Below are 72089 nucleotides of genomic sequence, written 5' to 3'. Positions count from 1 at the left end.
TGTTTACTTTTCACAGAAAGTTGAAATGGGGATGACAGAACCCCCAACACCCCCCCCCCCCCGAAAACAACTAGGGTTTACTAAAATATTTTTCAATGAACCTGAAATGCCCTTCTAAAATGTTCATCATTTTTGTCCTGGGTTAGAACCTATGACAAAATTGGTTCACAATTTTCTAGGTCATCTTAAGGTCACTGGATTAAATCATATGCTATTTGAATTTGGGCATTTAAATGCTACTAATTATTTTAAATGTCCAAATAATCCTAAACTGAAATGTTCCATGTTGTTTATATCCTAAACAGTGGGCATGAGCACTTTGGTGATTTTCGAAAGTGCCTAGGTATTTTTAGAAATGCCACAAACTTGCAGAAATAAAACAAAACCGAAATAAAAGGGAAAGGACTTACCTGGCCGCAACCCACCACCCAGCCCACCTGGCGGCCCAGCACTATGCTGGCCCGTGCCAGCCAGCTGCTTCGTCCCCGCCAGGCAGGCAGAGAGGTGACGCCGGCGTGCGCGAGCTCGCCACGGCGCCAGCTGCTTGCCGCTTCGCCCCTAGACGCGCTGGACGACCTCCACGTCGTCGCCCCGACCGCCTGGACACGTCCATTCTTCCCCAACGCCTCTCCCTCGCCCTCTCCCACCATGGCCAACGCCGCCACAGCCGCACCGCCGACGTAGACGCGCCCATCGTCGCCTCCTCGTCGCCCCACCGTGTCCAGCAGCTCCGCCGCCCTCCTCTCCGTCGAGCAGGCCAAGCCCCGAGCGCTCACTTGCCCCGAAGCCACCGCATCAACCTCGCTCGACTCCGCCACCGCCGGAGATCCCCTTCGCTGTCACCACTGCTACAGCTCGTCCCCGACCTCGCCGTCTGCTTATGCATAGGGGTTGGCACACGTTTTCGTATTGACTCTCCGATAGAAACTTTGGGGCACTCTTTGAAGTTCTTTGTGTTGGTTTGAATAGATGAATCTGAGATTGTGTGATGCATATCGTATAATCATGCCCGCGGATACTTGAGGTGACATTGGAGTATCTAGGTGACATTAGGGTTTTGGTTGATTTGTATCTTAAGGTGTTATTCTAGTATGAACTCTATGATAGATCGAACGGAAAGAATAGCTTCGTGTTATTTTACTACGGACTCTTGAATAGATCGATTAGAAAGGATAACTTTGAGGTGGTTTCGTACCCTACAATAATCTCTTCATTTGTTCTCCGCTATTAGTGACTTTGGAGTGACTCTTTGTTGCATGTTGACGGATAGTTATATGATCCAGTTATGTTATTATTGTTGAGAGAACTTGCACTAGTGAAAGTATGAACCCTAGGCCTTGTTTCCTAGCATTAAAATACCGTTTGTGCTCACTTTTATCATTAGTTACCTTGCTGTTTTTATATTTTCAGATTACAAATACCTATATCTACCATCCATATTGCACTTGTATCACCATCTCTTCGCCGAACTAGTGCACCTATACAATTTACCATTGTATTGGGTGTGTTGTGGACACAAGAGACTCTTTGTTATTTGGTTGCAGGGTTGCTTGAGAGAGACCATCTTCATCCTACACCTCCCACGGATTGATAAACCTTAGGTCATCCACTTGAGGGAAATTTGCTAATGTCCTACAAACCTCTGCACTTGGAGGCCCAACAACGTCTACAAGAAGAAGGTTGTGTAGTAGACATCACTTTCCAAGTTCAAACCTTCACTGTTGCTTACTGGCAGCTCAGCCTCCTCGCCGGCGACCCTTCTTGCAACGCCGCCTCCTCGCCAGCGACCCTTCTTCTTGCAGCGCCCCCTCCTCACTAGCGACCCTTCTTCTTGCAACGCCGCCTCCTCGCCAGCGACCCTTCTTCTTGCAGCGCCCCCTCCTCACTAGCGACCCTTCTTCTTGCAGCGCCGCCTCCTCGCCGCCGGCCCTTCTTCTTGCTACGCGGCCTCCTCGCCGCCGACCCTTCTTCTTGCTGCACGGCCTCGTCGATATGGTCAGGTAATCCACACCCCACCCACACCATCCTCCTCCTTCCCCGTCCCACATGCCCCGACCGACGGCGCGACACCTTCCGCCGAAATCACTGGCCCCGTCCTCCAATTAAGCGCCGCCCACAGCCATTTTGCACGCAGTATAACGTGGAGCTCAGTAGCATCTGGCAGCGGAGAAGCAAATCGCGGCCGCACGCGCGCACGAGGTCGCTATGGCTGCCATGCGTGCTGACCGCCAGATCTTGGAGGAGCACCTCATCTTCGAGGCCACCGTCGACACCGCCACGTGGTTGTCTACTTTAAAATACAGTTCGTGATGTTTTCTTGAGGCCACCGCCAGTGCCTTCTAATGATTTGTCCTCTATAATGTTGATATGCAATCTGATGTTCAGTTAATAGTTTGGTCCTCTGAAATGATGTGTTCAGTTAACAGTTTGGTCCAACAATTGCTACATTTCATAGTACTGTTCTCAAGCATTCTTTGTTTTTTTAACTGTCTTATCTTCTACAATGTAGTGCTCAGTTAACTATTTTGGTTCATTTGGTCTGCTATCCATTTAACTGTTTGGTTCAATTCTGCAATTTGATTTTCATTTGTTGTGGGTACAGTTTTGTATTGTTATGCATGTGAGAAATAAATCGAATTTGGTTGTACTCAATACATATTCTACTGATAGTATGGCAACTCTTAGTTAACCCGATCAAGATCTTCCTTATATGTGTTGCAGTGAAACAATGGGAGACACTGCGGTTTACCATCCAGGTTTGCTCATGCATGGTCCTTTCGCTAATAGCACATTATTGTGCAGTTGTAGGAATTATTCTAATATTTAGGTTTCTTACAATTTGGTCTTGCACATGTAGGTCCTGTTGTCAGAGGCTTAGACCCACTGTTCGACCCATTTTGCATATGGGGAAATGAGATGTCCATGAATATCAGTCAAGTCAAGAAACTCAGAAAGATTGTTAGGATGAAGAAACTTGCGACGAATAACAGCAAGATCTTTGTTTGCACAATGAAGAAGACATCAGTCAACTATAGGATGGTACTAACTCTTTTACCTTGTTTTACCCCTTGCGCCATTTCCAAATTTATAACAGCGATTTATGCATATCTTTGTTTCCAGTACTTTTCAAAGCAGTTCGCCGATGATTACCTCTCAAACCATCTGCATGGTCAAGAGGCGAGGAAGGTATTCATTCAACACCCACGGTACAATATTGAAGTCTTCCTGAAGAGGATGAAGGTTGGGCGGGCAATTATCCATAGCCACTGGCCTAAAGTTGCAAGGACATTCAACATCATTGAAGGCTCAATATTTGCCTTCCGCTTCTGCAGTTTCCCACATGAGATTCATCTATCTATTTACCGTGTATGATGCTACTTTCCAAAGGTTTTAAATGTTGCATGTGAAACTTGGTGCTGTTGTGTAATGGCGTAACTGAGTGCTGAAGCTATCTGATGTAATTTGATTATGAAATCCTGGTTGCCGTTATACGGATATGAAATATCTGGTGTGTTTTATAAGAAATGTTAATTTGATTACTACATGGATTATCAATAATAGGCTAACTACCCTACTTATTGGGGTTTTCTATTACAGACGGTTACTCGGACAACACCGTGGGAGATGAACTCAAACAACCCACACAGTTTCTAGAAAGTAGGCGTGTTGGATCAACTAACAATCACACACAGCTTCCGGCAGAGAACTGTTTGTGTTAGGCCACCTTGCACAAACGTTTCCACACAAAAAATTGTTTGTGATATACATAAGAACGGAAATGTTTTTCTGGGATTCACCGTGTGGGATGTACATACGAACGGAAACGATTGGGTTTCGATGCCTCGCTCGATCGCACACGAGCTCATTTTTCCCCCGCCTGTTTGGCCGGAGGGCCTATCCCTGATGGTTAAGATCCTCTCTATCCTTACAAGCAAGAAAGTCCCTAGCTACCTCTCCATCCATAACATATCCCTCGGGTATCTTAGGCAATTCATATCTAGGAGTGCTAGTTCTAATAGGTGTTTCAAGGTGTTCAGTTAAAATAATTTCATCAGTTTCAGCATTCTCAATATCTTTAGCTCTAGCAATTTGTTCATCAAGAAATTCACCCGGTGGCATAGTCTTATCAAGCAAAGTACTAGCACCATCATAAGCATTATTCATAGCAGAAGTAGCATCATCAATTACTTGCGACATATCAGGATTAATAGCAAGTGTAGGTATTGCAAGCTTACTCAAAACAGAAGGTGAATCAAGTGCAGAGCTAGCTGGTAGTTCCTTACCTCCCCTCGTAGTAGAGGGAAAAATCTTGGTTCTAGTATCTTTCAGATTCTTCATAGTGATCAACAGATATAAATTCCAAGTGACTCAGCAAATAGAGCTACGCTCCCCTGCAACGGCGCTAGAAAAAGGTCTTTATAACCCACAAGTATAGGGGACCGCAACAGTTTTCGAGGGTAGAGTATTCAACCCAAATTTATGGATTCGACACAAGGGGAGCCAAAGAATATTCTCGAGTATTGGCAGTTGAGTTGTCAATTCAACCACACCTGAAAGACTTAATATATAGCAAAGTAGTATGGAAATAATGGTAACAGTGGCAATAGTGACAGTAGTAGTGATTGTAATAGCAATAGCTAATATGTGAAAAGCTGGTAGGCATTGTAGCGGCAATGATAATTGTGTTGGATGATATTCATCATATAGCAGTCATAAACTAGGGTGACACAGAACTAGCTCCAATTCATCAATATAATGTAGGCATGTATTCCGTATATAGTCATATGTGCTTATGGAAAAGAACTTGCATGACATCTTTTATCCTACCCTCCCGTGGCAGCGGGGTCCTAATGGAAACTAAGGGATATTAAGGCCTCCTTTTAATAGAGAATCGGATCAAAGCATTAGCACTTAGTATGAACTCCTCAAACTACGGTAATCACCGGAAAGAATCCCAGTAATTTTCACCTTGGGGTATGCGGATCATAACTCGTAATAGGTGTCTACAACTTGCAAGATAGGATCAAGAGCACACATATATTCATGAAAGCATAATAGATTCAGATCTGAAATAATGGCATTCGGGCCCTAGTGACAAGCATTAAGCATAGTAAAGTCATAGCAACATCAATCTCAGAACATAGTGGATACTAGGGATCAAACCCTAACAAAACTAACTCGATTACATGATAAATCTCATCCAACCCATCACCGTCCAGCAAGCCTATGATCGAATTACTCACTCCAGCGGTGAGCATCATGAAATTGGTGATGGAGGAAGGTTGATGATGATGATGGCGACAGATTCCACCCTCCGGAGCCCCGAACGGACTCCAGATCACCCCACCCGATGAAGAACAGGAGGTGGCGGCGGCTCCGTATCGTAAACGCGATGAATCTTTCTCTTTGATTTTTTTCTCTGCGGATAGGTATATATGGAGTTGGAGTTAGGGTTGTAGTCAATCCAGGGTGCCCACAAGCCAGGGGGCGTACCCCTGGGCTTGTGGCCCCTGGGTGGCCCCCCTCTGGTATCTTTTTCCGCCAGTATTTTTTTATATATTCCAGAAATATTCTCCGTAAATTTTCAGGTCAATCCGAGAACTTTTATTTCTGCACAAAAATAACACCATGGAAATTCTGCTGAAAACAACGTCAGTCCGGGTTAGTTCCATTTAAATCATGCAAATTAGAGTCCAAAACAAGGGCAAAAGAGTTTGGAAAAGTAGATACGATGGAGACGTATCAATGAGCAGGACTAGGAGCAGCACTGGCCCACCCTCATTAGGACAGCACAAGCGTGGGTGCAAAAGCCAGGTGCACATGTGCCGGCTAACCCTTCCGCGACTCCCCTGCGATGCACGACACGGGAAAAACGGCCACCCAGCCTATCAGATCCCGTCCAAGCCCATAGGTCATTGGCCACTCCAAAACGACCGCCAGGTGAAAATGGCAGACGTTGAATCACATCGGTGATCCAACGACAAGCAACAAAAACAGACCATGTTGACTAGGATCCAACGGCAAGCAACGAAAAAAAGACCAAGTTGACCAGGATCCAACAAACACGAACACAGGAGATCAAGGGAGCATCCTGGAGACGAGTTGGGCAGCCTCCTTATTGGTTTAAATTATAAGGCCATGTTTGGATTATCGTATTTATTTCGAATACACTTGTAAAAGCTACACGCCTCTGCGCGTCTGTATAATTTCCTGCCGGAAATCACTCTAGTCCGGTAAGATACACTTGTAAAATCAATACGACCGTGTTGAATTACACTCGATCCAAGCACGGCCTAAGTCCCCGGTTGGATCGTTATTTTTGAGCCAATTACATCCGTAAAATCCACCCCCGTATAAACAAACCGAGTGGGTTCCGGTTAAGGATTGGTTGGTCATTTTGGTCCGTAAATTTTGCACCTGTATTGAAGATTACACACGGCTTTGGCCGGTATTGGATAAACTTCTCATCACATCTGTTTTCCCCGTTTTCTGACTCTTTCTCTCACCTAGCCATGGACGAGCCACTCATGTCAGGGACCATAGGCCTGGCGAGTTCCTGGCGCCAACGTCACGTGCCTTGCCATGCTCGGCTGGAGTTCCCGCCGACCAGCGGGTTGAGGCAGCAACAAACTGGCAGGCTGCCGTCCTGACCAGGCTGGCAAAGAGCATGGGCTCCGAGGGCGCATGCCTCCGGACAGGGCCAAATTTCGTGTTTTGACCCTTTTCACGTAGTTTAGCAGGATTTGACCCTGGTCTGGAATTTTTTTGAGATTTGACCCTTTTGCTACCGCCATGGACCATGGCGGTAGGCTTATACAGGCTACCGCCACAGGGAGTGGCGGTAGGTTAACGGCGGCCGCCGTCAGCCAGCCGTTGGGAGGCCACGTGGCGTAACGGTCATGCCGCCACAGGACGGGGTAGTAGGCTAGCTAAGGCTACCGCCACATGGCTCGGCGGTAGGGTCGTAGGCTGTGCCTCGACGGCCTTTGGTACTATGACGAAGAAGGCGTGTCCCCTGGCGGTAGGGTACCACAACCTACCGCCGTAGGCCTTAGCGGTAGGGTCGCGCACACATGCCTTTGGTATTGTGATGAAGAAGGCGTGACCCTTTGGCGGTAGGGTACCACAACCTACCGCTGATGGTCCAGGCGGTAGGTTGCATGCACCTACCGACATGCAGTCCGGCGGTAGGGTATGTGCCACTTAATCTCTAAACAGGTTCTTGGTCTTATCAATCAGAAAAAAATAAACATCACAACAAATATTGTTTGTAATTCAAAATAGGATGATCGCACACATTGTAGATAGCAAATTAACATTTCAAATAGTTTGAACATAGTTTGAAAGTAGCAATTCGACATCACCAACAAAGCATGAAAGTACCAAATAGACATCACTAGCATAGCATACAAGTTCTTGCTCACAACTAGTTGCACTAAACGACATCACCAACACGAGTGGTCACTTGCTCCTGCTCCTCTTAGCGGTACGATCCTCGTTTCTCTTCAAGCGGATTTTGTCCGGCTTCTTCGTGCGATGACGAGGAACCGGTTTTTGAAACAGGGATGGGCTCAAAACATCTTGGTGTGGATGAGATACCCTCTTCCCCTGGCTTGGTTGCGTCGGTGGAGGCCTGTCATCGTCGTCGTACTCCTCCTCTGTGTCCTCCTCCTCTTCGTCCTCTGTTTCTTCTTCCTCTTGCTGCTCAACAACGTGGGATGACGAGGCGACATGGGTAGAGGAAGCTCCGCCAGCGTGGCTCGATGAAGCAATGGCACACATGGAGCCTCCATGAGCAGGATCATGGACGTTGGCCGTGCGAGCGCACCCAAGCATACCCACTATCTTACGACAACGGGTGATGAACTTCTGCAATAGTAAACAACCAAAAACATAATAAGGATCAACTCAAGCTGCTGCAATAGTATAACATGGCTAAGGAGCTCGATGTTACCTTAATTTTATCCCTCATCTTGGTGTTGGATTCCACGGTTCCGGCTTCATACGAAAGCGCGTTCGAGCCATCAATAATGCTTCTGTTGAGCTCTGAAGCCTGCACATGTAACCAATATGTTAAAGGCTCAATCATGGCTCAAAACAAATGAGAACACTACTTACGACTCTGTTCATCAGGGGTGCATACTCCCTAAAATGCACCTTCAAGATCTCTGAGCCGACCACGGTAAGCTTCGTCCTCGCTGTCATCCTCCTCCAATTCGGCGATATCGTCTTCCATCCACTGCGGCCTCAGGCGTACACAGTACTTGACACCATCGTCATACCACTTCAGGTGGCGTTCACGGTAGGTGTCCCAGTTAACCACTCTCCTCTCACCGTCTTTGCGATACCTCCTCTCGTCCCACGCTTTCACGTACTCCTGGTGCTCATGCCCCCAGTCTGTGATGGACTGGCAATTCTTTCTACTCTTCCTACAAGGCATAGGAAGCAGCGGACGTCATGAAAATGTCAAAGACAAACGAAAACACAGCAAGTAGAGAACAATGTCCTCACCAGTGAAGGTCGGAGCCGCCGGTGTCGGTGGGTTTACCCGGTGGGGTATGTTGCAAGATCCCAAATTGTGTCGCCACACGCTGTGGTAAGTGCCATTCGACGGCATACACACATATCAAGGGCACAATGCATCGCCAGGCAAGCCGATCCTCCTCGCACATCGAGTTGAGCTTGAACCCCCATTCTCGGTCGTGGTATGGAAACCAGTTCACCTACAGAAGGATTGTTAAGAAGAGTAAAAGTTGCTACGAAACGATTGATAATATACTTGGTATACCTGGAAATCTGATAGGTTGTCTAGCTCGTTGGTGAAGAGCTTATACAGCGTAGTGGCCTTGCCCGTGTAGACCTTCACCTTGTCCCAGGCGTACGCGAAGGTCGGGTACCGAGCACTGTCTCCTTCTTCGCCATAATCCGTCCATGCACGCGAGCGAACTCTCTCTGGACGGCCGACCGGCAACCGCTCCCACATCCAAATTGAAAGGGCCCAAACAAATCCACACACGCTGGAGGTCTCTTCGGACTCTGCGTCGCGTCATCCAGCTGCAAACATGAAGTGATGATGATCATATAGCACAACCTCAAACAGCATACATAGGTCGAAAAACGAGTATTGAGATATTTATCTTACCGAGCGGTATAGTAAGCTAGGCCGGCGGACCCCCAGCTATACCCCGCATCCCAGTCCTCCAGGAAGCCGAGATACATCCATAGGGTGCAATCCCCCGAGCAGTTTGGAAAGACGACCTCTGTCAGAAGGTACCACAAATAGGCCCTCGCATACTGCTCCACGGTCCGCTCATCGGCATCTTGCGGGCATACGGACCGGTTCTCCAGGAGCCACTTGAGCCACACACCGGATGTTTTGTTCCCCTTCATGGGAGGGCGGTCGTCGATCAGGGCGATCACCCTCTGCTGCCAGTTGGCCCTCTCCACTCGCCCAGTCAGAGCATGGCCCTCGATGGGCATGGCCGTGATCAAGCCGAAGTCCTCGAGAGTCACTGTCATCTCACCACAGGTGAGATGGAAACTGTGCGTCTCGGGGCGCCACCGGTCGATCAATGATGTAAGAGCCGAGTGGACGAGCGTCGGTGGCTGTCTTTTGAACTGAAGAACAAAACCCAACATACGTGCTCTCCTGAAGTACGGAGTGTAGCGCTCGTCGTACTGCATCTGCACGGCCTTCGTGTGGCCCCTCATCCGCAATGGGGGGAGCATCTGTAAAAATGTAAACGGAATTGTTAGTAACTAGTTTTGTCATAAAAATAATACATCAAATTGACGATAGACATTACCACTCTGTTCTCCATAAAACGGGCGTGGTGACCGTTGTCGAAAGCATGATCAAGCATGGAGTACTTCACGCCGATTTCTGGTGCAAGGGGGGCCGCCTATAACAATTAAACAATTAGAAATGATGTCATTTTCAACCAACTTGTATCATTTTGAACAAACATGAACATATCAAGTCCAAATATAAATGAATCATATTCAACAAACATTCATAATTTATCATATATTCAACCAATATAAATGATTAATGTAAATACATTATTCACCAACATTCATCATTTATCATATATTCAAACAATTAGAAAATTGCATATACATTATTCACCAAAATCCATCATATGACCATTTGTTCAAAAAAATGCATATACATAATTCAATCACATGTAAGCAACTGCTTACAATCCCTCCAACATCAATCACATCACCACTTGTTCAAAAATAATGTTAATCTCCAACTACCTTTCGTGATGAACTCGGGTTTATATCAAAACTACACATAATCTCCACAACTAGTTATTAGAGTTCATATTCAACCATATACATAGTATAGAATCAACCTAAGCAATCCTAGGATAAAAACAAAGTAAGAAAATAGGTTTATTTCCACCAAATAATGCATCGAATCGAAAGTGTTTCGAGTAGAACTAATTGGAGGGATTGAGAGAGCTTACTTTTCCCGTTTTGGAGCCATCTCGATCCGCAAAAATGGTGGCCAAACGAAGAAGATCGAAGGGGGAGTGGAGGGGATGAGAGAGAGCTTGTGCTCTCTATTCTTGCGGCGCCACGCGGTTGGGGAGAAGAAGATGGGGGCTGGTTGGTGGGTGGGCCCCACGAGCCGGCCCCGCGGGCTTATAAGGTTTCAACTCCTACCGCCAGAGTCTACAGCGGTAGGATTACATAGCCTACCGTCGTGAGCTCTGGCGGTAGGGTCGACGGTCTACTTGGGGCTGACGTGGATGAGTGGGCTACCGCCGCTCCCTGTGGCGGTATCCTATACAAGCCTACCGCCATGGTCCCTGGCGGTAGGTAAAAGGGTCAGATCCCGAAAACGTTTCAAACAGGGGTCAGTTCTCGCTTATTCTTGCCAAAAGGGTCAAAACACGATATTTTGCCTCTGGATTAACGGCTCTAGGCACAGGAAATGGACGAGCCACCGGTGTCGGGGACCATAGGCCTGGCGAGTTCCTAGCGCCGACATCACATACCTTGCCATGCTCGGCTGGAGTTCCCGCTGACCAGCGGGTTGAGGCGGCAACGAACTGGTCGGCTGCGGTCGTGACCAGGCCGGCAAAGAGCGTGGGCTCCGAGGCAACGTCGGTGGTGGTTGTGAGCGGGTTCCGTGGCTGCGGCGGCTACCTTGGCAAGGTCTGTGGAAATGTATGCGCTAACTGCCGGAGCTAACGACGGCGGTGGTGACTGCCGGCTGCCGACAGAGACTGGAGCAGCACGCCATGACCGGCGGTACAAGAGGAGTTGAAGTCGTCGTGCACCACCTGGCAAACTGACCAATTCATCTTCGTCATTGTCCGCATCGTTGTGACATCTGGCGCTATCCCTGCTGAAGTTTCTGAATCTCATAATGACTTGTTGTTGAAATATGGGGTGGGCTCTAGGCCCATCCAACAATTTCAGAAAAATCTCCAAGGGCCCATGTGGGTTATATGGCACTAGGTGTAGTGGGAAGTTTAGTCCCACCCCGCTAGTGGAGAAGGAGTTGGACCTCTTTATAAGGGGTTCTCTTCTGCATGTTATTGGAGCTTGAGAAGAGAAGAGGCCCTCGCGCACTCCTCCTCCGCCGCCCGCCTCGCCACGCAAAGCCACGTCACGACGCGCCGCGCCGCGCCGCACCGCACCGCACCGCGGGTTGCGGGATTGAGCCGAGCCGAGCTCACACCTACGCGCTTATTTTTGCCAGTCACTAACGAAGAGTTTCTGACAGCTGGGCCATGATCTGAGACATCGGATCGTGGGTTGTCACGGACGTGGGTCGAGCCCACGTCTCTCCACGTGGATGCGCCTATATAAGTGTGCGGTGTCTCCTAACCCTAGCCGCCACGAACAGATCACATCTGCTCACGTGCACTGCCCACCGTCGTTCCTTTGCTGCTGCTGCCGCTGGTGACTCCATCTCGTCCGCCGCGTACACGGTCGACGGGAGAGCAAGTCTCCGAAACCCCGTCCCTCCTGTTCCTGTACAGGAGAGGGGCGAACAGGTTTTTGGGAAGCGACTACGCGACTGCTCGCTGTCCATCTACTTCCTCTATGTCCGCGTCGCCCTCATCATCACCATGTCCACCGCCGCCGAGAAGCTCGACGCCGACAAGAAGGCCGCCGAGGACGCCGCTGCTGCCGCCACCGCCGCGGCGGCTTGTACATGGCCTACTGGAGGGTATAACGCATATATCCCTCTCATGATTATTTCCGTATTAGCAGTACTAGCATTATGTGTAGATCTGTCTACTGTTTACGTAGTACGTGCTAGTTTAGATCAGTATCAGTAGGTTGCTAATTCTGTCAATGCCATGCTAGTCATCTATTCATGGATTAAATTAGTCGAAAAATTGCCTGTTTACTCAACAATCCAAAAGCCTATTATGTGCACTGAAACCGGATAAGTTTACCGGTACGTACTTTAAGCGTTGGCAGACTAAGACCACTTTATGGCTTACGGCTATGAACGTGTTCTGGGTCACCGGTGTCTCCACGGGAACGATTGGTCCTGAACAGGAGAAGGCGTTCAAGGATGTAACACCCCGGATGTAACTTGCCATATTTGTAACTCCGACTCTTGCCATTTTCGGCTATGTGTTACGATATTCCCTCCGTGGCCGGGTTTTGTCTTTCGTTTTGCATTTTGTCATGTCATGCATTTCATATCATGTCATCATGTGCATTGCATTCGCATACGTGTTCGTCTCATGCATCCGAGCATTTTCCCCGTTGTCCGTTTTGCAATCCGGCGCTCCTATCTCCTCCGGCGCATCCCTCTTGTTTTCTTTCGTGTGTGTGTCAAACTTTCTCGAAATGGACCGAGGCTTGTCAAGTGGCCTTATTATACCACCCGGAGACCACCAGTCAAGTTTCGCTCTATTTGGAGGTCGTTTGGTACTCCAACGGTTAACCGGGCATCCGCAAAGTCCATTTGAGTGTCCAGCAAAAACCCCCTCCAAAACCAGCCCAAAACCCACCAAACTCTCTTCTATGCTCTAGGTCGTTCGATCACGATTGTGTGGGCGAAAACCGCACCTCATTTGGAGCCTCCTAGCCCCCTCTACCTATAAATATGTGAGCATCCCGAAAACGAAATCGCAGTCCAACCCTAGATTTTTCCCTCTGCGCCGCCGGACGCGTCCGCCGTCGGCCGGACACGTCCGCCGCCGCGCCCCGGCGAATCCGAAGCCGCCATGTGGCGCGCCTCCACCGCGCCGCCGCCGAGGCCCGCCGGCCCGCGCCGTCGCCTCCCGGCCTCCTCCGCGCCCGCGCCTGCCTCGCCGAGCTCCGGCCGCGTTCGCCGCCGCCGGCCGCCGCCACCGCCCGCCGCCGGTCCTCCCGCATCGCCGCCGCCGCCGGCCATCGCCATCGCCGTCGCCGGCCCGAGGCCGCCGCCTCCTTCCTCCTCTTCCCCGAGCCCCGGCGTCCTTCTCCTCTTCCACGGCGAGCTCGGGCTCCTCCACCGGCCGGACTCCTCCTCGATCGGATCTCAGATCCGCCAGAGTACGAGCGTTGACTTTCTCGCGACCCCAAATATTTCCCAAGTCCCTGATATTCTACAGCATATGCACTTGTTCGTGATGCCATAACTCCTTGCATGTAGCTTCGATTCGCGCGTGTAATATGTCAAATTGTTCGCCTCGTGATGCTCTTCATTTTGTTCAATTGCACCATGTTCATTAGAGGTCATCTTGATGCCCAAATCTCTGTTGGAAGAGGGCTAGTTGCTGTTATTCTCTGGTTCTTATCAGAACTTGGAGATTTGTCATTTTTGTATCATTTAATCTGTGCATCTTATGAGCATGAGCTCTACATGTGTTTTGAAGTATGCCATGCCATCTTTCCAGTGGTGTATGCCATGTATTTTTGTGATCTCTTTGGTGACTACCACAAGCATGCAAAGTAGGCCCCGTAATATTTCCGATTTCAGGGACTTAGTGATTTCTCTAAGTCCTTGTCTGCTGTAATTTTGTTGCCATGTAAACTTGGTGCTACAGAGAGATCCATGCATATTTTGGAGATGTTCAGTAAGGATGTTTTGTAGCTATAGTTGTAATTGATCCATTCCTGTAATTGTTTGCAATTACGGAGTGCCATAGCATGACTCAATCTTGCTCTACTTTTGCTATAAAATATTTCTGGAAGATTCTTAACATGATATGCAATTTTGCCAAGCTTATTGTAGTTGATCTGTACATGCTATGTTATTGTTCTTGCCATGGTTAGCTTCATAAAAATGTCATCTTGCTGTAGGTGTGCTTGGTTTGTCATGCAATGCTCTGTAGTGAGTGCATCAAGCTCACAAAGAGGCCTACATATTATTATTTCTGTCATGCTCTGTTTTCTGTTGTCTGAAACCTGATAACGAAACATTGCTACCTGATGCTGTTTTCTGCCACGTCCAGTTCTTCACTAAGTCTGTGAACCTGTAATCTTTTGCACTTTTGCCATGCTTGTTTGAGCTTGATATGTTGAGATCTAGCCGTAGCTCAGTGTTCATATTTTGTCAAGCATCTCCTGTAGATTACTGCCATGTGCTTTGTTGCTATGTTGGAGTGTTGTAGCATTGTTGCTTGTTGCATTTTAAGTGCTATCTTGCTGTTTATCGCAGGTTCGTGTCATTCTTGTTTTGCTTGCCATTTGCAAACCGTGCATCCGATTCCGGTGATCTTTATATCGATTTCGACCGAAATCATCTCATCTTTCCAGTGGCATGGTTGGTTTGCCAAGTTACTGCCATGTTCATCATTTTCCTTCCGGAGCACGCATATGCATCGCATATCATATCTTGCATATCATACATGTTTTGCATCATGTTGCTTGTGCATTTCTCGTTGTTGATTGTGGTTCCGTTTGTTTGTGTTCTTGTCTTGGGTAGATCCGGGAGACGAGTTCGTGAACGAGGTACCTGTCGAGTACGCTTACGAGGATAAAGCTTTCGACAACTCTGAGAACCTTGCAGGCAAGATGACCACCCCTCGAAATCACTTCTATCTTTGCTATGCTAGTTGTTCGCTCTATTGCCATGCTCCGCTACCTATCACTTGCTATATCATGTCTCCCATTTTAGCCATGTCAGTCCTAACCATCCTTTCCTAGCAAACCGTTGTTTGGCTATGTTACCGCTTTTGCTCAGCCCTTCTTATAGCGTTGCTAGTTGCAGGTGAAGTTGAAGTTTGTTCCATGTCGGAACATGGATATGTTGGGATATCACAATATCTCTTATTTAATTAATGCATCTATATATTTTTTGGTAAAGGGTGGAAGGCTCGGCCTTATGCCTGGTGTTTTGTTCCACTCTTGCCGCCCTAGTTACTGTTATACCGGGATTATGTTCCTTGAGCTTGCGTTCCTTACACGGTCGGGTGATTTATGGGACCCCCTTGACAGTTCGCCTTGAATAAAACTCCTCCAGTAAGGCCCAACTTTGGTTTTACCATTTGCCGCCTAAGCCTTTTCCCCCGGGTTTTCGCGAGCCCGAGGGTCATCTTTATTTTAAACCCCCGGGCCAGTGCTCCTCTGAGTATTGGTCCAAACTGTCAGTCGCCGGTGGCCACCAGGGCAACTCTGGGCTGGCCTATCAGAAGCTTGGACAATCCGGTGTGCCCCGAGAATGAGATATGTGCAGCTCTTATCGGGATTTGTCGGCACATTCGGGCGGCTTTGCTGGTCTTGTTTTACCATTGTCGAGATGTCTTGTAAACCGGGATTCCGAGACTGATCGGGTCTTTCCGGGAGAAGGTTTATCCTTCGTTGACCGTGAGAGCTTATGATGGGCTAAGTTGGGACACCCCTGCAGGGTATTATCTTTCGAAAGCCGTGCCCGCGGTTATGAGGCAGATGGGAATTTGTGAATGTCCGGTTGTAGACAACTTGTCACTTGACCCAATTTAAAATACATCAACTGCGTGTGTAGCCGTGATGGTCTCTTCTCGGCGGAGTCCGGGAAGTGAACACGGTCTGTGTTATGAATGACGTAAGTAGGTGTTCAGGATCACTTCTTGGTCAATGCTAGATGACGTCCGTTCCGTTGTTTCTCTTCTCGCTCTCATTTGCACAAGTTAGCCACCATATATGCTTTTGTCGCTGCAGCTCCACCTCTTTGCGCCATCCTTTCCTACAAGCTTAAATAGTCTTGATCTCGCGGGTGTGAGATTGCTGAGTCCTCGTGACTCACAGATTCTACCAAAACAGTTGCAGGTGCCGACGATGCCAGTGCAGATGATGGCGTCGATCTCAAGTGGGAGTTCGACGAGGAACGTGGTCGTTACTATGTGTCTTTTCCTGATGATCAGTAGTGGAGCCCAGTTGGGACGATCGGGGATCTAGCATTTGGGGTTGTCTTATTTTCATCTGGATTTTGACCGTAGTCAGTCCATATGTTTGTATTTTGGATGATGTATGAATAATATTTATGTATTGTGTGAAGTGGCGATTGTAAGCCAACTCTTTATCCCATTCTTGTTCATTACATGGGATTGTGTGAAGATGACCCTTCTTGCGACAAAACCACTATGCGGTTATGCCTCTATGTCGTGCCTCGACACGTGGGAGATATAGCCGCATCGTGGGCGTTACAAAGGAGGCCACCATTGTGTTTCTCGGAGCAGTTCTTAGCGTGATCGGAGATAAACTGGTCGACGCATATTTACACGTGCATGTCGCCAAGGACTTGTGGGAGGCGCTCGAATCTAAGTTCGGGGCCGCCAATGCTGGGAGCGAAATGTATGTTATAGAGCAGTTCCACGATTACAAGATGGTTGAAAACCGTCCTGTACTGGAGGAGGCTCATGAGCTAATATGCATTGTTAAGGAGCTTGAGCTTCTTAAGTGCGAGTTACCGGGCAAGTTTGTCGCGGGCTGCATAATCGCTAAGCTCCCTAATTCCTGGAGGAACTTTGCCACCACTCTGAAACATCATAGGCGTGAATTCTCTGTGGATGATGCCATTGGCCATCTGAGTGTTGAGCAGAATTCGAGGGCAAAAGACTCGCACTGAAAAGGGGTCGAAGGTACTTCTATCGCCAACATGGTGAACCAGAAGAACTTCAACTCCCACAAGCCCAAGGGAAAGAATGGTGTCCAACACAATACCGACTTTAAGAAGAAGGGTAAGAAGACCTTCAAGAAGAACAAGATGGATGAGGGCTGCTTTACTTGTGGTTCGGTTGAACATTGGGCCAACAAGTGCCCAAACAAGTACAAGAAGCCAGGATAGGACTCCAAGTCTGTCAACATGATTGTGAGCAACAATTAGACGATGCCAGTGCAGATGATGGCGTCGATCTCAAGTGGGAGTTCGACGAGGAACGTGGTCGTTACTATGTGTATTTTCCTGATGATCAGTAGTGGAGCCCAGTTGGGACGATCGGGGATCTAGCATTTGGGGTTGTCTTATTTTCATTTGGATTTTGACCGTAGTCGGTCCATATGTTTGTATTTTGGATGATGTATGAATAATATTTATGTATTGTGTGAAGTGGCGATTGTAAGCCAACTCTTTATCCCATTCTTGTTCATTACATGGGATTGTGTGAAGATGACCCTTCTTGCGACAAAACCACTATGCGGTTATGCCTCTAAGTCGTGCCTCGACACGTGGGAGATATAGCCGCATCGTGGGTGTTACAAGTTGGTAATCAGAGCCATCCCCGACTTAGGAGCCCCCTGCTTGATCGAATCGCTGGCGTTGTTGAGTCTAGAACAAAAATGTTTTGAGTCTTAGGATTATATATATCGGAGAGTAGGATTCTTTTTACTCCTCGGTCCCTTCGTCGCTCTGGTGAGGTCTCCTGACGTAGAAGTTTTGACTATTCTCTCCTCAAATTTCACTAAAAAAATTTTAGGATCACGCGGGTATCTTGGAATCGTTCCGATGGTTTTGTGACGAGAACATTGTTCTTGGTGCCTCCTGTCATTTAGGGGTTGTGGCAGTGTCCCGGGGAGTTGAGCTCCGAGGTGTTGTCGTCACAATTTTATCGTTGCAGTTCTGGAATACCTGAGTTTCGCCGACATCGAAATCTCTTTTATGCAGTTGTTGGTGAGATCACCTCGACGCCACCCAGTACTGGGGCGGGAGTTCGGGAGTATTGCCATAACTTGTATAACGGATGTTTTTTCGAAGGTTGAGGTAAACGATTTCCGAAGGTTTCTTGGTTATGTGTTGACGGATGGATACAGCTGGATCTAGGGATTGCTAGTTTGGGTGATATATTTTGTGTCCCTTGTATCCCCAACACCAGATTGCATAACCAGAAAGTTTCGGGAGTTTATAAGTGGGAATTCAAGTAGCCTTAGGATATCTTTCCGACAGACGCATGATATGAGATTGGGGTTCGACGTCTAGTGGTCCGCCTGTATACGGTTGATTTTACAGTGGTCTCGTAGTGTCTTAAAGAGTCCATGGCTTTGCCGACTCGGGGACGCTTCGTATGTCATGTGCACAGCCTTGTACATGATGGTGCTGTACGATTGAGCCCGTGTGGGCCCCACCACGAAAACTTCGGACGAAATATCTATCATATGTTTGTTCCGGCTTATTCTGCAAGCCAATACTTGTTTTGTTTTGTATTGTGGTATTCGAGTTGCTTCGAATTCATATGTTCATTCCATATCTTTTTCAAGTGGCTTCTCAACTTACGGAAGTGTGATGATTTACTACGGAATTCATTCGTTCATCTTCGTTCGAATGTTTATTGTGAAGACTATATGTTGCAATTTCTATCCGTTGATTCTACTTATCTATTTGTCTATCAAGATGCTAACGGATGTCACCCTCTTCAGGATGGCTCCGCCAACGCGTCAGAATCCGGATCGCAATGAAGGGAGTCAAGCGAACCCTCCGCCACCACCTCCACCTCCGGAGGCATGGCAGGCTATCATGGCAGCCACCAACGCCAATGCTCAGATGATTCTGCAACTCTTGCAAGAACGTACTCAAGGGCAAGGCAATCAAGGCAATCAAGGTCAAGGCAACAATCAGTTTCACTTTGCCACTCTCAACCAGTTTCTCGCAAATCAGCCCAAGTCTTTTAGCTACTGTGTCGAGGCCACGGATGCCGATGATTGGCTCGTGGACATCAACAAGCATTTTGAATGTAGCAATGTCAGGCCTGAGGACTTTGTCAAGTTCGCTTCTTTCCAGCTCAAGGACCAAGCTGCTGATTGGTTTCAGCAATACAAAGATTCCAGAGGAGGTCGTGTGATCACTTGGACTGACTTCTGTCGGGACTTCAAAGCGCACCACATTCCACAAAGTGTTGTTGAGAGCAAGCGTGAGGAGTTCCGCAATCTCAAGCAAGGCAACATGTCTGTGTATCAATACAACATTCAGTTTCAGAAACTTGCTCGCTTCGCTAAACAAGACGTTCCTGATGAAAACAGCATGATCTATCACTTCAGAGGTGGCCTTAAAGAGGATCTGCAGTTAGCTCTCGTTCTTGTTGAGCCTACTCAGTTTGATCAATTCTACAATATGGCACTGAAGCAAGAGGCTGCTCAGCTCAAGTGTGAGGCTTCTAAGAAAAGAGTCAGGGACGCAGTTCAGTCTTCTTCTTCCTCACTTGTGACAGCTAAGCAACAGAAGTTCTGGTTGCCCCCTCCTCCTCCGTTTCGTCAGCCTTATCAGCAGAAGAACTAAGGTGGCCATGGTTCTTCCAACTCTTCCAACTCTGGCTATCAGAACAAGTCTCAGAATCAAGCTCCAAAGTCCAATGCTCCTTATCACCGTCCACTCTCAGAGGTGACTTGCAACAAATGTCAGCAGAAAGGTCACTATGCTAACAAGTGCTTCAACCAAAGGCGTCTTCCTCCTCCTCCTCCTGTCAGATCTTCCAGCAATGCAGTGGTCAAGCATAATCCAAAGTTTGCAAAGGTGAACATGATGAATGCAGCTCAAGCGAAGGAATCTACTGATGTGATAATGGGTAATCTTCCTGTTAATGATATTCCCGCAAAAGTTCTTTTTGATACTGGTGCATCGCTTTCTTTCATATGAAGACCTTTTGCATCCAAGCATGAATTGCATTTCCAAGGATTGCCTAGGCCGTTAGCAGTTGTCTCTCCGGGCAAATGCATGAATGCAAGTGCCATGGTTCCGAATGTGTCCATCAAGATGGGCGACTATAAATTTCAGTCTTCTCCTATTGTTCTTGGTGACTCGGATATTGATCTTATTCTCGGGATGGACTGGCTTTCTAAGCACAAGGCTCAACTTGATTGTGCTGCCAGGGAAATTCAATTGACACACTCGTCTGAGGATGTGATTATTTATGCCGCTCATGATGAAACCATTCGGTTTTTCTCTCTCAATGAGAAGGGCGAATTGAATGCCATCTCTCAAATTCCAGTCGTTTGCGAGTATCAAGATGTCTTTCCTGAAGAGCTTCCGGGTATGCCTCCTCACCGGCCAGTTGAGTTCGTTATCGAATTAGAGCCAGGCACTGAACCCGTTTGCAAGCGTCCATACAAGTTTGGACCCAACGAGCTGAAGGAATTGAAGAAACAGCTCGATGAACAAGAGCGTCTGGGTTTGATCAGACCGAGTTCTTCTCCATGGGGTTGTGGTGTTCTTTTTGTCAAGAAGAAGGATGGCACGGACTGACTTTGTGTCGACTACCGTCCATTGAACAAGAAGACAATCAAGAACAAGTATCCACTTCCCAACATCAATGAGCTATTTGAGCAACTCAAAGGTGCTAAAGTATTCTCGAAGCTTGACCTTCGTATGGGTTATCATCAGATTCGCATTCGTGAAGAAGATATTCCCAAGACAGCATTCAGAACAAGCTTTGGTTCTTATGAATATACTGTCGTGTCTTTCGGCCTTGTCAATGCTCCTCCAGTGTTCTCTCGGATGATGAATTTCATCTTCAACCCCTATACCAATGAATTCGTCCTGGTGTATCTCGATGATATCTTGGTCTTCTCCAAGAATAAGCAGGATCATGCCAAACATTTGCGATTGGTGCTCGACAAGCTCAGAGAGTATCAATTCTATGCGAAGTTCTCTAAATGTGAGTTTTGGCTCGATGAAGTTCTTTTCCTTGGTCACATCATCTCTGCCAAGGGCATCGCTGTTAACCCCGAGAAGGTGTCCGCAGTTGTGAATTGGGAACCTCCTCAAAATGTCAAGCAGCTTCGCAGTTTTCTTGGTCTTGCAAGCTATTGCCGAAGATTCGTTGAGAATTTCTCCAAGATTGCAAAGCCTCTTTCCAACCTCCTTCAGAAGCATGTGAAGTATGTCTGGACTCCTGAGTGTGACGTTGCTTTCAACACTCTCAAAGAGAAACTAGTCACAGCTCCTGTCTTGACTCCTCCTGATGAATCCAAGCCGTTTGAAGTTTTCTGTGATGCTTCTCTCCAAGGTCTCGGTGTTGTGTTAATGCAAGAGAAGAAAGTTGTGGCCTATACCTCTCGTCAGTTGAAGCCCAACGAGAAGAACTACCCCACTCACGATCTTGAGTTGGCGGCAGTTGTCCATGCATTAATAACGTGGATACATCTCTTGTTGGGAAGACAAGTGGACATTTTCACTGATCACAAGAGTCTCAAGTACATCTTCACTCAGCCCAACCTCAACCTCAGGCAGACTCGATGGGTTGAAATGATTCAAGAGTACAATCCGAGTATCGAATATACTCCAGGCAAGGCCAATGTCATTGCAGATGCTTTAAGCAGGAAGGCTTATTGCAACAGCTTAATCCTCAAGCCTTTCCAACCGGATCTTTGTGAAGCTTTCCGCAAGCTGAATCTCCAAGTTGTCCCTCAAGGCTTTCTTGCCAACCTCATAGTATCTCCTACTTTGGAAGATCAAATTCGTGAGGCACAACTCCTTGATGCCATGGTGAAGAAGGTGAAACGTGGTATCGACAAGGGTCTTTCCAAATACAAGTGCTATCGCATTGATGACAGAGACACTTTATTCTTCGAGGACCGGATTGTGGTTCCTAAAGGTGATCTAAGGAAAGTCATAATGAACGAGGCGCACAATTCTCTCCTTTCCATTCATCCTGGAAGTACGAAGATGTATCATGACCTCAAGCAGTCGTATTGGTGGACTCGAATGAAGTGAGAAATTGCTCAATTCGTGAATGAATGTGATGTCTGCCGAAGAGTGAAAGCAGAACACCAACGACCAGCTGGTCTCCTCCAACCTCTTGCTATTCCAGAATGGAAGTTTGATCATATCGAAATGGACTTCGTGACTGGTTTTCCAAAGTCCAAGCGCGGAAATGATGCTATCTTCGTCGTCATTGACAAGCTCTCTAAAGTGGCTCATTTCCTTCCAATCAAAGAATCTATCACAGCAGCTCAGCTGGCAGAGCTATACACCTCCAGAATTGTCTCCTTGCACGGCATTCCACAATTGATTTCTTCATATCGTGGAAGCATCTTTACCTCTAAGTTCTGGGACTCCTTCCAGAAGGCCATGGGCACAAACATTCGCTTCAGCACAGCTTTCCATCCTCAAACTAGTGGCCAAGTCGAGCGAGTCAATCAAATTCTTGAAGATATGCTCAGGGCTTGTGTCATTTCCTTTGGCATGAAATGGGAAGATTGTCTTCCATATGCTGAATTCTCCTACAACAACAGCTTTCAAGCGAGTTCGGGCAAGGCCCCATTCGAGATTCTCTATGGCAGAAAGTGTCGTACTCCTCTCAATTGGTCAGAGACTGGTGAACGCCAACTTCTTGGAAATGACTTAATCACTGAAACTGAAGAAATGTGTAAAGTCATCCGTGATAATCTCAAAGCCGCGCAATCGCGCCAGAAGAGTTACTATGATAGTAAGCATCGTGATTTGGCTTTCGAGATCGGAGACCATGTCTACCTCCGCGTCTCTCCAATGAAAGGCACTCGTCGCTTCGGTATCAAAGGGAAGCTTGCCCCTAGATACGTGGGTCCTTTCAAGATCTTTGGCAAAAGAGGCGACCTCGCCTATCAACTTGAGCTTCCTTCCAACTTCGCGAACATGCACGACGTGTTTCACGTGTCACAGCTCCGCAAGTGCTTCAAGACGCCTGAGCGCACTATCAACTTCGAAGAGATTGACCTCCAAGAAGATTTGTCTTATCATGAGCACCCAGTTGCTATTCTTGAAGAAACTGAGCGCAAGACTCGCAACAAGTCTATCAAATTCCTGAAAGTGAAGTGGTCGCACCATTCCGACCGGGAAGCCACCTGGGAACGCGAGGACCATCTCCGTTCCGAATATCCGGAGTTCTTTCAGTCCTAGATCTCGGGACGAGATCCTCTCGTAGTGGTGGAGTGTTGTAACACCCCGGATGTAACTTGCCATATTTGTAACTCCGACTCTTGCCATTTTCGGCTATGTGTTACGATATTCCCTCCGTGGCCGGGTTTTGTCTTTCGTTTTGCATTTTGTCATGTCATGCATTTCATATCATGTCATCATGTGCATTGCATTCGCATACGTGTTCGTCTCATGCATCCGAGCATTTTCCCCGTTGTCCGTTTTGCAATCCAGCGCTCCTATCTCCTCCGGCGCATCCCTCTTGTTTTCTTTCATGTGTGTGTGTCAAACTTTCTCGAAATGGACCGAGGCTTGTCAAGTGGCCTTATTATACCACCCGGAGAACACCGGTCAAGTTTCGCTCCATTTGGAGGTCGTTTGGTACTCCAACGGTTAACCGAGCATCCGCAAAGTCCATTTGAGTGTCCAGCAAAAAACCCCTCCAAAACCAGCCCAAAACCCACCAAACTCTCTTCTATGCTCTAGGTCGTTCGATCACGATCGTGTGGGCGAAAACCGCACCTCATTTGGAGCCTCCTAGCCCCCTCTACCTATAAATATGTGAGCATCCCGAAAACGAAATCGCAGTCCAACCCTAGATTTTTCCCTCCGCGCCGCCGGACGCGTCCGCCGTCGGCCGGACACGTCCGCCGCCGCGCCCCGGCGAATCCGAAGCCGCCACGTGGCGCGCCTCCACCGCGCCGTCGCCGAGGCCCGCCGGCCCGCCCGCGGCCCTCCCGGCCCGCGCCATCGCCTCCCGGCCTCCTCCGCGCCCGCGCCTGCCTCGCCGAGCTCCGGCCGCGTTCGCCGCCGCCGGCCGCCGCCACCGCCCGCCGCCGGTCCTCCCGCATCGCCGCCGCCATCGCCGTCGCCGGCCCAAGGCCGCCGCCTCCTTCCTCCTCTTCCTCGAGCCCCGGCGTCCTTCTCCTCTTCCACGGCGAGCTCGGGCTCCTCCACCGGCCGGACTCCTCCTCGATCGGATCTCAGATCCGCCAGAGTACGAGCGTTGACTTTCTCGCGACCACAAATATTTCCCAAGTCCCTGATATTCTACAGCATGTGCACTTGTTCGTGATGCCATAACCTCTTGCATGTAGCTCCGATTCGCGCGTGTAATATGTCAAATTGTTCATCTCGTGATGCTCTTCATTTTGTTCAATTGCACCATGTTCATTAGAGGTCATCTTGATGCCCAAATCTCTGTTGGAAGAGGGCTAGTTGCTGTTATTCTCTGGTTCTTATCAGAACTTGGAGATTTGTCATTTTTGTATCATTTAATCTGTGCATCTTATGAGCATGAGCTCTACATGTGTTTTGAAGTATGCCATGCCATCTTTCCAGTGGTGTATGCCATGTATTTTTGTGATCTTTTGGTGACTACCACAAGCATGCAAAGTAGGCCCCGTAATATTTCTGATTTCAGGGACTTAGTGATTTCTCTAAGTCCTTGTCTGCTGTAATTTTGTTGCCATGTAAACTTGGTGCTACAGAGAGATCCATGCATATTTTGGAGATGTTCAGTAAGCATGTTTTGTAGCTATAGTTGTATTTGATCCATTCCGGCAATTGTCTGCAATTATAGAGTGCCATAGCATGACTCAATCTTTCTCTACTTTTGCTATAAAATATTTCTGGCAGATTCTTAACATGATATGCAATTTTGCCAAGCTTATTTTAGTTGATACATACATGCTATGCTATTGTTCTTGCCATGGTTAGCTTTATAAACATGTCACCTTGCTGTAGGTGTGCTTGGTTTGTCATGCAATACTTTGTAGTGAGTGCATCAAGCTCACAAAGAGGCCTACATATTATTATTTCTGTCATGCTCTGTTTTCTGCTAAGTCTGAAACCTGATAACGAAACTTGCTATGTTTACATGCTTGCCATCATTTCTTCTGGTCCTTTTTGGCTTATGGTCAGTAAGGGACTTTTGTCATGTGCATTTATTAGAACACTGCCATGCCTTGCCTTGCTATGTTAAGTTCCTGTAGCATGTTGATTTCGTGCTCCGAACATTGCTACCTGATGCTGTTTTCTGCCATGTCCAGTTCTTCACTAAGTCTGTGAACCTGTAATCTTTTGCACTTTTGCCATGCTTGTTTGAGCTTGATATGTTGAGATCTAGCCGTAGCTCAGTGTTTATATTTTGTCAAGCATCTCCTGTAGATTACTGCCATGTGCTTTGTTGCTATGTTGGCGTGCTGTAGCATTGTTGCTTGTTGCATTTTAAGTGCTATCTTGCTGTTTATCGCAGATTCGTGTCATTCTTGTTTTGCTTGCCATTTGCAAACCGTGCATCCGATTCCGGTGATCTTTATATCGATTTCGACCGAAATCATCTCATCTTTCCAGTGGCATACTTGGTTTGCCAAGTTACTGCCATGTTCATCATTTTCCTTCCGGAGCACGCATATGCATCGCATATCATATCTTGCATATCATACATGTTTTGTATCATGTTGCTTGTGCATTTCTCGTTGTTGATTGTGGTTCCGTTTGTTTGTGTTCTTGTCTTGGGTAGATCCGGGAGACGAGTTCGTGAACGAGGTACCTGTCGAGTACGCTTACGAGGATAAAGCTTTCGACAACTCTGAGAACCTTGCAGGCAAGATGACCACCCCTCGAAATCACTTCTATCTTTGCTATGCTAGTTGTTCGCTCTATTGCCATGCTCCGCTACCTATCACTTGCTATATCATGTCTCCCATTTTAGCCATGTCAGTCCTAACCATCCTTTCCTAGCAAACCGTTGTTTGGCTATGTTACCGCTTTTGCTCAGCCCTTCTTATAGCGTTGCTAGTTGCAGGTGAAGTTGAAGTTTGTTCCATGTCGGAACATGGATATGTTGGGATATCACAATATCTCTTATTTAATTAATGCATCTATATATTTTTTGGTAAAGGGTGGAAGGCTCGGCCTTATGCCTGGTGTTTTGTTCCACTCTTGCCGCCCTAGTTACTGTTATACCGGGATTATGTTCCTTGAGCTTGCGTTCCTTACACGGTCGGGTGATTTATGGGACCCCCTTGACAGTTCGCCTTGAATAAAACTCCTCCAGTAAGGCCCAACTTTGGTTTTACCATTTGCCGCCTAAGCCTTTTCCCCCGGGTTTTCGCGAGCCCGAGGGTCATCTTTATTTTAAACCCCCGGGCCAGTGCTCCTCTGAGTATTGGTCCAAACTGTCAGTCGCCGGTGGCCACCAGGGCAACTCTGGGCTGGCCTATCAGAAGCTTGGACAATCCGGTGTGCCCCGAGAATGAGATATGTGCAGCTCTTATCGGGATTTGTCGGCACATTCGGGCGGCTTTGCTGGTCTTGTTTTACCATTGTCGAGATGTCTTGTAAACCGGGATTCCGAGACTGATCGGGTCTTTCCGGGAGAAGGTTTATCCTTCGTTGACCGTGAGAGCTTATGATGGGCTAAGTTGGGACACCCCTGCAGGGTATTATCTTTCGAAAGCCGTGCCCGCGGTTATGAGGCAGATGGGAATTTGTGAATGTCCGGTTGTAGACAACTTGTCACTTGACCCAATTTAAAATACATCAACTGCGTGTGTAGCCGTGATGGTCTCTTCTCGGCGGAGTCCGGGAAGTGAACACGGTCTGTGTTATGAATGACGTAAGTAGGTGTTCAGGATCACTTCTTGGTCAATGCTAGATGACGTCCGTTCCGTTGTTTCTCTTCTCGCTCTCATTTGCACAAGTTAGCCACCATATATGCTTTTGTCGCTGCAGCTCCACCTCTTTGCGCCATCCTTTCCTACAAGCTTAAATAGTCTTGATCTCGCGGGTGTGAGATTGCTGAGTCCTCGTGACTCACAGATTCTACCAAAACAGTTGCAGGTGCCGACGATGCCAGTGCAGATGATGGCGTCGATCTCAAGTGGGAGTTCGACGAGGAACGTGGTCGTTACTATGTGTCTTTTCCTGATGATCAGTAGTGGAGCCCAGTTGGGACGATCGGGGATCTAGCATTTGGGGTTGTCTTATTTTCATCTGGATTTTGACCGTAGTCAGTCCATATGTTTGTATTTTGGATGATGTATGAATAATATTTATGTATTGTGTGAAGTGGCGATTGTAAGCCAACTCTTTATCCCATTCTTGTTCATTACATGGGATTGTGTGAAGATGACCCTTCTTGCGACAAAACCACTATGCGGTTATGCCTCTATGTCGTGCCTCGACACGTGGGAGATATAGCCGCATCGTGGGCGTTACAAAGGAGGCCACCATTGTGTTTCTCGGAGCAGTTCTTAGCGTGATCGGAGATAAACTGGTCGACGCATATTTACACGTGCATGTCGCCAAGGACTTGTGGGAGGCGCTCGAATCTAAGTTCGGGGCCGCCAATGCTGGGAGCGAAATGTATGTTATAGAGCAGTTCCACGATTACAAGATGGTTGAAAACCGTCCTGTACTGGAGGAGGCTCATGAGCTAATATGCATTGTTAAGGAGCTTGAGCTTCTTAAGTGCGAGTTACCGGGCAAGTTTGTCGCGGGCTGCATAATCGCTAAGCTCCCTAATTCCTGGAGGAACTTTGCCACCACTCTGAAACATCATAGGCGTGAATTCTCTGTGGATGATGCCATTGGCCATCTGAGTGTTGAGCAGAATTCGAGGGCAAAAGACTCGCACTGAAAAGGGGTCGAAGGTACTTCTATCGCCAACATGGTGAACCAGAAGAACTTCAACTCCCACAAGCCCAAGGGAAAGAATGGTGTCCAACACAATACCGACTTTAAGAAGAAGGGTAAGAAGACCTTCAAGAAGAACAAGATGGATGAGGGCTGCTTTACTTGTGGTTCGGTTGAACATTGGGCCAACAAGTGCCCAAACAAGTACAAGAAGCCAGGATAGGACTCCAAGTCTGTCAACATGATTGTGAGCAACAATTAGAATGGTGCATCTGGGTACGGTAATTTATTTACTGTTTTTTTAGTGTTTCAGCCCACCGATTGGTGGGTGGACACAGGTGCAGGTGTTCATGTGTGTGCTTACATTTCATTGTTTTCTTCTTACCAGGTCACAGGCCACGGGTCCGTATTGATGAGGAATGGCGCGAGTGCTTCTGTTCATGGTGTTGGCACGGTCGATCTGAAGTTTACTTTGGGAAGGATCGTGCAGCTGAAGAACGTGCAGCATGTCCCCGCCATCAAGAAGAACCTCGTTAGTGGCTCCCTTCTATGTAGAGAAGGGTTTAAGTTGGTTTTCGAGTCTAATAAATTAGTTGTTACGAAATATGGACTCTTTGTTGGAAAAGGTTATGAGAGCGGAGGGATGTTCCGCCTTTCCCTTGCAAATTTTTGTAATAAAGTCGTGAACCATATTTCATTCGAATGTTAATGAATCTGAAGTTTGGCATTCACGTCTTTGTCACATTAGTTTCGGTGTTATGATGCGGCTAGCCAAGTTGGATTTAATCCCGAGTTTCACTTTAGCCAAAGGTTCTAATTGCCTTTCATGTGTGCAAGCTAAGCAACCTCGCAAGCCTCACAAGGCCGTGGAGGAGAGACACTTGGCACCATTAGAACTCATACATTCTGATCTTTGTGAGATGAATGGTGTGTTGACTAAAGGTGGAAAGAAATACTTCATGACATTGATAGATGATTCCACTAGATATTGCTATGTGTATCTGTTAAATACTAAAGATGAGGCTCTACACTACTTTAAAATCTATAAAGCAGAAGTTGAGAAGCAACTTGAAAAGAAAATTAAACGAGTCCGATCAGATCGTGGTGGAGAGTACTTCTCGAGTGAGTTTGATTCTTTTTGTGCGGAACACGGCATTATTCATGAGAGGACGCCTCCCTATTCACCCCAGTCAAACGGGGTTGCCGAGCGGAAAAACCGTACTCTAACTGATTTGGTTAACGTCATGTTAGATACATCGGGTTTATCCAAGGCATGGTGGGGGGAGGCTATATTGACGGCATGTCATGTCCTGAATAAAGTTCCGACAAAGGATAATGAGATCACTCCCTATGAGAAATGGGCGAAGAGAAGGACAACACTCTCGTACTTGCGTACTTGGGGCTGTTTGGCGAAAGTCAATGTGCCGATCCCCAAAAAACGTAAGCTTGGACCCAAGACGGTGGACTGCGTTAATTTGGGCTACGCTAAGAACAGCGTTGGCTATAGATTTCTAGTAGTGAAATCTGAGGTACCTGACCAGAAGGTCGGTACAATTATGGAGTCTAAGGATGCTACATTCTTCGAGGATATTTTTCCTATGAGAGATATGCAAAGCACTTCTAGACAGGAATCTGAAGAGACTCCTGAGCCTGCCATTCCTATGGATTATTATGAACAAACACATGATGAAAATCCTGAGAAGGATGACGAGGAAACCCTTGGTAGGGGCAAGAGACAAAGGACTGAAAAGACCTTTGGTGATGATTTCTTTGTGTACCTCGTGGATGATACTCCCACTTATATTTCAGAAGCGTATGCCTCTCCAGAAGCTGACTACTGGAAGGATGCAGTCCGTAGCGAGATGGATTCCATCATGGCTAACGGGACATGGGAGATCACTGAGCTTCCCTATGGTTGCAAACCATTGGGATGTAAGTGGGTGTTCAAAAAGAAGCTTAGGCCCGATGGTACGATTGAAAAGTACAAGGCTAGGCTTGTGGCCAAGGGCTATGACCAGAAAGAAGAGGAAGATTTCTTCGATACTTATTCACATGTGGCTAGACTGACCACCATTCGAGTATTACTCTCGTTGGTGGCCTCACATGGTCTTCTCGTCCACCAGATGGATGTTAAGACGGCTTTTCTGAATGGAGAGCTAAACGAGGAAATCTACATGCAACAGCCAGATGGCTTTGTGATAGATGGTCAGGAAAGAAAGGTGTGTAGGTTGCTGAAATCTTTATATGGTCTTAAGCAAGCACCTAAGCAATGGCATGATAAGTTTAATACAACTCTGACATCTGTTGGTTTCATTGTTAATGAAGCTGATAAATGTGTATACTGTCGCCATGGTGGGGGCGAAGGACTTATACTGTGCTTGTATGTTGATGACATACTGATATTCGGAACCAACCTCAAAGTCATTGAGGAGGTCAAGTTGTTTCTATCTCAGAACTTTGAGATGAAAGACCTTGGTGTGGCTGATGTTATCTTGAACATCAAGCTACTGAGAGATAATGAGGGTGGGATTACACTTCTGCAATCCCATTATGTTGAGAAGGTGTTGAGCCGTTTTGGATACTCGGACTGCAAACCATCTCAAACACCATATGATCCTAGTGTGTTGGTTCGAAAGTTCGAAGGCACATCTAAGGATCAACTGAGATACTCTCAAATCATTGGTTCACTCATGTACCTAGCAAGCGCAACGAGGCCTGACATCGTGTTTGCTGTGAGCAAACTGAGCCGGTTTGTTTCCAACCTGGGTGATGTACATTGGCATGCTATTGAGAGAGTTATGCGCTATCTGAAGGGTACTATGAACTACGGACTTCACTATACGGGATAACCGTCGGTACTTGAAGGGTATAGTGATGCGAATTGGATCTCTGATGCTGATTAGATGAAGGCTACGACTGGGTATATGTTTACTCTTGGAGGTGGCGCTGTTTCCTAAAAGTCTTGCAAGCAAACGATCTTAACTAGATCGACAATGAAAGCAGAATTAACAGCATTAGACACATCTGGTGTCGAAGCAGGATGGCTTCGAGATCTTTTGATGGACTTGCCATTGGTTGATAAACCGGTTCCGGCTATCCTTATGAACTGCGACAATCAGACTGTCATCACCAAGGTGAAGAGTTCAAAGGACAACATGAAGTCCAACAAACACATAAGAATGAGATTAAAAGCTGTCAGAAAATTAAGAAACTCCAGAGTGATAGCGTTGGAGTATGTCCATACGGCTAAGAATCTGGCAGATCCCTTTACAAAAGGGCTATCACGTGTTGTGATAGATAATGCATCGACGGAGATGGGTATGAGACCCACATGAGTTGCCATGGTGGTAACCCAACCTATGTGATCGGAGATCCCGTGAAGTAGGACCTAGGAAAACAAGCCAGTGGTGAATTAAGGAGAGTAACTATACTAACCCGCTCCGTTGGAGTTGCAATACTCTCAATACTGTATGGTAGGATGACTACTGTCTTACTGTGTTTCAAAGCTTATGAAAGCAAGATGCTATCCTACAGAGCGATCTTTGGAGGAACACACCTATATGAGCCCGACTGCTGGTCACAGTCTATGAGATTGAGGTGATCTCTAGTAAGCTCATGAACAGGCCAGGAGTGTGACTTATATGCTCCACCCGAGGGGTCAGTCTTCGGCAGCCTAGTACTGGTAAGACATATAATGAAGCTTCTTTACGCCAAACTGACAATTCAAGGCTTAGTCCATTGTTCAGTTGTGAAGGAGTGTAGCTGCTTGTTCTAGGTGAAGTTCAACCTTAATAGGTCTTCACTTAAACACTGGTATATCAAAACAGTAATTGGGACAGAGGACACAATGGGCCCTCGAGATCTGGTGGGGATTGTTGAAATATGGGGTGGGCTCTAGGCCCATCCAACAATTTCAGAAAATCAATTTTAGAAAAATCTCTAAGGGCTCATGTGGGTTATATGGCACTAGGTGTAGTGGGAAGTTTAGTCCCACCCCGCTAGTGGAGAAGGAGTTGGACCTCTTTATAAGGGATTCTCTTCTACATGCTATTGGAGCTTGAGAAGAGGCCCTCGCGCACTCCACCTCCGCCGCCCGCCACGCCACGCCTCATCACGACGCGCCGCAGGTTGCGGGATTGAGCCGAGCCGAGCTCACACCTACGCGTTTATTTTTGCCAGACACTAACGGAGAGTTTCTGACAACTGGGCCACGATCTGAGACGTCGGATCGTGGGCTATCACGGACATGGGTCGAGCCCACGTCTCTCCACGCGGCTGCGCCTATATAAGTGTGCGATGTCTCCTAACCCTAGCCACCACGAACAGATCACATCTGCTCACGCACACTGCCCACCGTCGTTCCTTTGCTGTTGCTGCCGCCGGTGACTCCATCCCGTCCGCCGCGTACACGGTTGACGGGGAGCAGGTCTCCGAAACCCCGTCCCTCTGGTTCCTGTACAGGAGAGGGGCGAATAGGTTTTTAGAAAGCGGCTACGCGACTGCTCGCTGTTCGTCTACTTCCTCTACGTCCACGTCGCTCTCATCATCACCATGTCCACCGACGCCGAACGTGCCGCCGCCAAGAAGCTTGAGGCCGACAAGAAGACCGCCGAGGACGCCGCTGCTGCCGCCACCGCCGCGGCAGCTTATGCATCTACTGGAGGGTATAACGCGTATATCCCTCTCATGATTATTTCCGTATTAGCAGTACTAGCATTATGTGTAGACATGTCTACTGTTTGTGTAGTACGTGCTCGTTTAGATCAATATCAATATGTTGCTAATTCTGTCAATGCCATGCTAGTCATCTATTTATGGATTAAATTAGTCAAAAAATTGCCTGTTTACTCAACACTTGTTGTGCTGTATGTTGCTGACGGGCTAAATACGATGCTATCCAAGCAAAAATCCAAAATTTTACAATCGTGTTTTCGTTACACTTGTATCTCAGGTGTGCACAGGAAAATGCCCTTGTAGATTAATACAGGTGGAAAATATAAACCGGTCTCCCAAGCGCAGCCTACGGCAGCTGCGCATATACATACTTTAAACGCACTGAACCTGTGGTAATCTGCATCTGAGTTTATCTTACACCCATGGACTCCCCGCCTAGTTCTACATTGTACTCCAGTCCGCAACAGCATTTAATAGGATCAGAAACTCCCTGCAGAGAAAGATGTTCAGCTTCTTAAGACTGCACATGGCATCATTGAAAGTAACGTACTCCCTCCGATCCAAATTAATTGACGCAACTTTAGCACAACTTTGTACTAAAGCTGCGGCATTAATTTGGATCGGAGGTAGTATATGTATTTCTCCATGAGAAGAAGAAAAAGGAAATCAATTAGATTAAATCATGGAGCAACCAAACTGAAAAGTATCGGTAAAACACCTTCATTTTAATGATTCGTTCTTCAAGAGACTGGAAGTACTCGGCTTCTCCAGCTCCATCACCTTGTAGAGCTTTGTATTCTTCCTCCAAGGACTTCTTATCCATCTCCTGCACTGCAGCCTGCAGGCACCAGGATGAAATAACACACATGGAGAATGACTTGATAACAGAACGATGTTTACGGTTAAGAGAAACACACTGAACTTACAGGGAAGCTAGCAGTTATGTTGCTCTCCTGCTCAAGGGTCTGCTTACACTGCAAAGTTAATAATTCTTTAGTTGAACTAAAACAGCAATTGCGACTGCTTGACAGATCTAGGGCCATAAGAGTCTCTAGAATTAGAATACTTCGCTGATTTCTAAGAGGAGCTGTGATCCTTTTGCTTTGATATCCAGTAGCTTCTTCCCAACGTCAGATTCCTGTTTATTAGTTAGTGAGCGCCACATGACAGGTTGGATGTTCCTTTGCTACAGGAGGAGAATGGGAAGCATGGAATACCTTGTCTATGCTCCCTCCTAAGTTGAGCACTTCATACCTCTTCCCTGCAATAACACAACAGATCAATATTCAGGTGAAGCTATTAGTTACAGTTTCACAATTGACAATCCTATTTATGTTATCCAATGTAGCAGTTTCACAAGTTCAAAGTCAAGATGATATCTAGAATGGTGCAGACCTGATAGTAAGCTAATATAGTTTAATCTCAAAATTTCAAGCAAAGTAACATCACTCAAACAGAAAACAGGTAATATAAAACAGAGCCTGGTCAGTGCACGCATGTAGTTCGCTAACTGCGTCGATCAAAAGTTTTTTTTTACTAATTGCAGAAAACCACCTCATGTAGATTGTTCAGATACTCCATATCAGCAGCACTGCTTCCATTCATCAAGAAGCTAGTACAGAGCACCTGAGATGGGACCATTATGCTTCCATGAAGTTTGCTCCTGGCATCCTGGCAGCATCCAAGATTGGAAATGACACTGACAGGTGGGAGCATGATTACCTCGCCCAGCTCATGTGTGCTTCGTAGTGCAACACAGTATCATCCTCACGTAGCTTCATGGCTGCCAAGTTTGAGGAGCCCATGCACAGTGTTTGTAGCTACCCCTTGTGACCTAGCTTTGCCGCTCTATGTGCACCCTTGGACAACGGCTCAATTGCACCATGTAGCTGACTCGCTGCCCCTGTGGCATCTGCCTCCTGTGTATTCCAATGACGAGACCATCAACCACTCCATCCCACTCACCTCGTCCAATCAAACCAAGTTGCCCCACGACCACCCTGTGAGGCGCCACTCTGAGAAACTGAGCCAAGCTTGTGTTATTTATCACCTAGTACCAGAGCAACTTAGACTCCTTAGTGCATGCTTATGGTTAGCATTGCATAGTAGTCAGTTCAAAGTGACAAAAACTTCAACACAAGTCTAAGGGTGTGTTCCCAAGAAAACATGTCTAGTGATGTGGGTTAGCACTTGAAAGTAGCAAGTCGCTTATAGAGCAAACGACATGTTTCAGCCTTAAGGGTAGATATGGGTGAGTGGTAAGTAAGAGACTGGTGCAGTGACGCAGAGGCATGGTGGGGTGAAGGAATGTGCAAATCGAAAGCATGAGGCACAGGTAGCTTAGGCCCAGAATTGTAGGAGATGGTACAGTCAGGATGTTGCTACTTTGATAATCAGGAAATAATGGCTAGTGGCGAAAGAGAGAAAAGATGGATAAGTTAAGCTACCCCCACGAGGCATGTCAAAGTATCATGCTAATGAAACCGCCTCCTAAAGCTCCCCAGTGGGTTTTAATGGCTTCGCAAAGGTTTGGTAGCTAGTTTCTAAGCCTTAAGGGTAATGTAGTCGGACGCCAAACGACATGGCTGTGTCAAACGTCATGGTATTAAGTAGACTTCTCCAACAACAACAACAACAACAACAAAGCTTTGTCCCAAACAAGTTGTGGTAGGCTAGAGGTGAAACCCATAAGATCTCGCAACCAACTCATGGTTCTGGCACATGGATAGCAAGCTTCCACGCATCCCTTTCCATAGCTAGTTCTCTTTCGATACTCCAGTCCTTCAGATCCCTCTTTATGGACTCCTCCCATGTCAAGTTCGGTCTACCCCGACCTCTCTTGACATTATCGGCACGCTTTAGCCGTCCGCTATGCACTGGCGTTTCTGGGGCCTGCGTTGAATATGCCCAAACCATCTCAGACGATGTTGGACAAGCTTCTCTTCAATCGGCACTACCCCAACTCTATCTCGTATATCATCATTCCGGACTCGGTCCTTCCTTGTGTGGCCACACATCCATCTCAACATACGCATCTCCGCCACACCTAACTGTTGAACATGTCGCCTTTTAGTCGGCCAATAACTCAACAGCATACAACATTGCGGGTCAAACCGCCGTCCTATAGAACTTGCCTTCTAGCATTTGTGGCACTCTCTTGTCACAAAGAATGCCAGAAGCTTGGCGCCACTTCATCCATCCGGCTTTGATTCGATGATTCACATCATCGATATCCCTATCCTTCTGCAGCATAGACCCCAAATATCTAAAGGTGTCCTTCGAGGCACCACCTGCCCATCAAGACTAACCTCCTCCTCCTCGTGCCTACTAGTACTGAAACCGCACCTCATGTACTCGGTTTTAGTTCTACTAAGTCTAAAACCTTCGGATTCCAAGGTTTGTCCCCATAGCTCTAACTTCCTATTGACCCCCATCCGACTATCATCGACTAGCACCACATCATCCGCAAAGAGCATACACCATGGGATATCTCCTTGTATATCCCTTGTGACCCCATCCATCACCAGAGCGAAAAGATAAGGGCTCAAAGCTGACCCCTGGTGCAGTCCTATTTTAACCGGTAAGTCATCAGTGTCGCCATCACTTGTTCGAACACTTGTCACAACATTATCATACATGTCCTTGATGAGGGTAATGTACTTTGCTGGGACTTTGTGTTTCTCCAAGGCCCACATGATATTCCATGGTATCTTATCGTAGGCCTTCTCTAAGTCAATGAACATCATATGCAGGTCCTTCTTTTGCTCCCTGTATCTCTCCATGAGTTGTCGTACCAAGAAAATGGATTCCATGAGGCATGAAACCAAACTGATTTTCGTCACGCTTGTCATACTTCTTAAGCGGTGCTCAATGACTCTCTCTCATAGCTTCATTGTATGGCTCATCAGCTTAATTCCATGGTAATTAGTACAACTCTGAACATCCCCTTGTTCTTGAAGATTGGTACTAATATACTCCGTCTCCATTCTTCTGGCATCTTGTTTGCCCGAAAAATGAGGTTGAAAAGCTTAGCTAGCCATACTATAGCTATGTCTCCGAGGCCTGTCCACACCTCAATGGGGATACAATCAGGGCCCATAGCCTTACCTCCTTTCATCATTTTTAGAGCCTCCTTGACCTCCGACTCCTGGATTCGCCGCACAAAACGCCTACTGGTATCATCAAAGGAGTCATCCAGTTCAATGGTAGAGCTCTCATTCTCCCCATTGAACAGCTTGTCGAAGTACTCCCGCCATCTATGCTTAAGTTCCTCGTCCTTCAGCAGGGTGTTAGCTATGATCACTGTCAGATCGTCCAAGATGGAAGTTTCTTCACAGAATCACTGTCAGATCCTTGTTTTGCCTCTTCTACTAGTGCCCCAACCGAACCGACAACCTATCCAACTCCTTGATTCGGTTTTTGGTAGGAGCACGAGTCTCCAACTTGCATAATTCATTGACTAGCTGTGTAAAGCATTCATAATAAAGGCATGTATGTATTTTTTTAAATCATTAAAATGTTATGTTGGAACCTTTGTTTGTCATGTGTATGAATAGTACTCATAGGTGTGGAACACAAGCTTTTCCTCGACTGGTGAAGATGAGCGCAGTTGGGTCCTGAGGAAAAACTAACCCCGCGCCAAGGTAAGCTAAGTAACATGCATACAACAAGCATATGAACTGACTCATGTCCGAAGATGGAAAGAATAATTAAAAGCCACTATTATTTGACTTTGTTTAGCAGAACCCGTACCTTCAAAAATGTTCTGCTTGTTCATAGGTGCTTCAGCCTGCATGAGTGCATATGTTACAACGATGATCGAAACAATATATTGCCTCGCTTAACAAGAGCGTGAAACGACAAAGAGGGAGTGAATTAATAAAAAATCCTTATGGTCCAACTTGCATAGTAGATGTTGAGTATCAACTTACTCAATTCAAAGTGGCCTAATAACTGTCAAACATTCATGTACAACTTATGCAAGAGTTGAATTACCATGAATAAACACACCATACAAAGTGATTCTCATGCTTAAATTACTTTTACTTCGGTTAGAGGTAAGTAGTTGTTTGATTGTCTCTAAGCTATTAGGGATAGAAAGTTTTTTTGTTACAAGGAGATACATTTTAGCCATGACAGTTAACAACCATATCTTCTCTTCAAGCTAAGCTTATGACGAACTGGACATACAGGATCCAATGTCATTAGTTGACTAAGCGGTGACAAACTCTCTAGTTTGTTGTGTTTTGTTTTGCTCCTTTTTCTTTTGGGTTTTTATCAGTTTTGCCATCGACTGTATAACGCTACTCAGTTTTGCCACTAAACATTTTTACTACTCAAAAATGCCACTGTCATATTAGATCAAGCTCAAAAAGACCATTTTTCACCGTTACTGTTTGGTCAATACACGTTGACTGAAGGTAGATGACGAAACTACCCCTATCCCATTTGTAAGGGGCGTATGAGAAAAAGAGAATAAAATTTGGGACGGCGGGGGTTCGAACCGAAGACCACAGGCTACACAGCGCGCGAGCTGACCAACTGACCCAGGGAAACGCTTTGTTCTGTAAGGAGATATACGTCTTATATACATATATCCGAACCTAACTAAACAGAACCCTTATCTAATCCTTTGCCCGATCTGTTCGTGGCAGTTTCCCCAGCCGGAACCAACATCCCCAGCCACCTCCGCTGCCTACCAAACTCCTCACCTGGCACCGCCAGTCGCCGGGCTGCCAGCCCAGCTCCGGCGCGCCCCCACTCGCCGCAGCTGCGGCGCCTCCCGCCGACTGTCGCCACCCTTCGCAGCTTCGGCTCTTCCTCCCGCCGGTCACCGCCACCGGAGGCAAGCAGCTCCGGCGCTTCTCCCCCTTACTCCGCGGCTCCTCCCGAGTCTTGAAGTGCAGTTGTTCCACGGCAATGGCGACGGACAGCAGGACCGAATCAGAGGGTTGCGTCGGCCACAGGACGCCCCAACATGACATAGGCTCTGAAATTCCTGCATTGTGAGTATACTAATTCTTAGTGTGCGTGTGGTTGAATATAACTTGTAGAGGTCGAAATTTGTACGTAAAATTTGTAGTAGCTGACTTTGCCTTACTGATAATCGCGTGCAATTTGGTACTTGTGTTCCTGATGGTCAAGATGGATGCGGATACTGCTTGTATGCTGACAGTTAGGATGGAAACAAGCCGTAAGAGTAGCGATGGTCTCAAGCGATATGTTGGCGGCTTTGATTTTCCTCTATTCGTAGAACCTAGTATCACACACAAAACATTGCTGCACAAGCTGTGTGATAGCTATCCATGGGGGTGGCGTGATTACGTTGAGTTGAAGTACTATGACAGGGAGCAGAATAAATGGGGTTGCTTTTGTATGTGATGATGATGCAGCTTTGATGTTTGGAAAACATCAAGATTCAAAGAAAATATCTATGCAAATTGAGGTTCTTCAAAAATCCCAAACTCCTAGCACACCTAGCCTTAATCCACCTACACAACCTTGTTACAGTGAGAGTCAACATACAGGGAGTCAGGCAGTTGATGTTGATACAGTCAACATACGGGGAGTCAAGCAGTGTACTAGTGTTGATGATGCTAATAGAGACATAACCGATGATGCTATACCTGATGATGCTGTTCTCTCGGATAATGATGATGAGCGGCAGTATCCAGACTTAGTCAAGAAGTCTACCAAAGAAGATTTGACAGATATGGAAGAGGAAGATAATCCTCCAGCATATGAATCCACTGACACTGAAGAGGAAGAAGAGAATAGAGACATGGGTTTAGTTGATGAAGAGGAAGAGGAGGAGGAGGAGGACACACCTGTTGTAGTATATGACAAGGAGAATCCATTATTTGCAGAAGGCTCGATATTCCCCTCTTTATTGGACTGCAAAAATGCACTTTCTACTTTTGCAATTAAACGTGAATTCGACTATACAGTCGAAAAGAGTGATTCTAAAGAGGCTGAGAGCAAGTGGTGCATATAAGAGGTGTAAGTGGAGAATTCATGGCTCTTATATGAGGAATAGCACAATATTTCAGGTACAACTTGCTAACATCTAGTTGATTTGTTTATTGTACCCTTTATTTTGTGGAACTGGTAACTATACAAATGTGGCAAGTTTAACATACTAGCAACATACTAACTAATTTTGTTGTTTCCTACAGATCAAGGTGTGTCCTTTCTCTCATACATGCCCAACTAAGCTGAGAAGTGAGAAGTTCAAGCCGGCAAAGAGCAGGTGGGTTGCTGATGTTGTGCTGGATTGGGTGAGAAAGAACCCACATATTGGCCCTACTGCTCTTCAAGAGAAGATCCATGAGAAGTACCACTTCACGGTGCCATACATGCGTGTATCTCGTGGTAAGGACAAAGCAATGGATATGATTAGTGGAAAATGAGAAGATAGCTTCCATCGTCTCTATAGTTTCAAGGCTGAGGTGGAGAAGTGTTCTCCTGGTAGTGTAGTGGAAATAGACAAAGAGACTATGCAGTACACAATCAAAGGAAAAGTGAGGGAGAAGGAATGCTTTAGGAGGGTGTTTGTTTCATTCAAGGCATGTTGGCAAGGCTTTTTAAATGGATGTCGACCATACTTGGCCGTAGACTCAACTGCACTAAATGGAAGATTCAAAGGGCAACTAGCTTCTGCTTGTGCCATTGATGGCCGTAATTGGCTTTACCCAGTTGCATATGGGGTGCTAGAGACAGAATCATCTGAAAGTTGGGCTTGGTTTCTTCAAAATCTGTGTGGGCTTATTGGGCATCCTGAAGGACTAGTCATACACACTAACGCTTGCAAAGGTTTAGAGACAGCAGTAGAACAAGTGTGGCCTGGAGTGGAGCATAGGGAGTGTATGAGGCGTCTTGCTGCAAATTTTCGAAAAAAATTCAAGGGCAAGGTCTATGATGATAATCTTTGGGCTGCAAGCTTAACTTTCAGCTCCAGAAAGCACAATTGGCATATGAAACAGATCCTTGCTAAGAAGAGTGTCCAAAAATATATGGCTGAACACCACACAAAGATATGGTATAGAAGCAAGTTCAATGAAATCTGCAAGGTTGACTCCGTCAATAACAACCTCGCAGAGTCATTTAATAGCAAAGTCAGGAAAGTTAAGGCTCTTCTTAGGGCCTGTTCTGATCTCCTCCAACTTCACAAAACTTCACAAATCCAGCTTCCCTAGCCAGCTTCTCGCTTCATCTAGCGATTCCCGAGCGTTCGGCGTCGTGTGCAGCTTCTCCCATCGCTGCAGCCCAGCTGGGAGGTTGTGGGCCTATTGGGCGCCAGTTTGGGACGGTTGGAGGCAGCCCGGTATGGGCTAGACATCGAGGGAAGCCGCCCCTGTACCGATTCGATGGAGAGCGAGAGGAGCGTTATGTTTCGTGCGAGCGTACCAGTTCGCTGGCTTGGACTTGGCGGTGGCACTTCCGTTGTAATACTGGCCAACTCCAGCTTTTCGCATCGGTGGAGCTGGGCCGATGCTCCTCCAGGATTTTGCACTGCCATCGGGCATAACTTCTAGAAGCCAGCTTCTCGTAGCAAAACTGTTCGGGAAAAATTCATCTATGAAATTTGTGGAGTGTGGAGTTGGAGGACTTCAGAACAGGCCCTTATTGTTGACATGTTGGACAAGATTAGGCAGATGATAATGGAGAAGTTTGATCTGCGGATGAGGATAGCATTAGAAAAATGGCTTGGCCATCTCATAATACCAAGTGTGATAAAGACACTGCATGCCAAATCCAAAGGTAAATATCTTGTATTCTTTCAATTGATTAATTTCATAACAACTAAATTCAATGATTAACGTTTTGTGTTCTTTTCAGGGCTGAAGATGATGGTAATTAGACGCAGTGATGTTGAGGCAGAAATTACTGCAGTGGACAAAGAGAATAGGGAATGGAGGTACCCTGTTGAGATCGCAAAGGAAACATGTAGCTGCAGGCAATGGCATCAAGGGTTTGCCATGTATCCATGCCCTGTACTTTATTACTTCACTACGAGGTCCGGTATCAGAAATTGAACCATATGTACATGAGTTCTACTCCGTTACAAAATTTAAGGCTGCGTATGCGGACAACATACCTGCAATGGTAGGCAAGCAACAATGGGGCATTGTTGACCCTGGCTTCAAACTACATGCTCCAGTGTTGAGGAGGCCAAAAGGCCGACCAAGGAAGACTAGAATTAGATCTAGTGCTGCAGGTGCTGGCGTGGGCGCTAGGAAAAGGAAGTGCAAGCGATGCGGTGGCTTCGGGCACATTGCCAGATTGTGCACAAATCCAGTTGACCCAGCATTTGGAGAAGATGAGGCTGACCTCCAAGCTAGGGAAGCCCCTTTTGTGGCAGGAGAAGGCGACCCTGAACTATCAATGGTTGCAAGTTCTGCTAGGTAACACGAGAAGAACATGTGCTTTTCTATATGTATTTTCAACATCTATTTTCATTCTTTTTTGCAACATGACTAACTTCTGTACAGCTCAAAGAAAAGTGTGAAGAAAACAGAGAACACTAGGAAAAGGAAGGACATGCAAAATGAAGTGTGTACCACAACCGAAGGACGTGCAGGTGGATTTGTTTCGTCTCCCATGCATATTCGAGTTGCAAATGCGGAACTACCAGACAGTCCTGCTAAAAACACAAGAAGCAAAAAGAAGCTACATATGTGAAGTTTGTGTGATCGTGACCTTATGCTTGTGAACCTGGACATCCTTCTTTTCAACCTTATGCATGTTTGAGAATTTGGACCTTTATATTTCGACCAGCAAGTGGATGTTATTGAACCTTATTTATGTTTGTGAACCTGATTTGTGTGTGCTGAAAAACCAACAAGTTGATATTTTGAACCTTATTTATGTCTGTGAACCACTTTGTGTTTGTGTCGTTTTCAGAAAAATGGGCAGTCACCATGCTGAAATTTTCAGAGAAATTTAGAATACCACGTGATCCTGCTGTCATATGTGTTGTTTCTGTCAATTAGTGTGTGACCTTCAAAAAAAATTGGGCGTGACGGTCTGCCTCATTTGTCTATGTCTACTAGTACCAGACAGATTCTTCCAGCCGGCTAGCCGCTCATGCAGATGTGTTGTCCATACTAACTTTCAAACCCAAGTCCAACTAGCTAGCAACAAGAAAATATACGAGACGCTGCTGTGTCGGAATATTATTCCATATAAACATATAAGGGATATATCTCCTACATCAGAACATCTCCTTAGCTTAGTTGGTTAGCTCGCGCCTTACTGCAGGTCGTGGTCTTGGGTTCGAAACCCCACGACGCCATTTTTATTCTCTTTTCATGCGCCCCTTACAAATGGTCCCACAAGTCAACAGAGAGAGAGAGGGGTTCACAAACGGGGATAGGGGTATTTCTGTCATCTACCTCCAGTCAACGTGCATTGACCAGACGGTAACGGTGAAAAATGGTATTTCTGAGTTTGTGTCTAACGGAACAGTGGCATTTTTTATTAGTGAAAACATTTAGTGGCAAAACTGAGTAGCGTTATACAGCCGATGGCAAAACTGATAAAAACCCTTTTCTTTTAGCTACAAGGACTAGAATCATGTTGGTATGCATGTATTTGTTCAAGATCATCCAATTGTTGCTTTGGCTTGTCTTTGTGTTTGCCAATTGGAAGTGACAAGAACACATAGGATTCTCTAGTCTCTATCTATGCTCATCTTACCTAAATTCCACTCCATCTATGCACTCGATCATTTGGTCTGCAAACCCTGGAAGTACTGGATGATGTTCCAAGAACTACCGACCAAGTTTCCACCTTCAAAAATTCTCTGAGGTGTTTGAAACCTCCGGTAAAATCTCTAAATATTTATCTTTTTTGTTTGTGGATTTTAATCTTTCATCCCTGGCACTGCTTTAAACCAAAGGCTCGGTACCAGTGGTCCTTTTGTTTACGGTACTATCGGACAGTGTGCGACTTAAGCACCCGAGTACGCACCTCTACAGGTTCACTTCGATCCATATGTGCTTGTTGTGCTCAAGCTTTCCAATCGCCTCTGCCATCATCATTGTCGCTTTGCGACATTTCCATGCACTTTCTCTGCTAAATCTGCTTGACGCAATACAGTAAATCTTCCGTCGTACTTGCCGTAGTCTGCAACCGCCAGGTTAGGGTATTTGCAAACTCTAGCCCTAATCCATGTTTAATTTTAAGGCTAGATCTGCTTAGAATCTTTAGGCCAATATATTCTTCTCAAACACCCCACAATCCATGCAAGATACACTGAAAATCCATCGATTTTCATTTTGTAATTTCAAATCTTTTACAGAGCCCAAAACCATCGTAGTAGTACCTCTTGATACGACCGGAACAATGTTGAGCTAGCGTCCAAGATGTCACTGTTCAAAACTACTGCTCAGAATTGCCGACGCTATTTTAGCAGTGTGCCCTGCAGCTTTATAACTACTTGGTACTACCGGCTAAATTTCTATCTGGAACTATCGGACCTTGCGGAAAACGAAAAATTGTGTCATTCTAATTTTTCTATTACTTTCTTTGTATCCATGTGTATCTTACCTCTGCTTCTCATCTATATATCATCCACAGGTATTTGTTGGTCTGCTTTGCTTAGTGGTCTGCTTAGTTGTCTGCTTGCAAGATGTCTGGATCAAGATCTAACTCTAATGCTATCTATAGTGATCATATAGACCTGGATGTTGGATCCTTTTTTTTGAGAAAACGCAAAGAGACTTTTGCGTTTCTTTACATTGAAAAGGAAGAGTTGAAGTTACAATCCTCGAGAGGCACAGGTAATGAGCAATGCAAGGAAATTAATGTACATCCCAAGACCGGGGCATAGTGTCATGGAGTCCGGAAGCGTCAGCTCTGGCCCAAAGCTTTGCCTCGTCCCTTATCTTCGCAACCAGGCTGCTCACAGATGGTTGGGCACCCTCGAAGACACATTCCTTATGGTGTTTCCAAATCATCCATGGGGTGAGAAGGGCAATGGGAGTGAGGCCTTTGCGCATGGGTTTTGAGGTGTGTTGTTTAGCAGCGTGCCATCAGTCCAGGAGGGAGGCGTCATCGTTCGGCGGTGTGCAAGACATGCGCAGCCAGGCAAGCATCTCGTGCCAAACCTGTCTGGGAACGGGTAGCAGAGACGCAGGTGGCGCGTCGACTCGGGGCTCTAGCAGCAGAGGAGGCATGAGGTGCGGTGCTGGAGGCCGCGGCGAACAAGGCAGTCCAGCACCGTTCCTGGTCAGCTAGTCGGTGGAAGCAGCACACCCGAGGTGGCGTTCCTCCAAATGAACTTCCAGGAGCTGCTGCGGAGCGAGCCCTGGAAGGTGGCCTGATAGTAGGATTTCGCAGAGTGAACACCGCTCGAAGTCCACTTCCACAGTAGGTGATCGGGCTCCGTGGTCAGGGTGGTGTGCCCGACAGCATACCAGAGCTGGATGTACTGTCCGATCTTGTAAACTCCCAGCGCGCCATGGATGTTACAAGCCCAAATGTTGGCCAGAAGTCCATCAGAGACAGCTTAGCGACGCAATCGGAAAGCTATGGAGCAATCTCGCTGACTGAGCGCCCGCCAATCCGCTGGTCCTCCCCAAATAAGGCGGTGCGGCCATCACCCATTGCCATCGAGGTGGAGGCAAAGAATAGAGCTCACTCCTCGGCACAGAACTGCAAGTCTAAGTTGCTACATGCTCAATTGCTATCAGTGCGGATCAACCAGAGCCATCACAAGCGAAGCGCCAGCCCGGTTCGCTCTACGTTTGGGATGCCGAGGCCTCCAAACTCAATTGAGCGGCAAGTTCGGCGCAATTGACATGGCAGTTGCCCGCTATTGGCAGCCTCGCACCCAGCCCACAGGAACTATCTCAATCTTCCCGAGATGCTTGATGATTTTCTTGGACGATGCAAAGACCAGCAGCTGGTGTATGGGGATCGCATAGAGGACAGACTTGACTGTTGCGAGGCGCCCAGCCTTGTTCATGAGTCCTGCTTTCCAAGATGGAAGTTGTCCTTGTGCCGTATACACGAGAGGCTGCAGCTGCGCGGCGGTGGGGCGTCTCACCGTGAGTGCAATTCCCAAGTGAGTGGGAGCTCGACGATTGGGCACCCCAGGAGCTAGACAGCGGGTGTTGCTATGCCGATGTCACAATGGAGGGTGGCGGAGCTCTTGGCGAAGTTGACGCGGAGCTCGGAGGCATGGCCAAATAGCTGGAGGATCTCCTTCACCAGAATGACCTCCGCTGGCGATGGGTGACAACACAACATGATATCGACAGCATATAGTGAGATTGCCGGGATGGAGCGTCGCAGGTGCGGCTGATACCAAGAGAGACGGCACGACTAATCAAACGCCCAAGCACATCCACCGCGAGGACGAAGAGCTATGGGGACAGCGGGTCACTTTGTCGGAGGCCGTGGCGGTGCCAAATTGGCGATCTAGGGGCTCCATTGAGGATTCTCGTGCTCGCCAAAGGTAGCAGGATTGCAAGCCATTCCAGGAAGCGATCCCTGAAGCCATAGCGGCGCAATACCTCAAACAAGAACGGCCATGAGATGGGATCGAAGGCCTTCATGAGGTCAAGCATGAGGAGGACTCTGGGGGCCTTGAGCTAGTGGAGCAGGCAGGCTGATTGCTTGACCAGGACAAAGTTATCGAGAAGGTTGTGCCCTGGGATGAAAGCGTTCTAGTTCGAGCTGACGAGGCCATCCAACTTAGAGGCAAGGCGTAGCGAGAGTGTTTTCGCGAACTTAGCGACAAGATGGATCAGACTAATAGACCTGCAGTCAGCGAATCCGACAACATCGACACGCTTGGGCAGCAAGGTAAGGAGCACTTGGTTGAAGCGGCAAAATCCTTGTCCGCGCATGTCGTAGAGCTGCTGGAAGACGTCCACAATGTCCTGCTTAACCGTGTGCCAAGAGGCACGAAGGAACTCGGAAGTAGAGCCGTCAGGGCCCGGCACCTTGCATGCGGGAAGCCGCTTTATTGCATTCCAAATCTCCTCCATGCTGCGCCACAAGGTTCAGCGTGCAGTCGCGATCGACAAAGGTGCCCAGTAGGCCATCAAAGTGTAAGAAAGTCGCTTCCTCCACATCGGTGTGCTCGATGAGGACGCAATCGCAGAGGTGATGTTGTGCATCCTATTCTTCTGTCAGCAGTGGTGCTCTGCCCGTGGAAGAATGATGTGTTTGCATCCCCGTCCTTCAGCAAACGTCGCTGGATTCTGATCTGTAAGTTGGATAGGATCACCCCATGCGCTCAGATTCCAGACCATGACGAACTCCGTCACCCTCATCCTCCACAATCATGGTGTGCATGATCACACATGTTGCACTTCCCACAACGTCTGCATCTCATATTCTTGCAGGTCCTCGAACAACTGCAAAACGGGTTTGGAGCACTCCAAATGCCCTTCTCACCCCTTCGATCAGAGTGGACATTCGCGGTCAATCCACATGACCCACAATAGGCCCGCATAATCACTCACCTTCATATCCATCGTGCATGGCACGTTGGCCTTAGACTTTCCCTTTTTGTTTGCAACTAGACATCTGCACAAGCTTAAGTTCATGGCTCAATCGATTCATCCACATTTGTCGCTAGCTTCTAGTGCATGTAGCACGAAGGCCGGAGCAACACTAGAACCTAATTGATTAGAATACTCGACCAACTTTGTACAGGTTTTGCTCACGGCGAGAAGTGTCAACCAAAGATAATAATCAATCAACCGACTCCCACATGTGTACATGTGCCAAGTTGCCCTCGCCAAAGAAAGTAATCAGCAAGTCAGCATTGATGTGTTGTGGTAAGGCAGAGCATCACCTCAGGCAAGCGTGAGCGAAGTTCAACGAATTCAGAGCACATGCAGGCTTGCGGCGCCCACAGGTCCCGCATAAAAGCTTGGTATTCTGTAGCATTGCTCACATAACTTTTTCGGGCAAGTCAATGACCGCGAGGAGCTCGCAACCCATCCCACTTGCATCCTGAGTCATGGCCATTTATGGTATAGTTGCACGAAGGAGCTTCTCCCGCACACAACCTTGCAAACAATGGAGACTGCCACAACACGTTGATGTCATCGTGAGACCCAGGCAGCCCAAAGAAAGAGTGCCAAATCCAGAGGCCTTCTAATGCATTTGCTTCAAGAATGGTGGGCTTCTTACAATGGTCTTGATATTGCCCTTGTAGAGCATATGGGCAATTCTTCCATTGCCAATGCATGCAACCCAATGATCTAAGCATACCTGGCCATCCTCTTGCTTCCTACAGTGCCAAGTACTCCGATCCAAACACCTTGATCACCGTAGTAGCAAACCTGACCATGGCTTCGAGACGTGTGCTTTCGGACATCCGGAGGTACTCCGTGCCATAGACAAGCATCCTTAATGTAGCCGTGCACTTCTGGTAACTAGAGAATCCAATGTTTCCAACGGCATCCTTCTTCAAGATGAAGCAGTCATCATAGGCCCGTACACTATTGCAGAAGCTATCGAACACAGTTCGCCTCATCTGGATCAACGGCAGAAATAGTGCTCAAATAGCACATCGGGAACAAAGTAGTAGTCCATCGACATCATATGCCCCGTGCCCTATTCTGATTCATCACTCTATGTCCCTTGGTTGATCCCTTGAAATTGAGAGCATGCTCCTCCGCACATTGGGCATCGTCAATAACCGCAAGCATCATTGTTGTTTCATCCTCGTATTCGTCCTCATTTGACAAGGACATATAAATGAACTCGGTTCGTCCGAATCCATTGTGTTTGCTTCAAAGTAAACAACAAAAAGTAAAAAAAATGGCTATGGCATTTGGCCGAACACTTGTCGGACATGGTGTCCGCCATGGACACAAATGTGCAGGGACGGAGGGTACCTGGCGGCGGAACCAGCGGTGGAAGGGAGGCGTAGGCATCCGAGTGGAGCGGCAGAGGTCCAACGAGGCCTGGGCGGTACAGCAACGGCGGCGGTCTCAGACTATGCGGATACAAAGCAAGCGGATGGACGGAGTGAGAATAGCAGGGCTCCGGGTGGGCTTCTTTTGGGGGGGAGGGGGGTTTGGAGGGCTACATGGCGGAGGACCGGACGCCCGCAAACCTCCCACAAGGACCCCAACTTTGCTTCCAATTTGTGGGAATTTGGACGTCCGGACCATGTCGTGGACGTTTGGTGCATGGCATTGGCCTAACATGTCCAAACAACGCGGTTCGGACATTTGCGGGCGTTTTGATGCATGGCGTTGGAGATGCCCTTAGGGCTACCAGAAAGAGAACCAGGACAGTTGTTGCTGCCTGTTGATGTCCCTCAAGCAGCTCAAGCCAAAGAAGATATAGATTTGGCAAACCTAGTGACTGAGGCTCCATTGTATGTTGTGCCTCCATCACACTTATTTGTTAGTCAAGGACTAAGATGGCTGCTACTTCTGTTCATGCTAATGGAGGAACAGGAAGAGGTAGATCATGGAGTGTTGGTCTAGCAAAAACGCAAAATCTAAAGAACAGCTTGTTGCAGAAGCTAAAGAAAGACAAAGGCTGGCAGCTATTCAAGATGCCTTGCTTCAAGGTCAACCCATTACTACCAGTACTAAAAAAATCATAGAGAATGTACTTGTTGAACCAAGCTCAAGTCACTCAGTCCAAGATACAGTGCCTACAGAAGCTCAGGTAGAGGATGTGGCACAAAGTCCTCCAATCATAGACACTGCTTTAGATAGTTTGACTGCACAAGATGCAAGTAAGCCCACTGCTCAAGATGATGTACATGAGCCAAGTGCTCAAGAGCATGTGGAGAAAATTCAAAGTGATACTCAGGGTGCTTTTTTACTTCAAGCCCCTGTTTCTGAAGAGGCTCCTAGTTCTCAAGCCACTGTATCTGAGCCTAGTGGTCAAGATGCTCCTCAAGTTTCTATTGATGAGGAAGCAATAGCATGTGGAGAACCTAGTGTTCAAGATGCTCCTCGAGTTTCTATTGATGAGGACGCAACAGCAACAGCTAAGGAATCTGAAGACTTAAGGATGTCTGGTACTTTGGAGGAAATTCTTAACCAACATTAACCCTCAACTCAAGCTCAGATTGATGCTGATGAAGAGCTTGCCAGAAAACTTTCAGAAGATATGAAACTTAGACAATAACCTGAGGACTTATGGATATTTAGGACTTCTCTTTGGTGGATCCTTTGCAGCTCCCGCCGCCGCTGCATCCCAGGTCGGGACGCCCCACTGCTGCGCGTGCTCCCGTTTCGGCCGCCCTCTGGATCGAGTTGTCTAGCGCTCCAGATCGAGGCTCTCCGTCCGCTCCTCAAACAATTTTCTGGATCGGTTTGGTCCTCGGTTGATCCCGTCTCGCACATGCGTCGTTCCTCGGTGCTTGGTGCTGGCGTGCTTGAAGGTGATGGTTGTCGCTTTACTTCGACACCTTTTGTGACTTGCACCTGTGCTGCTGGCCGCTCTACGTCGACTCCTCTCACGGTTTCCACAAGTGGCGGTGACCGCTCTACGTCGACTCCTCTTGCGGCTTCCATGCGCGGCGGTGACCACTCTACGTCGACCCCCCCTATGGCTTCCACATAGGACTCTCAATCGACTCTACATGCGGCTTCCACGGGTGGTGGTGACTGCTCATCATCGGCAGGTGTTTCTACCTCGACCTCTTCCGTCGTGTCCCTGCCTGCGCGTGAGATTGCGCAGCTGCGATGCCTGCTTGTTGCTTGGGATTCTTCACCGACAGGTTCTGCAGGTTCCGTGACTGACTCTTCTAGCACTGAGAAACCACCTTCTACTCGTTCAGGTACATCCCCATGGATTCTTGATACTGGAGCATCTTTTCATATGACTTATGATTCTTCCACTTTGACCTCCATTCGACCTATCGAGTCTCTTGTTGGTGTTCTTACGGCTGATGGCACTCCCCTCCCTTTAGCTAGTTGAGGCACTCTTAGCACTTCTTCATTTCATGTTCCCTCTATCGCTGATGTTCCTCGACTTACAATGCAGCTCATATCTGGTAGTCAGATTGTTGACTCTAGTTGTAGGGTCATTCTCGACTTTGATTCATTTTCTGTTCAGGATCGTCGCAAAGGCGCTCTGCTTGGTGCTGGCCCTTGACGCTCTGATGGTCTCTGGGAGCTTGACTGGCTTCGTATTCCCTCCGCTGCCACCGCCACCAGTCTCGCAGCCCCTGTTGTTGCATCTACCAGCTCTTTTCAGCAGTGGCATCATTGTCTTGGCCATTTATGTAGTTCTCGTCTCTCATCTTCGGTTCATCGTGGTGTTTTGGGGTCTGTCTCCGGTAACGCTTGGTTGGATTGTCTGGGTTGTAGGCTTGGTAAGCAGATTCAACTACCCTATCCTCACAGTGAGTCAGTGTCCGAACGCCCTTTTGATCTCGTTCACTATGATGTTTGGGGTCCGGCTCCCTTCGCTTCGAAAGGGGATCAGCGCTACTATATCATCTTTATAGACGATTTTTCTCGGTACACTTGGATCTATACACACAAAAATTGTTGCCATGGTTCATACCCAATATTCCACTCGTGTTTTTCGCGCAGATTCAGCTGGTGAGTATATCTCCCATGCGTTGCGAGGATTCCTTGTTGAGCAAGGTACTCTTACTCAGTTCTCTTGCCCTAGTGCTCATGCTCAGAATGGTGTGGCTGAGCGCAAGTATCGTCATCTTCTTGAGACGGCGCGTGTGATGATGATCGCCGCCTCTCTTCCGCCTCACTTCTGGGTTGAGGTTGTTACCACTTCCACCTCTCTCATCAACATTCAGCCATCTGCTGCTCTACAGGGTGGTATTCCTCTCGGGCGTCTTTCTGGCCATTCTCCTGATTATTCAGAGCTTCGTTTGTTTAGTTACATTTGCTATGTTTTGCTTGCCCCTCTTGAACGCACCAAACTGAGCGCTCAGTCTGTGTGTCTTTCTCGAGTACAGTGATGGGCATAAAGGCTATATTGTTGGGATCCTGTCGGTCGCCGGATGCGTATTTCCCGGGATTTGACCTTTGACGAGTCTCGTCCCTTCTACCCGTGTCCATCCTCCTTGGCCTTTTCCACGAAGGACATCTCTTTCCTTGCATTTCCAGATACACCTCCCTCTGTGCCCGGTATTCCTACTCCTCGTCCCGCTGTCGTAGATCCGACGTCGTTCTCTCCTACGGTTTCTTCTCCCTCATCGCATGACTTTCCACCTTCACCGATACATTCCCCATCTCCACCTCCAGTGATTCCACCTCTTCCCTCCTTTCCTTTCCATTATACTCATCGTCCACGTGTTGTGGGTGAGTCTACTGATGTGCCCTCTACTTCTGGTGTGTCGTCTTCCTCCTCTCAGCCGACTTATGGTCTTCGTTCTCGGCCTTGTCCCCCCCACCTACCGATATTCTCCTTCTCGCTATGGTCTTTCGACCGTTCTTGAGCCCACTTCTTATCGAGATGTTGTTGTTCATCCTGAATGGCAGTTTGCGATGGCAGAGGAGATTGCTGCCCTTGAGCGCACCGGCACGTGGGATCTAGTTTCTCTTCCTCCCCATATTTGTCCCATCACTTGTAAGTGGGTCTATAAGATTAAGACTCGCTCTGATGGTTCTCTTGAGCGTTATAAAGCTCGTCTTGTGGCTCATGGCTTTCAGCAGGAGCATGGTCGTGATTACGGTGAGACCTTTGCTCCTGTGGCCCATATGACCACCGTCCGCACACTTCTTGTTGTGGCCTCTATTCACCACTGGTCCGTTTCTCAGCTTGATGTTAGGAATGCCTTTCTTAATGGTGAGTTGCACGAGGAAGTTTATATGCAGCCACCACCTGGGTGTTCAGTTCCTGATGGCATGGTTTGCCGTCTTCGTCGCTCTCTCTATGGCCTTTAAGCAAGCCCCATGCGCTTGGTTTGAGTGTTTTGCCTCTGTGGTCACTGCAGCTGGTTTTTCGCCCAGTGCTCATGATCCAGCGTTGTTTGTCCACCTTTCTGCTCATGGTCGCACTCTTCTTCTATACGTCGATGACATGATCATCACTGGCGATGATTCTGAGTACATTGCCTTTGTCAAGGCCCGACTCAGTGAGAAGTTTCTTATGTCTGATCTTGGTACTCTTTGTTACTTTCTTGGGATTGAGGTTTCCTCCACCTCTGATGGCTTTTTTATTTCCCAAGGAAAGTATACCCAGGATCTTCTTGCTCGTGCGGCTCTTTAGTGATGAGCGCACTGTTGAGACTCCTATGGACATGGATTTTCCCGAATATACAACACATAAACTAGAATAACAAGGACATGGATTTCTTACATGAAATAGTAATTATGGTAAGAAAAGAAAACAAATTCACTATGAGAATGACTTACAAATGGTTCTATTGCAACCATCTTATTCTTATCTGAATCAAGCCATCCCTACAAAGTAAAAAGTGCACGGTTTCAAGGAAATAGCATTCGTAACTAGATAATTTTACTCATGAAACATATAATTACGATCAGAAAATATTAACATAGGAACAAACTAAAATACTAACCTGATGCTCTTGTAGTTTGACACTCAAAGTTTCCATTGTCTTCGTGTAAAATAATCTGCCATTAGAAAGTAATCGATTAGTCTATCTTACAATTCAGAACTCACAGCATGATCCTTTTTAGAGGTCACAGATGTACCTTTTCTGGCCGAGTTTTGCAGATGTACTTGTGATTTCCAGCTGGAGGAGGTCTAACGTCTATGTAGGATGGCAAAGATTGTAATTGAAAGCATGCATGCGGGAAAAAAAATCTAGGATGAACTATGATGTTGCAACTTGCAAGATTAACTAAACTCTTGAGTATATATCTCTGGACACCACGAACAAAGGGTGGGAATTGAACATTTGTGGAAAAGAAGAAAACACAAGAATATAAGATTCCACATAATAGAAGGATGGTCAAATTTCTGATTAACAAAGGTCTCTTCAAAGAACACCTTTATAAAGTAACACATGTCTAATGTACAGTTTATGTTTAGTCCAGATGAAACAAATCTTAAATTTTGGTACCAAAAAGAACACAAAACCAGACGACTTATAGGGCATGAATTTCAATAAAAGCGATACAATAGGAACAGTTGCATTTCGTTGAAATAATCAGCAGATATTTATAGCAGTATGTCATGTCAGTGCTTTGTTACCATAGCAGTTCAATACTCATAACAAATATTAGCATATGCCAACTAACTCCTTGAGATGAAATGGAGCATGGACCGCATCGAATAAAACGTGGCGAGTATTTATTTTTTAAGAACAAGAAAATTAACTTGTCAACAAATACAAAGGGAAGTAACATCTTCAAGTATATGCTCGTTTGTATTGAGATAAAGAACAAATCCTTTTGGTCCCAAACAAGTTGGGGTAGGCTAGAGTTGAAACCCATAAGATCTTGAATCCTAGTCATGGTTCTGGCACGTGGATAGCTAACTTCCACATGTTAGAACAGGGTTGAGCTGTGTGTAGTTATCATATTGTATAGGGGCTTCTTTGCTTATTTCCTTCGCATGTATATGTACAGTTGGCATGTTGGCCCGTTTAATAGAAGCTCACATCTTAGCATGGCATAAGAGCAAGGGTTAGGTTCCTCAACCGCCACCCTCTCTCCATCAAGCCTCTCCCCTGTTCTTCCTGGCAGACCTGAGCTGATCCTGCTGTTGGTAGCCACCACCGTTCTATGCCGCTGCTATCTGTCCTTCCCGGCCGGCGCCGCCATCGCTACGCCGCCAGCCTCCTGGTTCTTCTTCCCCACCTTGCTGCTTCCCAGGACCAAAAGGAAGTGGTGCCCTGCACCAGACAAGAAAACTGGGTGTTTGATCCTCTGCGCCCCTTGCTGCTGCTCTTCTCCTCCTGGTCTGCTGCCGCCATGAAGCCCCTGCTAGAATGGCGTCCTCCACCACCACCGGTGCTGTTCTAGTCCCCCGATGTCCTGTTATCTTTGATGCACGGAACTACAAGGACTGGGTGCAGTACATCAAGCTGCACATGAGGGGCCAGCTGGTCTGGGAGCACCTCACAGGTGCTCTGGCCTGTCCTCTGCTGCCCACTCCTTTGGCTAAGGTGGCCTTCCCTGTTGATGACGGTAATACCGATCAACGTGAGATGCTAGATGCCTTTGAGGAGGCCACTGAAGAGAAGAGTATCATAATCAACTTCACCTGTGAAATCAATGGACAAATGATGATGCTCGAGCCTCTTCTATCTTGGTGAACAGCATGGATGTTGATCTCACCATGGATGTGGTGGCCCTTACCATCAGATGTGGGAGCGCCTTCACCGTCATTACGAATCTACGGGGGATGGCATGTATCTCTCTGTTGTTCGTCAAGAGCAACAACTACAGCAGGGAGATGCTAGGGAGATGCTACTGTGGATGACTAGGAGATATCGGTTGTGTGGTGCCAATTGGGCTATCTGGGAGCTGATGTTTGTCACAGATGTCAGTGTTGTGTGCAGCAACAAGCTAAGCTGGAGGTTCGTTGCCTCTACGAATTCCTCACTCGCCTCCAACCGGAGTTCGAGCAGAGTCGTGCTCAGCTGTTGGCACGCCATCCTCAGCTCTCTCTGGAGGCCCTTGCTGAGGTGCGATCTGAGGAGTTACGTTTACGCAGCACGGGCTTGTTGTCGTCCTCTTAAGCAGTCCTGGCTGCCCACGCTTCACCGCTATTGCATGGTGTGCCCTCTCCTACACCGGTGCCAGCAGCCTCCACAAGTGCTTTCTGCACCTATAGCAAACAGGATGGTCACATGATCATCGAGTGCATCAAGAGGAAGAGACACGGTCGCCGTGTTGGCCATCCTCGTATGGACCCAGGAGGCTCCTCTAATTCTCGTGAGGGCTACCTTCAGAAGGTTCACCAGGAGATGCTCACCTTGCTGCGCCGCCTTGCTGCTTCTGCACCATCCTTAGGTTCTGCTAGTTCTGATGGTCAGACGTCTGATCCACCACCACACTCTTCGTCAGGTACATCTTTGCTCTAGATTCTTGATTCTGGGGCCTCCTTCCACATGACACCTGAAGCAGCACAAGGTTGTGGAGGAACAAACCTTGCTGCTACAAAGTGTACAACACGTGTTGAAGGACCTACTTCAACGAGTTGCACTAGATATCGCTCTAGAGGTGGAAATAGGCCAATGTGGCATCAGGATTTCAATCCAAAACTCCTAGAGCACAAGATCTACTCAAAATCTTAGATAAGAACACCAAGCTCTATTATAGGAAGTGGTGGTAAATAGTCTTGTTACAAACTAGAGGTGATGACCTCTATTTATAGGGCTTTGGGAAGCCCTCACATCTCACTTCTACTTATAGCTAGAACACTCTAGAAAACATCACTTAAGATTCACCATTCTACTCATAGCTACTCATAGCTAGAAGACTCAAGAAAACAGTAGCTGGGTTAAGAAAAGAAAAGAAATACTAGACTAGAGTAGAAGTATCTAGAAGTAGCAAACAGATTTGACATATGTTTTTTTCCTCTATTGTTCCTCGTCATTCTCCCCTGGTTGTTTGGAACTCGACCTCAAGTTAGCTTCATAGAGCGCTTCTTCTGGATGGTATAGTCAGGTCGCAACATTGAATGTGTTGGATATCCCCATCTCGCTTGGAAGATCTATCACATAAGCATTATCGTTTATCTTCCTCATAATGGAGAAGGGCCCATACCTTCGCTTCTAAGCTTCCCTTTAATACCTAAAAGGCAATCTTTCTTTTCAGAGGTAGACCATCACCTTACCACCAACTTGGAATGATTTCAGCCTCCTTTTGCAGTCAGCAAGTTGTTTATATTTCCGATTATGTGCTTCCGAAACACCATGAATTTCTTTAAACAACTCAGTGTAATTATCAGCAAAGGACGATACTGAATTTGAGTTTCCCCTTGATGGTAGCTTCACGAGGTCCACCACGTGTGATGGAACTTCAGCGTAGACAATGAAAAAAGAGTTATTGTAGGATTACCCAAAAATTTGTTCACCACTTCCATTTGTCCATCTGTTTGTGGATAGGCAGTGCTAGAAAATTTGAATGCAGTGTTGACTTGCTTCCACAAAGTGAGCCAAAATGCAGCAAGAAACTTGCTATCGCGGTTTGAGACGATGGACCTTGGAACTCCATGAAGTCTGACCACTTCTCGAAAGAATAGGTTTGCCACATGATAGCATCTGTTGTCTTGCGGCATGGCATGAAATGAGCCATTTTAGAGAATCTGTCCACGACCACAAACACAGCATCATTCCCTCGTCTGTTCTTGGCTAACCCAAGACGAAGTCCATAGAGATATCCTCCCATGGAGCAACAGGAACAGACAAAGACATGTATAACCCTGTGTTCTGGACCTAGCCCTTGCAATGTGGCACCACTGAACAAACTTCCCAACATCTCTCTTTAGTTGTGGCTCGTCTTAGTCATGGCGTGCAACAAATGTTTGTGCAATGGACAGGTTGTGCTGCATCTCAAGCTTCCTGTGAACATCTCACTGAATTTCAGCATAAGAACCCAACCTTCTGGCTCAAGCACAAGCTGCTCATGGAGGGAACTGATGTCATGTGGGTCAGCACTATGTCTGCAGGTGCAAGCCCAAGCAAGACTCGGTGGCCACCACGTTATAGGAGTCCAGGATTAGGTAAGTTCAAGCCTTAGAAAGTTTGATCTGAGTGCGATATGGTTTTTTGTCACAAATAGAAGGTTTCCCCTATTGTGTTCAGGCCTAAGTCGGTTTAAAGAGTCCTTAGTTTCTAAGTCATGTAAATTGCAGGATATATAATGCCCGGGACTGGTATTGAGAGAAACAAGCAAGAAACATAAATAGAAAAGGTAGGGGTTCTCCTCTGCAGCCCTATCTCCCCTTGGCATCACGGTACCCAAAGGCAACCTTCCCCGCCCCCGTCCTCCCACCATCCACCACTATCCCTTCGGGAACTTAGGCCCTGACAGCTGAATACCAACACCTGGATTACATTTGACGATTTGACAACCCAACGGACTGGCGCCGAAGGGGAAAAAATCAACATTAGGGTATGAAAAGCAAGAAATGTATCTCAGATGGGACAAAAATTTAACCCTCGGAACAGATTTTGGAAGAACCAACCCCCGCAAAAAGAACATCACATTTCAGAACTACCATTTTTAAGACAAAATATAACTGTCCAATTGCACTTCTAGTCTGCCCTTTTTCTTGGCGATTGCAAGGGAGACGCACTCACAACGCACCTCCTTAACACACGCTTCCAAAACAGGGATCAGCGATACCCACCAATCTCACAAAGTTCCTACTAATGCGCACAAGGATGGCGGGATATAAACCCTAGTGGGTGGAGTCCTGCCCTCCCATCTTCACGACCACAGCAAGAGGTGATTCTCCGTCTGCATTTTTTTTAACGATTATGACCATCCAACTTCCTACTAATTCACAACAGCTGACGCTGTTTTCCCACTTCTACGAAAGCATGACTATTCACTCGCTAAATACCGTTCAACGTAGCATTTCACGTCCTCCAACATGCCACAACAAAGGAGTGCCATCAAATAACTTATTACGGCTTACGTGCACATATTCCCAGGATAGCAAACTCCGCAAGAGCTAGAACGAACAATCCAGGATCCTCACCTGCTTCAGCGTGGCACCCACGACCTCCAGTGAGGCGATCCTACCCTGCTTCTCGGCCATCTCCACACAGACATGCGCCCTCGCCTTGGCAAGGTGCTCGGCCTCGTCGCTCACCTGTTTCGCCTGCGCCCTCACTGCCCAAACATAAACAGCGACATCATCAACCAAGACGGCAAAATTAGCAGCGCGAATCCAGTGATAGAAACAAGAGACATTTGAACCTAAGGCGATGTCGCTGTCGTGAGCATCTATGGCCGTGCGCTGCCTCTGCTCCTCTGCTGACCGCTTCGCTGCCTCCTCTTCCAGATCTGCAGCCCAGCGACGCAACCATCGACAGCCGAGGCGGCTGGAGAGTCAGAGCGGCGGGAGCGGGGACGGGGGAAGGGGCGGTGGGTTCGCGCGACGGACCGTTCATGTAGCTGCGTAGGGTCCTCATGTTTGCCAGGTACTCCTCCATGGCTGCCGGCCGGAGCTGTGGGTCGAGAAGGACTGTGACACTTGAAATCAGGGAGAGATTAGATGCTCTCTGATTTGTAAATGTCACGTGTCATCCATCAGGACGGGTCTCATCTGCTAATCGTGAGACCTGGTCTCATATAAATTTTTTTTTTCTTTTGTGTGTTCGGGGTCGACGGGTCGAAGAAAATCGGCTATTTGCCACTTTCAACATGCGGATTTGCAAAATTGCCACTTTCAACATGGATTTCGTAAAAATTGCCACCTAGCTCGTGTGCACTTTGATTAACATGCCATTTTCTTAGTTTCTATTGCTTTTCTTTTTCTTTTTCCTTTTTTGGCAATTGAAAGGACCAAAGTGCCCTTGGATATTTCAACCTGATCCGATATGTTTGTGTACTGGTTGGATGGGGATTGCTCGACTAGCTCATCCTTGTCGTCAAGTTGCTTGCCGTTGTACTTCATTGATGCTTGCCCGAGCCAGCGATGCTCTGCCTTAGCTGAACCACGCCAGGGTGAGCAATCGCAGATCATCGCCGTTGCTAGCCTACACCTGCGCGCGACCGCGGCTCTCCGCCTTAGCAGGACCACTCCCGTGTGAGCAACCGCAGGTCGCCGCCGTTGCTAGCCCACGCTGCGCGCACCACCGCGACTCGCCGCCCTAGCTTCACCATGCCTGTGTGAGCAACCGCAGGTCGACGCCGGTGCTTGCCCTTGCCGTGCCGACGCCTGCAGCTCGCCGCTGGTGCTCGTCCATGTCTGCATGGACCGCCACAGCCTCGCGGATGCCTACGCGAGCCACCGCAGCTCGCCGCCAGTGCTCGCCCACTCCTGCGCGCGCCAGCGCAGCTCGCCCTCCCCTTCGCGCGTTGGCAGCAGCAGCTGTTGGAGGAGACGGATGCCTGCCCAAGTTGTGAAGATGGAGAATGCAAGGAGACAGGAAATGGGCAGCGTCCAACGATTGAAGCAAGACGTCCAGGCAATCAGCGATGCGCCCAGCACGATATTCTTGGTGGGCAGCATGCACTCATCTGCTTCAAGCGTTCTGATCTGATTCCAAATACGTGTAGATAGCGGTAGACAGCATCAGGGGTACTTTGGCCCTTTCAGGTGCTAGAAAATGGAAAAGAAAAACAAAAGCAATGGAAAAAGGGAAAATGGCATGTTAATCAAAGTGCACATGAGCTGGGTGGCATTTTTACGAAGCCAATGTTGAGAGTGGCAATTTTGCAAAGCCCCGTATTGAAAGTGGCAAATAGCCGATTTTCTCGACGGGTTAAGAGCGTGTTTGGTTGCCATCATGCGGCAAAGGCGTCTGGCCTGAAGTGTCCCTGAAAGCTGTCTGCACCTTGTTTGGTTCATGCGGCAAAGGCGGCTGGCCTGGAGTATCCCTGAAAGCTGCCTGCACCTTGTTTGGTTCATGACCTGGTGAATCGGCTCGTAGCCTGGTCTGTATCACGTACAGAAGGGATTAGCCTGGCCAGCTATCCAGGCATGCACTTAGCCTGACCCAGGCGAACCAAATCGGACGCATGGCGGCCGAAAGCAAATTGCGTGGCTATCCAAATCCAGCAACCCGTACTGACATAAGGGACCATAAACTATTACATTGCTTTAATACTAGTCCAGGTCGAGGACCGCAACCAAACACCGTCCAGCCCAGGCACGCACTTAGCCTGACCCAGGGAACCAGATCGGATGCCCGGCGGCCGAAAGCAAGTCGCGTGGCTATCCAAATCCAGCAACTCATACTGACAAAAGTGACCATAAACTATCACATTGCTTTAATACTAGTTCGGGCCGAGGGCTGCAACCAAATACCATCCAGCCCAGGCAGCCTGGCCAAGCAAATTTCATTCAATTTTCAGGCATAGACCAGACATCTACTTTTCCCAGGCATGGAGCCGAGGTAACCAACCAAATAGCCCCTAAGTGCGTGCCTGGATAACTGGCCAAGCTAATCCCTTCTGTACGTGATCCAGGCCAAGCTACGAGCCGATTCACCAGGTCATGAACCAAACAAGTTGCAGGCAGCTTTCAGGGACACTCCAAGCCAGGCGCCTTTGCCCCAGGATGGCAACCAAACACGCTCTTAGCCTAATCCAGGCAAACCAGATCGGACGCCTGGCGGCCGAAAGCAAGTTGGCTGGCTATCCAAATCCAGGAACTTGTACTGACAAAAGCGACCAGAAACTATCACATTGCTTTAATACTAGTCCAGGCCAAGGGCTGCAACCAAATACCATCTAGCCCAGGCAGCCTGATGAGGACATCAATACCATTGTTACACCCACAGCCCCTGCTGCTATACATACTGAACCAATTACTAGAGCTCGCGCACGCCAATTAAATTATCAAGTACTTTCGTTTCTTGGTAATGATTCTACTGTTCATGAGAATATGATGCTGCCTAAATTGGATACATTTGTCTTGCTTACAAATGAAGGGCCTAGCTTGGACAAGAGGGATGAACATTGGAGCAAGATTAAGCATGGAGATGATGGCATGCTCAAGGGGAATAAGAACGGAGTTACAAGTGATGATTTCAGGACTTTGAAGCCACCATAATGAGTGCATGAAACCTTGGACGAAATATACAAGAAGCCACTTCATAAATTTCATCCAGAGGTTATTATAGGTGTTGCGTCACCTTATTTTTGGGCCAGGCCCATGTAATTTCGAAATAGTCAAGTATAGGCTGTTTTTAGAGTCCGTATGTGTGGGGAAACAAGAGTTAGGGTTGGTTTCGGACCCCTCCTCCAAGGGCCACAAAATCCCCCCCCCCTCTTCCTCCATATATACAGCCCTTAGGGCATCGTTTAGACTTTGGGTTTTGTTTAGATTAAAAGTTCGCCATAGCTGCAACTTCGCGTACTTCATTTGTGTTCAACGACCAGACCAAGACGTCACAGAACCCCACCTTGATCAATAAAGCTTTCATCTTATATTCGCAATATCCAGATTGCAATCTTAGTTTCTTGCTTGTTCTTCGTTTGCTTGCAGGAAATAGACCTACGTGGTCAGGTTGATCGTGCTCCGGCGTAGTCAATAACCTCTCGGAGTTGGTTTAGCGATTGCTAAGGCGCGACGTCCTCGCACGTTCGTAGTCGGATCGTCAAAGTCGAATTCCACCAAAGAGATATCCATCATCTCATCCAAAGACGGGACACCTTTGCCACTATCAAGTGGTATCAGATTTCCAGGTTCTTGGTGAGATTTTACAGTTTTTCGTAGTTTAGATCGAGTCTGTTCTTCATACCTATAGTCCACGAAAAAGCCAAAAAAAATTAGGGTTAGTTCATCCTATCCGAACCAGTCTGAGCCTTCACATAGTCTTTTCAGTATTTTGCTTTGTTGAATTTGCGGTTGCATCATCGTGTCAAGTTGCTGGTCTTAGCGTCCAGTCTTTTAGATTTTTGAGTTCTGGTCATAAGTTGTCACGCCGCCACCGCACCATCATCATCGCCCCTGCCATCTACCACCACCGCTTATCTGCCACCACTCTGAATCTGTATCCATATACCACCACCAATCCGTATCCATATACCACCACCGCTGCCATATCCTACCACCATATATCCACCACCAATCCGAGTTACTTTCATATTAGGTTTGTTTTCGAGATCCATCTAATTTCCGATTCGTGTTTCCTTGCCTGAGTAGGTTTCGAAAAAAAAAGAGTCTGGAGACCCCCGGGCAATTTTTAGGCCAAAATTTTGGCGACCAAAAATATTTTTTCCCTATCCTATTTTTAGGTCCCAGGGAGCGTTTTGAGACACTCGCCATCAGTGATTTTTTTGTCGCACTTTTTCGTCGTCGCTGCCCTGATTCCCGAAAAAAAATGTCAAAAAAATTCCGTGCCTATCCTATTAGTTTGACTTGGGAAGAGTTTTGAGACACTCGCCATTATAGTGATTTTTTCGCAAAAAAAAGAGGAGCGCAAAAAAAGAAAAAAAAATCAAAGTGTGCTTTTGCCTTGTTTACGTGTCGCACCGTGATTTCGCTCGTGTTCTAGGCTCGCATCTCTAGTACGGTCTAGCCTAGGACCAGCACAGTACCGTCATTGAGCGTTTATTCAACTTTGCATCTCTGAATTGATTATTGCTGAACCTTTTTGCTACCATATTATAAGCCTTCCCAGCTCCACATACATCTACGTCGTGCATTTGACTCTCCCTGGTAATCGCTCTATCCAAGCTTTGAGAGTTTTGACTACAACGGTTGCCGATCACCACCTGCTGCTTGGTAAGAACTGGTAAGAATTTGATATTTGCTTGACGGATTTGTGACGCCCCACCACCACCATTTTCTAGTAGTCTGTAGGATCATATTCTTGTGTGTTTCTATTGCTGCTAACCATGACAGGATCACAAGTCGATGAGACTGACTGGGAGAACATGACGAATAAGGAGTTGCATGATAAATTTCAGCAAATGATGACTGAACAGGTGCAAGATGTGCTGAACAATTTTGAAGAGGCCATGGATAAGATAACTGGTCTTGAGAAGACGTTCGAAACAAAGCTTGATAACAAATTTAATGAACTGCTTGCGCGTCTTCCACAACCACCACCGGCTGCACCTGCCGCACCTCTGCAACAACAACAACGACAACGACGACTACCTCCACGTCGCGAAACAGCCCTCCGCCGAGCGAGCCGTGTCCCTCTTGAGCCTGGCCAAACTGTTGGTGCTGCTGTTGATACTTATGTGGCTCCTGCTGCTGATGAGGAGGAGGATGATTATGCGGGAGATTACGAAGATGAGGTTGATTAAAATCAGAACTACGTGCAACCACCAGCACCACAACCACCAGGTCGTCCACATGCAAATAATCGCAATGGTTAGGCTGCACCACCCCCTCAGGTACGAGATCATGACCATCTCCCTAAATTGAAATTGAATATTCCACCATTTGAGGGTAGATACGTTCCTGATATATATCTTACTTGGGAGTTAGAAACCGAACAACGTTTTACATGTTTAGAATATCCCGAGGAGAGACATGTTGCTGCTGCACTTTGTGCTTTCACTAGTTTTGCTTGTGCGTGGTGGTCTGAACATCGTAGATTATATCCGAATAATATTCCAACTACTTGGGCTGCTTTGAAAACTGCTATGCGTACTCGTTGGGTTCCACCATATTATCAACATGAATTACTTCAAAAATTGCAGCGTTTAAGACAAGGAAAAAATTCTGTAGAGGAATATTATCAGGAATTACAAACTGGCATGATTAGATGTGGTATTGTTGAGGAGAATGAAGCTATGCTTGCACGTTTTATGGATGGATTAAATAGAGAGATTCAGACCATTCTAGAGTACAAGGAGTATAATAATATCACTCGTTTATTCCATCTTGCTTGTAAAGCTGAACGTGAAGTGCAGGATCGACAGGCATTGGCACGAACTAACTTTTCTGCAGGTCGACCTTCCTCATGGACACCGCATGCATCCTCTACTTCCACACATTCTACTGCATCGGCACCTCCATCAGCTGCCACCTCTAGTCGTGATACAAGAAAGCAGGCACAACCACCACTATCTACCAAGAGCACACCTGTCGGGCCTGTACAGAGCTCTTCTTCTTCCATGGCATCAACAGGGCACACAAGTGATATTATTTGTAGTCATTGTAAGGGAAGAGGTCATTATGCGAGAGAATGCAAATCTCAGCGTGTGATGATTGCTACTGAGGATGGTGGTTATGAGTCCGCTAGTGACTATGATGAGGAGACTTTGGCTCTTATTACACGTGAAGAACACGTGGGAGATGATTCTGAAAATGAGACGCAATACATGGCTCCTGAAGACGCTGACAGGTATGAATGTTTAGTTGCTCAACGTGTTTTGAGTGTGCAGGTTACACAAGCTGAGCAAAATCAGAGGCATAATTTGTTCCATACAAAGGGAGTTGTGAAGGAACATTCTGTTCGCATCATCCTAGATGGAGGGAGCTGCAACAACTTGGCTAGCATGGAGATGGTAGAGAAGCTATCTCTCACCACAAGACCACATCCACATCCTTACTACATCCATTGGTTCAACAACAACGGCAAGGTTAAGGTAACACGTACTGTTCGTGTGCATTTTAGTATCTCTACTTATGCTGATTATGTTGATTGTGATGTGGTACCTATGCAAGCATGTTCCTTATTAGTTGGTAGGCCATGGCAATTTGATAAAAATTCTGTACACCATGGTAGAAACAATCACTATACTCTTGTTCATAAGGATAAAAATATTACTTTGCTTCCTATGACTCCTGATTCCATTTTGAAAGATGATATTAATAGAGCTAATAAAGCAAAACAGGAGAAAAATAAGAGTGAAAATCATATTGTTGCAAAAGAATTTGAGCAACAAATGAAACCTAATAATAAACCATCTAGTGTTGCTTCTGAAATTAAATTGAAAAGTGCATGTTTACTTGCCACAAAATCTGATATTGATGAGCTAGATTTTAGCAAATATGTTTGCTATGCTTTTGTGTGCAAAGAGGCATTATTTTCATTCGAGGACGTGCCTTCCTCTTTGCCTCCTGCTGTCACTAACATTTTGCAGGAGTTCGCTGACGTCTTTCCACAAGACGTGCCACCGGGATAACCACCTATTCGTGGGATTGAGTATCAAATTGACTTAATTCCCGGTGCATCTCTACCCAACCGTGCACCATACCGTACCAATCCATAGGAGACGAAGGAGATTATGCGTCAAGTCCAGGAGCTGCTCGACAAAGGTTATATTCGCGAATCCCTTAGTCCTTGTGTTGTTCCTATTATTCTAGTGCCGAAAAAGGATGGTACATCGCGTATGTGTGTTGATTGTAGAGGCATTAATAATATTACTATTCGTTACCGTCATCCTATTCCTAGGCTCGATGATAATAATATTACTATTCGTTACCGTCATCCTATTCCTAGGCTCGATGATATGCTTGATGAATTGAGTGGCTCTACAATATTCTCCAAAGTTGATTTGCGTAGTGGATACCATCAAATTCGTATGAAATTGGGAGATGAATGGAAAACTGCATTTAAAACTAAGTTTGGTTTATATGAGTGGTTAGTCATGCCTTTTGGGTTAACTAATGCACCTAGTACTTTCATGAGATTCATGAACGAAGTTTTACGTGCTTTCATTGGACGATTTGTGGTAGTCTATTTTGATGATATACTGATTTATAGTAAATTTTTGGAGGAACACTTGGAACATTTACGTGTTGTTTTTATTGCTCTACGTGATGCACGTTTGTTTGGTAACCTTGGAAAGTGCACCTTTTGCACCGACCGAGTATCTTTTCTTGGCTATGTTGTTACTCCACAGGGAACTGAAGTTGATAAAGCCAAGATTGAAGCTATTGAGAGTTGGCTGCAGACCAAAACGGTCACACAAGTGAGGAGTTTCCTTGGCCTCGCTGGTTTCTATAGGCGTTTTGTGAGAGATTTCAGCACCATTGCTACACCTCTCAGCGAGCTTACATAGAAGGATGTGCCTTTTGTTTGGGGTACCGCACAGGAAGAAGCCTTCATGGTATTGAAAAATAAGTTGACACATGCTCCTTTACTCCAACTTCCTGATTTTAATAAGACTTTTGAGCTTGAATGTGATGCTAGTGGAATTGGATTAGGAGGTGTGTTATTACAAGATGGCAAACCTATTGCATACTTTTCTGAAAAATTGAGTGGGCCTAGTCTGAACTATTCTACTTATGATAAAGAATTATATGCTCTTGTTCGGACCTTAGAAACATGGCAACATTATTTATGGCCCAAGGAATTTGTTATACATTCTGATCATGAATCTTTGAAACACATTAAAAGTCAAGCAAAACTGAACCGTAGACATGCTAAATGGGTTGAATTCATTGAGACTTTCCCTTATGTCATTAAACACAAGAAGGGTAAAGAAAATGTTATTGCTGATGCATTGTCTCGTCGTTATACTATGCTTTCACAACTTGACTTTAAAAATATTTGGTTTGGACACCATCAAAGATCAATATGTGCATGATGCTGAATTTAAAGATGTATTGCAGAATTGTAAGGAAGGGAGAACTTGGAACAAGTTCATCATTAACGATGGATTTGTGTTTCGTGCTAACAAGCTATGCATTCCAGCTAGCTCTATTCGTCTTTCGTTGTTGCAGGAGGCGCATGGAGGAGGATTAATGGGACACTTTGGCGTGAAGAAGATGGAGGATATACTTGCTACACATTTCTTTTGGCTAAAGATGAGACGGGATGTTGAGTGTTTTGTTGCTCGCTGCACTACATATCAAAAAGCTAAGTCACGACTCAATCCTCATGGTTTATATATGCCTTTGCCTGTACCTAGTGTTCCTTGGGAGGATATATCTATGGACTTTATTTTAGGTTTACCTCGAACAAAGAAGGGGAGGGATAGCATATTTGTTGTCGTGGATAGGTTCTCAAAAAATGGCACACTTTATACCATGTCATAAAAGCGATGATGCTGTTAATGTTGCTGATTTGTTCTTTCGTGAAATTATTCGCTTGCATGGTGTGCCAAATACTATTGTTTCAGATCTTGATACTAAATTTCGTAGCCACTTTTGGAGATGTTTATGGGCTAAGTTGGGGACTAAACTGCTTTTTAGTACTACATGTCATCCCCAAACTGATGGACAAACTGAAGTAGTCAATAGAACATTGTCTACCATGCTTAGGGCTATTTTGAAGAATAATAAGAAAATGTGGGAAGAATGCTTGCCTCATATTGAATTTGCTTATAATCGTTCATTGCATTCTACTACTAAGATGGGCCCTTTTGAAATTGTGTATGGTTTCCTACCTCGTGCACCTATTGATTTGTTGCCTCTTCCATCTACGGTGAAGGTTGATTTTGAAACAACGTGTTGAATTGATTTTAAAAATGCATGAGTTAACTAAGGAAAATATTGAGCGTATGAATGCTAAATATAAACTTGCTGGAGATAAGGGTAGAAAACATGTTGTCTTTGCACCTGGAGATCTTGTTTGGTTACATTTGCGTAAGGAAAGATTTCCTGATTTGCGCAAATCAAAGCTAATGCCACGTGCTGATGATCCTTTTAAGGTGTTAGAGAAAATAAATGATAATGCATATAAACTTGAGCTGCGTGCAGATTTTGGGGTTAGTCCCACTTTTAACATTGCAGATTTGAAGCCTTATTTTGGTGAGGAAGATGAGCTTTCGTTGAGGATGACTTCATTTCAAGAAGGGGAGGATGATGAGGACATCAATACCATTGTTACACCCACAGCCCCTGCTGCTATACATACTGAACCAATTACTAGAGCTCGCGCACGCCAATTAAATTGTCAGGTACTTTCGTTTCTTGGTAACGATTCTAATGTTCATGAGAATATGATGCTGCCTAAATTGGATACGTTTGTCTTGCTTACAAATGAAGGGCCTAGCTTGGACAAGAGGGATGACCAGAGCAAGATTAAGCATGGAGATGATGGCATGCGCAAGGGGAACAAGAACGGAGTTACAAGTGATGATTTCAGGACTTTGAAGCCACCATCAGTGCATGAAGCCTTGGACAAAATATACAAGATGCCACTTCATAAATTTTGTCCAGAGGTTATTATAGGTGTTGCGTCACCTTACTTTTGGGCCAGGCTCATGTAATTTCGAAATAGTCAACTATAGGCTGTTTTTAGAGTCCGTATGTGTGGGGAAACAAGAGTTAGGGTTGGTTTCGGACCCCTCCTCCAAGGGTCACGAAATCCCCCCCCCCTCTTCCTCCATATATACAGCCCTTAGGGCATCGTTTAGACTTTGGGTTTTGTTTAGATTAAAAGTTCGCCATAGCTGCAACTTCGCGTACTTCGTTTGTGTTCAACGACCAGGCCAAGACGTCACAGAACCCCACATTGATCAATAAAGCTTTCATCTTATATTCGCAATATCCAGATTGCAATCTTAGTTTCTTGCTTGTTCTTCGTTTGCTTGCAGGAAATATACCTTCGTGGTCAGGTTGATCGTGCTCCGGCGTGGTCAATAACCTCTCGGAGTTGGTTTAGCGATTGCTAAGGCGCAACGTCCTCGCACGTTCGTAGTCGGATCGTCAAAGTCGAATTCCACCAAAGCGATATCCTTCATCTCATCCAAAGACGGGACACCTTTGCCACTATCATAGATTGGCCAGGCAAATTTTATTCAATTTTCAAACATAGACCTGGCAACTATTTTTCCCAGGCATGGAGCGGAGGTAACCAAGCAAACAGCCCTAAGAGCATCTCTAGCAGACCCTTAAAAAACATCGACCCGCAAAATAACCACCCGTTTATGGTTTCGTGCGAAAAAAGCGCCCCGGTCAGACACCGTATTGGCTTGTGAACTATAAAAAAAATACGGGGCGCGAAAAAACTTCGCCCTCAACCTTTAGATTCACGGGGCGGGAGGCCAACCCGAGCTTGATCCCTATCGGCTGAGAGATTTGACGGGGGGGGGGGACATTTCCGCATGGCTGTTACGGCTTCCCTTTCCCTTCGCCGCCAACCACCTCCCTCCGCCCGCTCCGGAGCACCTTGCCCGGCTTCCCTCCGCCGCCATGGAAGGCTTCCAGCCGTCGGCCGTCACCATGGATATCCATTGGGCAAGAGCAGCACCTGGGGGGCGCCCGAGGGGGGCACAACCCACCAGGGCATGCCCAGGTGGGTTGTGCCCACCTCGGTGGCCTCCCGCATCCCCTCTTTACCCTATAAATTCACAAATATTCCAAAAACCTTCGGGGTTAACCTAGATCAGAAGTTCCGCCGCCGCAAGGCTCTGTAGCCATCGAAAACCAATCTAGAACCTGTTCCGGCACCCTGCCGGAGGGGGGAATCATCACCGGTGGCCATCTTCATCATCCTGGCGGCCACCATGATGAGGAGGGGTAGTCCACCCTTGGGGCTGAGGGTTTGTACCAGTAGCTATGTGTTTAATCTCTCTCTCTCTCTCTCTCGTGTTCTTGAGATGTCACAATCTTGATGTATCTCGGGCTTTGTTAATATAGTCGGATCATATGGTGTTTTCCCCTCTCTATCTTGTTGTGATGAATTGAGTTTTTCCCTTTGAGATTTCGTTGTTATCAGATTGAATACTTTTCTGGATTTGAGAACACTTGATAGATGTCTTGCAATTGAATATTCGTGGTGACAATGGGGTATCGTATTGATTCACTTGATATATGTTTTGGCACTCAACTCGTGGATTCCCGAGGTGACATTGGGGTAATCTATGCATGGGGGTTGATGCACGTTCTTGTCTTTGTTTCTCCGGTAGAAATCTTGGGGCACTCTTTGAAGTTCTTTGTGTTGGATTGAATATTATGAATCTGAATTTGCTTTGGTGTTATTTTAGTACGAACTCTTGGTTAGATCGATCGGAAAGAATAGCTTTGTGTTATTTTAGTACGAACTCTAGGACTGATCGGAAAGAATAGCTTTGAGGTGGTTTTGTACCCTACAAACAATTCCGTCTTATGTTCTCCACTAGATAGGAACTTTGGATTGATTCTTCGTTGCATGTTGAGGGACGGTTATATGATCCAATTATATTAGCATTGTTGAGAGGTTGCACTAGTGAAAGTACGGACCCTAGGCCTTGTTTTCAAGCATTGCAATACCGTTTTTGTGCCCATTTACTATTTGCTACCTTGCTGTTTTTATTTATTCAGATTATAAAAATATATTTCTACCATCCATATTACACTTCTATCACCATCTCTTCACCGAACTAGTGCACCTATACAATTTGCCATTGTATTGGGTGTGTTGGGGACACAAGAGATTTCTTGTATTTGGTTGCAGGGTCATTTGAGAGAGACCATCTTCATCCACTTGAGGGGAAATTGCTATTGTCCTACAAAACTCTGCGCTTGGAGGCCCAACACGAGTCTACAAAAGTTGCGTAGTAGACATCAGCGCTTCGTCCCGAAAGCTTCCTTCTGATTTTTTCCAGGTCAAACACACCATATAGCAAAAGATGGGCGCCGGGGGCCTGCCAGGGGCCCACAAGGACGGGGGGCGCGCCCTGCAGGGCGCGCCCTCCACCCTTGTGGCTGGCAGGTGGGCCCCCTCTGGTGCTTTCTTCACCCAATAATTTTTATATATTCCTAAAATATTCTCCGTGAAGTTTCCGGACTTTTGGAGTTGTGCAGAATAGGTCTCTAATATTTGCTCCTTTTTACAGTCCAGAATTCCAGCTGTCGGCATTCTCCCTCTTCATGTAAACCTTATAAAATAAGAGAGAAAAGGCATAAGTATTGTGATATAATGTGTAATAACAGCCCATAATGCAATAAATATCAATATAAAAGCATGATGCAAAATGGACGTATCAACTCGCAGCGGGAAAACGATGGGAGAAGAGGCGGGAAATCGAAGGGAGGAGTGGTGGGAAATGGTAGCGTGTTTGGATATATAACAACATTAATATAGAAAACTTAGTAGAGAAGGAAGTGTGAGCTAGCACGACGCATGCGCATAGTGCTTACCCATATAAATAAAATCACAACAGGAACTGCATATGCTGTCGAAAGGGATGAGGATTGTTGTTCGATCTGGGAGCATTCAACGGTGCAGACGTACAATCTGTGGGGTTTGGGTTCTGGCCAATCAGAATGCACGACTCAGATCACGCACGCAGCAGGAGGGGCATCGACCATGGTTGGTAGGCACACGGCTTTCGTGAGTGAACCGTGTGCTATTTGAAAACATTTCGTGAGAAGAATCTCGGTTTTTAAATCCCCGAAAATCATGAAACTTGGCATGGTGTCGCGACATGGCACATATATGTCGAGGATTTTTTGGGTCCATTTTGGGGCAAGTTTTATTACAAGCCTCTTACAACCCGGAGCTTCTCTCAAGAAGCCTCGTGGTTCCGATAGGGAAATATGTCCCCCTTGTGGGCGAAACGATAATCACTACCTCTTTTCACCTTGTATTTTCTTCTACAGGCAACATGGAACGACATGATATCTGTTTTGAAATTTAAAATAATTTAGGGTCCGTTTGGCCTTTTTATACACTAATTGAGTTTCCTAGGCATTTAATATCCATAATTCAAATCTGAACTACAAATACATGCTCCAGTTCACCAAAATGGCTAGAAAAATCATACATGTGTCCTTGGGTGCATGTTTAGGTCCCATGCAAGGAATGGGAATGAATTACAATCGTACCGACGTCCTGGCTCGTCCTCAAACATTTGGAATCTCGGTTTTTAAATCCCCATAAATCCAAAACTCACCAGAAAGTCATGAAAGTTGGCATGGTGTCACGTCATGCCACATATATGTCGTGGTAAAAACATTTTCCAATTTGGGCCAAGATTTATTACAAACCTCTTACAAACCGGAGCCTGTCGCAAGAACCCTCGTGGTTTCGATAAGGAAGCGTGTCCCCTTGTGGGCGAAACGATAATCGCTCCCTCTTCTAGCCTTGTATTTTCTTCTACGCACA

General features: G+C 46.7%; 1 protein-coding gene across 2 annotated transcripts; it reads right to left on the bottom strand.

The window, feature by feature from the left end:
* Positions 1-32784: 32784 nt before the first annotated feature.
* Positions 32785-58799, bottom strand: LOC109740658 (uncharacterized). Of its 2 annotated transcripts, XM_020299712.4 has the most exons (12): positions 58583-58799; positions 58396-58482; positions 58175-58308; positions 53209-53267; positions 53073-53127; positions 52906-52953; positions 37337-37373; positions 33802-33845; positions 33651-33722; positions 33511-33558; positions 33303-33422; positions 32785-33074 (listed from the first exon to the last, which is right to left on the bottom strand). In XM_020299712.4, exons 1-12 carry the CDS (start codon positions 58629-58631, stop codon positions 32994-32996), a joined length of 834 nt encoding a protein of 277 aa, XP_020155301.1. In that variant the 5' UTR covers positions 58632-58799; the 3' UTR covers positions 32785-32993. The 2 variants fall into 2 exon arrangements, with proteins under 2 accessions (XP_020155301.1, XP_045087802.1); XM_045231867.2 differs by lacking the exons at positions 52906-52953; positions 53073-53127; positions 53209-53267.
* Positions 58800-72089: the final 13290 nt, after the last annotated feature.

This window comes from Aegilops tauschii, chromosome 7 (assembly GCF_002575655.3).
Source record: "Aegilops tauschii subsp. strangulata cultivar AL8/78 chromosome 7, Aet v6.0, whole genome shotgun sequence".
NCBI lineage: Eukaryota > Viridiplantae > Streptophyta > Magnoliopsida > Poales > Poaceae > Aegilops > Aegilops tauschii.
The sequence above is the reverse complement of the archived record's forward strand: the minus strand, read 5'-3'. Positions and strand labels throughout refer to the sequence as shown.

Bases quoted from the DNA above. Each gene is read 5' to 3' on its own strand.
- LOC109740658 (XM_020299712.4), bottom strand. From the start codon at position 58,631: ATGGAGGAGTACCTGGCAAACATGAGGACCCTACGCAGCTACATGAAC. The intron at 58,483-58,582 runs GTCCGTCGCGCG...GCTGGGCTGCAG, and splicing joins CCTACGCAGCTACATGAACG to ATCTGGAAGAGGAGGCAGCG. The intron at 33,846-37,336 runs GTACGGGTTCTG...GTGTTATTGCAG, and splicing joins CAAGCAGAACATTTTTGAAG to GGAAGAGGTATGAAGTGCTC.